Raw genomic sequence first — 72,089 nt, 5'->3', positions numbered from 1 at the left:
CTCTACTTCAGTTTTTTTCAAATGGGAAAAGTTCATCCTCCAGCTGCTGTTGAGTCACAACCACCGTTACACAAATCATCTGCAGCAGGACTCTTCTGTTCAGTTTTGATACCTGAGCTACCAGCTATTCTTTCTCTACACTCAGTAGAGAGAAGCGGGCAGTTCTGTGATATTGTTCATCTCATCTAAATGCTGACAGGTAGGAACAAATTCATTTGTCTTAACATAATTGCCTGTTGCTGTAGGGTGTCTCGAGCCATCCATGTAAGACTGGTGGATAAAGTACAGGACTTGTGGGAGGTCCGTGCTCTTCCCTAATGGAGGGCAGGAGGCCCAGCATGATGCCCTGTTCTATTTGAGCTATTGAATGGAGTCCTAAATTCTCAGGTTTTCATCACTGAACCCATTTAGGAGTGGGATTTAGTATCAGACTGTAGATGCCTAAATGGTTGCAAATGAACTGCATGTCTAAGCTCATATCATATAATCAAAGCACATATAACTACTACTGTCAGTGTTGTCTGGAGAGCTAGGATGCAATTTAACAGAACTTTTACAGAAAAAAAACAAAAAAATATTATTGTAATAGCTTTTGACCTGACTTGGGGAAGCCAATTTTTTTATTAGAAAGCATATGGAGGAGTGTTTTAGTGATTAGTCTCATTTTAAAGTGGTAGAATTATTTATTAAGAAAATTTTTCCAACCTGTGTACAGATGCCAGACCTGGGCTTTGTGTTAAAGTAATTTATCTAGCACCAGTTAGATGAACTTGAATATGTTAATTCAAAACAACAGTGACTTAGTGTTTATTTAGCTCATAAAACCTTTTTTCATGCTCACTTTGTTCTCATTTGTTTGAATTTTAAGTGGTAGGTTTTAATCAGTACATGTTTATATATTTTAGGATGTTTATATTAAGCTATGCAGTGCCTCAAGCAGCTCTGCAGGACAGGGATACTCCGTACGTTGGTTTATTTTTACTGCTAGTCAGATGGTATTCTGTGACATGACAGTACACCTTGTACTTTCCGAATTTTATAGAAAGGTAATGCCTGAAGGCGTGATAAAAATATTATTTTAAAGAATCTCTATATCATGTTTGTAAGAGACTTTTCATGAGGAAAAATATTTTTCTGTCACAGAGGGCAATTAATAACATCTGTAAGAACTATGACAAACACAGTGGAGTTGTTTTGCTTTGTTTTTTCAAAATTGACATATTTCTGTGTCCAAAAGTAAACACCACAGGATACAAACTTACAGCTGACCATTCATGTAACGTAATACTTCTAGCAGGTTTTGGTCAGGAAATGAGCTCTGCCACAGGCTAGAAGTCCTTTGGATGATCTACAGTGCCTGGAGCATTTTTTTAAATCTGCATTAAACCAAAAGAGCATGAGTATAGTACAGACTTTGAGGTGACAACTCAGGCACTTTCTTGCTTTGGCAGAAGAGCTACTCTCACAGAGAGATTATCTGGATAAATAAACCATTCATCAAAAGGTGACCTGCAAAGACAAATGAAATGGGATCATTCCAAGCCAGCTCTGGGCAGGCTGGCTGACAGTCTTGAGATGCCTAATCATAAGACCCTTCCAAAGAGCTGTCAGCACCATTCCTGCTAGCAACTAGACTCAGAAATTTTTGCATCGGTGTCAGCTTCTGCAGAACTACTTGCAGGAGACTCCCTGGGGCTTTGCTGTATGTCCTGTGAACAGTGCAGGACACTGCACACAGAGAAGTAAACTACGGTGCAAGGCTGTGATCTGACAGCCTCAGTTAAAAGCCATGTACTAGGATCTCCGTACAGGTAATAGCTTGGAATAACGAAAGCTTTCAGAGAAACAATCTAAAACAGCTAGCAGACCTACCTCGTCTATTCTGTCCCAGTTTGAGTTACTTCATCTCCTTTCTCACTCTGCACTACTGCAGCTCTTTGCAATTGTCATTGATGCCTGAAAGTGGTATGAGCTCAGAGTCAACCTTTCCATATTGCTTGGACAGATTCTGGTTTCCTTGCATCTAATACTCTCCCAACTCGGTTGCTGTGTTTGCTGTGGTTTCTGGTTAACACCTCAGGTGCAGCACTACAGTGCGCTCCCTCTGCTCTCTTTGCTTTTCTCTCCTGCAGGTCAAAATAAAACCATATGACTCAAACCCTGCCCAGTCCCCCTGGCACATGATGAGACTCACTACTAAGCTGTTCCTGAGCTTCCTTTAAAAGGGTGCAGGCACCCATATATTGTATGTTGGTGCCATCTCACTTCCACAGTAGGTGTTGAAAGTTAGAGGGTAGGGCTCAGTCATCACTGCTGAACAGAAGAGGGCTGGGAAAGGAGCTCAAGCGCTATACCCAAGACGATCTACATTGCTTAGTTCCTAACTCATTCCCTGAATTTGTTTTGGACTGCTTCAAATAACCGTCTCCCACACAAATGTCCAGGAGATTAACCCAAAACCACTTTGAGCTGAGCAAGGTGGTGCCACCCGGCCATCAGGCCATCCAAAGTGACATGCTTTGTTGAGCAGTTTAGATGTAACCTCAGGGTCTGTGGTAATAAAGATCCTTTTTTATCAGTGACACATTTCCCAGAATGAACCCCTGAAAGAGAAGATTTCATACACCACAGCTTATTTTCCCAGATAAAACTGAATAACAGTAATCTTTTTGTCAGGCATTGGCAGCCACAAAAGGCTTCTAGAAGTCTCTTTGCTAAAACAGATTTGAATATTCACCTGGAAGCATGGGAAAATAATCCTAATTTGTTTGGACAAATACTTCTGCAGCTGTATGTGATGAACCAAACAGAGGAGCAGATTAATTACACAGTGTTTTGTGGAAAGAAGGGAAGGAGGAAGGGAGGGATGGGAAGCAAAGAAACAGAAACAATGTACAGCTCTTTCCCTGAAGTACACAGCTGCTAGTTTGAGTCCTTTGCTTTCTGGCAAGAGATTTAGAACTCTGATTACTTCTTTTGGTTATATCTCACTCACTGTTGGAACACCCAGCTGTCAAGTCCTGGGCTTTATCAAATCTCCCAATTTAGGTTGAAGAATTAGGAAGCTTTTTACTAGAGTTGCAGTTACACAATATATTTGTTTGCATGATTTTTTAGATAAATATACACATGAAATAAATATAAAACATACTTAAGCATGTTCGTTCATTCATTCCTCCAGCTTCCCCTCTTTCTCCTCTATGCCAGCAAAGGAGTAGAATCTAAGAGAGTTTCCACACACACAAGGCTCTCTTAGAGAGACTGATCTTTGCTCAGCCTCCTGACCAAAGCACTTACACTATCAGTCCTTAGGCAACATATATGGCACTTACTTCCAAATATTTGTAATGAACTTACTACATAAAATTACTATCTTGTGTTGAGGTTAATAACTGGCTTTGATTAGTCTCTGAGGTGCCTGTCACTGGCAGGTCTCTCCTGAAATAACAAAACTACTCTTAATAGGAAATTGTAAGGGAGTTTTTGTTGTTGATTGTTTGTTTTTTAAATAGTATTAAAGACCTGGGATTTAGTTGTCTTCTCTGTTGTAAAAACTGCCTAATCATATCTAACTCAAAGAAAAAAAAAAATCAAGCTGAATGACTCCTACCTGGAGATATTGGAGATATTGGCATTTGTCTATTGATACCAGTCTCATAAATATGTGGGGCAGCTGTATCAGAGTCCATCTGAATTTACAGAGCTGGGTCTAGCTATAGGATAAATAGTAAAAGGTGGGGTGTTGTGGAAATTTGATCAATTCTCATATGATTGCAGTGCATGACATGAGACATTTTTAATTGGACTTTGTGCTTCCTCAATCTCCTTTGTTTTCTGATAATTTATTTCCATCATGTACATATATGGTGTTTTGAGTCAAGAGTTGAGAAGTCCATGACCATCAGATTATATCGCATATAGCTGTATTTATACTTCCACAAAACTCTGACATCAGCTTCTATCATCCATAAACGCATTATAATTATTCCTGTCTACTAATACAAATTTTACAGGTGACAACGTGTATTTAGTTATATCCTGTAATTTAACTGTAGTAAACTTTCTCCAAGTCACTGTTGGGTTACGACTAAGGACACACTAGCAATAACTTGCCTATGCCCAAAATTCACAAAATACTACTTCTTGGTAAACACAGCCCAGAAAAAAAGTACATTTATTTTCTTGGCCAATCTAAATAAAACTAAGCTCATTTTACTCTAGAGGAGCAATTTTTACTGTGCCACCAACAGGGCTCTTTTGCTTGACTTGGCTTGTTCTTCTGGCATATGCAACACATCTCAAAAGTTTCCTCAATATCTCTCCTCAACTGAGCCAATATAAAGCATTCCGGTTGTCTTCTTAGGTTTTTCAATCCTTAAATGACCTGTATAATGGTTTTGGTTTGTTTTTTTTTTTCCCCCTCCCTGTGTGGGTTTGTTTTATTTTTTTTTGTTTTTTGTTTACTTACAGTTGTTGAGTTTTTTGTTTGTTTGGGGGGTTTTGTTTGTTTGTTTTGTTTGTTTGCAGTGGTTGTTGTTGTTTTTATAAAAGCAAGAGTGTCCTTAAACCAAAAATTCCTCCTAGGCCTGATAGTCCCTCTTGCACTGTCTGATGGAGCCACCCTCTGTTATGCTTTTGTTATTTTTAAAAGTCTTATCTGTAGCTGGTACTCATCCTTTTTGTCTATACTCTGCATAGGCAACTGATGCTTAAAGATTCTTGCAAAGCTGTATAACCTTCCAAACCTAAATGTATGGACCAGGAACCACTAGGACTATGTCTAGATGACCAGGCCTAGAAGTGCACCTAGGACTGAGGTGATGAAGATATTCAGCTTTCCCAGTTTACTTAGGTTGAAATGAAAGCTAAGAACGAGGGCTGAGCAGAAGTTACTGTGGTTAAACACATTGTGATGTGGACATCTGGGAGTACATCACTGCCCATCCAGGTAAACTGAACATAGCTTAGCTGTCTTCCTTCCTTTAATATACAGGTTTTAAAATCTACAAAAGAAGCAGAAGACCTGAGGCAACCAATGAGTCAAGCTGACAGAGCCACTGCAGAAACTGTGGAAGCTGAAAGCATTAAAACAGTCATGATGGATTTTTCCATGTGCTCTCACAGATTTACTCCTATCTTTTTGTTTTTCCACCTACTTAATCCCTCTCAGAACTCCATTGTAAAGATATAAGCAACAAATAAAGCCAATAATAACAATACTAACAGAGATAATATTTGCTACGACCACACTGTTTGCTGTTCTCATCTGTTCTTCCTTTCCTCTACCCCTTGTCTGTCTTGCGTATGTATTTTCTAAGTTCTGTGGTCCTCAGATTTTCTCTGATTGCATATTTAGACAACTGAGATAAATTCCGTGTTTCTTAATGGTTTGTATGGTGCAGTGTGAACTTCCATTAGGTCTGCATAGTATATGCATACCAAATATATGTGTATCAACACAAAACTTCGAGGGAGAAAGAACAGAGTCAGAAATTGTGATGACAAAGGGAGAGCAGCACGTTCGTATGTGTTGGACACCAGAGAGATGTTTCTTTGATGCAGGCTTTTGTGTTTGGATATATAGGGTTGCACTTAAGACTGTCGTAGAATTATAGAATGTTGGAAGGGACCCACAAGGATCATTGAGTCCAACTCCTGTCCATACATAGGACAACCCCAAAATTCACACCATATGTCTGAGGGCATTGTCTAACCTCTTCTTGAACACTGTCAGGCTTGGGGCCATGACCATCTCCCTGGGGAGCCGGTTCCAGTGCTCCAACATCCTCTGGGTGAAGAACCTTTTCCTCATGTCCAACCTCAACCTCCCCTGGCACATCTTCCTGTGATTCCCTTGGGTTCTTTCGTTGGTCACCAGAGAAAAGAGATCAGCGCCTGCCCCTCCTCCTCCCCTTGTGAGGAAACTGTAGCCATGATCAGGTCTCACCCTCAGTCTCCTCTCCTCCAAGCTGAACAAACCAAATGACTTTAGCTGCTCCTCATATGGCTTCTTCTCCAAACCCTTCACCAACTTCATAGCCCTCTTCTGGAAACTCTCCAGTAGCTTTATATCTTTTTTATGCTGTGGCACCCAGAACTGCACCCAGTGCTCCAGGTGAGGCTGCACCAGTGCAGAGCAGAGCAGGACAATCACCTCCCTCGCCTGGCTGGCAATGCTGTGCTGGATGCACCCAGGGCACGAGTGGCCCTCTTGGCTGCCAGGGCACACTGTTGGCTCATGTTCAACTTGCTGTCTACCAGGACCCCCGGATCCCTCTCCATGAACCTGCTCTCCAGCATCACTAACAGATCTCCTATTTGAATACAGCTGCAAATATATACTTTGGCCTTAAACATTAAATGCTGTTCTCTAGTCTGTCTTTTAAGTCTACAGATATCTGCATCATTCTTTGAAAATTAGTCCAAGATGTAGACTGTTATTAAAAGATTGTAATCTCATGCTACATAGTTTATTTGTTCACAATATATCTTGTATAGTGAATGATTTACCAGAAGGAAGAATACATAGACAGTAGTTTGAAAGTTAGTCCATGCTATATATGTATATAGTTATATACGTTCTATTTACCACATATGTAATGAAGACAGAGAGAAAGAATGTTCAGCCTTTGAAGAACTGTGAAGGTTTACATTGTACCATCACAGACACTAGCAATTATTTCATTTGGTCTTTTAATTTAGGTGATTATTTTTCTCGTACATTGAATGTGATGATATTTTAGCATAGATATGTGTTAAAATCACTAAATCAAGGAGTAATTTAAGTTGGAAGACACCTCTTTATGTCCTTGGATACAACTCTCTGCCTGAAGCAGGGTCAGCTTAGATCAGGCTGCTCAGGATCTTGTCCTGTTGACTTTTAAATATCTCCAGTTCTCTATATGACAGAGACAGGCACTTAACCACTTATTTGGACTTTCTACTTAATTTGTCCATTGTTGTGGCTGCTGATGTTGTTAGTGGAAGTGTTATGCCTTTAACTGGGAAGAATATTTCAGGTTTGTTCACACCCCAGGTGTTGGAGTGAAGATGTATATGGGATGAGTAGACCCTAGCAAGACAGACCTCTCTCATCTCAGATGCCATCAGACAAGGCTGTTTTGACAGGGATATTAGCCTTTTTTCACTTTGTCAGGGAGGCAGCCACAGTCTTTGTTGCCAAGTAGCAGTTTTTTAGGAGGAGGGCACTCTCTGATCACATCATTATACTTCAGATTTGGGATGTTCAAAGTACCGCTAAAACTTTAGGGTAGGTGCGGGAACATACACATTTATTCGTGGGGAGTCCATGCCTGTCCTGCAGCAACAACATGCCATTACCAGTGCCTTTCTGCTATGGACAAGAAGTGGCCTTGGGGGGCTGTCCACCCCAAGCCAGTTTGGGGGGAGAAAGTTCCCTGCCAGGTAACTCAGAGGAAAGGTAAGCAAGACCCTTCTGCCAACTGTCCATCTCCATGCATTGCTGTGCTCTAGGCCTCTCTGAAGCAGTAAGTGCATCTTCCCACTGTGCGTGTAAGACACTAAAGGGACACTTCCCTCCAGATTTCCCAGTGTGAGGACCTACAACTATGTGAATTGGTACAGGCATCACTCCCTGGTCCTGCAGAGCATTGCTGATCAGTGAAGAGATTCATGAATGCCTGTCCACTTCTTCCTCATCACCATAGTTACTGCCATCTGGAGGCTACTTCTATGAGATGTTGCACAACTGTGCCCTGGGGTGTCTGGAGGTGCTGAGACACAGACCTGTCTCTTGAACTCACGGGCATGTTGGGTAGCTACTTCTCCATCCAAGTGTTGTGCATATTTTGGAAACACTGAAAATTCCCTCAAGTTCCAGTTTATTTCTTTGGCCTCAGATGCTGTTTTACTGGATTTGGATGGTGAAACCATGAGTGTTGATCTCTTGACCCCAGGTTGGCACCTCCTTAAATGCTCTTTAGCATCATTCTATTCAGCAATGGACACAAATGAGACAGCTGCTTCACAATCTAACACAGGAATGTTTGGTAGCATGTTGCCAAGGCTAAGGCATGTTGTTTTGGTCTATAGCATGAGAATCAGGAAGGGCACACAAGGCCAGGATGCCTGCAGACTGAAGAAGCCAGATCTGCCAGGATTTATTTTGATATTTTATATAGGAACGAAAACCTGGCATGCACTGTTTTGCAGTTCACGCTTGCAATTTATTTATTTTTTTTTGCAAAGGAACTATTTAGGCTCCTGCCCTTACAGCACCACTCCACAGTTGGATCTCGGGTGATGAATAACGTGTATGTAGTCAGGAAAACCAAAGGACTAAGACCTGAGTGTGAAAGAGGGGACATAGCAATACGACAGTATAGATACAACACTATTTGGAATTCTGCAATGGCCAGGACTCCTCTATATGCAGTGTTCTTCTAACAAGCACAGAAAACACAGACCCTGACCAAAATTATCTGAGCCAAGAGCTGAGAGAAGGGCATAAAAAGATGTGGAAATAGAACAGAAGTATGACATGTTATTATCCAGCATAACAAACATGCAAGGTATCTCAGCATGTGAGAGACTGAGGAAAATTTCATAGTAGTGGATTCACAGAGCAGCACACAGAGAGGATCCTGTGTGAGACAGTCATGGAAATACATTTTTGGAAGAAGTTAATATTTCAAGCTACTATCACTGCAGAAGCACTGGCCAGTAATTTTAAAATGTTAAGAAACTGTCTGCAGGGGCATGACTTGTCCTGGCAGAAAAAGAGCATTTCAAATGAAAAAGTAATAGTAACAACACATCAGTGACAAATACAAGGCAGAGGGAACAGAGAACGACTGAGCTGTGAAGGACCATTTATGCCATGAAAAAGGAACACACAAAAAAATATTCAAAGGAACTTGGAGAAGTGCGAAAAAAACTTTCCTAATTTCAAGTAGTTAACTTCAGCATTTAGTGAATATTAGTCCAGGATACCCCAGCTCCCTTTATAAGAGCCATCAGTATGGTGAATTGCTGTCAAAATCCAGCACCTAATACCCAAAGGGTTAATTTATCTGCTCAAACTATCAAATAAATAATTCTACAAGAAGCTCTTTCAACTACTGCTTTTTTGGAATGACTCCCAATTATATTAATGGCATGAGTTCTTTAAACTTGAGTTTTTTGGAAGGTCTCCCAATAAAGTTAATGACACAAAGCTCTTTCAACTACTGTCTTTTGGAATGTGTCCCTGTAATATTAATGTCATTCCCTCAACTCATTCAGCATCATAACCTCTTAGTAATTACACATTCATTTTCCTATATATTGAACTACCTTTCTTTGTAATAAAGTGACATTTTAGGTAATTAAATAGCATTTTGATCTAAACTATGTTAATATTAATAAATGTAATGTTTACAGCCAAGCACAGAGAACTGAATTAGTAAAATAAAAATTTCACTAAACTGGAAATACTGAAATTTTCAGAGGCAGTATGTGCTTTAATGAGCAACTCTATTATAGGATGAATTCAGTTATGCAGAAAGTAATGCAAAGAAGACTTGTTTCATAATTTACCCAGTAGAGTTGTCAAGCTAATTGATGTTACAAGATAGTCTGACTTCTTTGTGTAGCTACTCAGAAAAGAGTCGTAAAAAGGCAACTTATCTTTTAACCTTTTTAAAGTGCCTATCTCTGAAATGCCGACGCCATTACGAGGTCTAGTTATTCTTTGATGTACTTTTTTTATGAAGAAGTTGAGTCTTTTGCGACTCATCAAGACTGAGTTGGATCTGTGGGTTACTCTGGACAACAGTAACTTGCCTCCTTACACTCTCTGTCTAAATTACACCCACTGCGAACAGGCTGTTTGTCTATCTGGATCAAACTTAGGACTTTCAGGGTGAGTGTCACAAGGATGGAGCCAGGCCCTTCTCGGTGACGTCCAACGATAGGACAAGGGGTAATGGGTTCAGACTGGAACACAAGAGGTTCCACTTAATCTTGAGAAGAAAGGTCTTCTCAGTAAGGGTATCAGAACACTGGAACAGGCTGCCTGGGGAGGTTGTGGAGTCTCCTACTCTGGAGACATTCAAAACCCACCCGGACACATTCCTGTGTAACCTCATCTAGGTGTTCCTGCTCTGGCAGGGGGATTGGACTAGGTGATCTTTTGAGGTCCCTTCCAATCCCTAACATTCTGTGATTCTGTGATTCTGTGATCCTGATCAGAAATAAAATAACAACCCTCAGAAAGAGTGAAACTGAGTATGTTTACTATGGAAGAAGGCACTATGACATTATCCAGATGATATTAGTTCTAACTCCACCATTGGTCTACCAAAAGGCCCACATGGATATCATGGATGGGATCAGAAACAGATGCTTCTCCTTTCTAGTGCTAATGGCATAAAGGACTTGTGGAGGCGCTACCACCTCATCTGTTCCTTTCCAGGACCTCAACTGAAGACAGCTTCTTCTGTCCTGTTGTGGGCAAAACAGTCTTGCCTCTGAGACTTTAACTTGATGGAATTTTTGGCCAATCAACATAAACTCTTAATTACAGATTTGGCTATTGAGAAACATAACAAACAATTAAACAAATATTGGGAAAATACCTTCCCACCCTTCTTCCCAGGCTCAAAGTCAGTCAAGACAGCTCTCAGTTCCTTCAGTGAGGCAATAAGTGCCACAGGAGGTTGGGATCAGTGCGCGGTGTTTTCCTGCTGTTGCTCCTAGGTTTTGCTCCTATTCCTCTGCTCTGGTGTGGGTTTCGCCATGGGCTGCAGTCCCTTCAGAGGAGTACCTGCTCCAGCATAGGCTTATCCATGGGCTGCAGCCCTCTGACAAGCAGCTCTTCCTTCAAGAGTGCACCTCCATCCATGTCCCCCCTAATGTCCCCTCCTGTGTGCCTACTGTATCTTCCCGTGTCTCCTTTTGGGTGTCCTCACATGCCTCCCTTTGGACCCCCAGCAGCTACTGTCTTTTCTTATATATGTCTGAACAGAGGCACCATGTGCTCCTCTGACCAGCTGAGGTTTTGCACAAGTTGGGTTGGTTGTTGAGCTGTCTGGAACTGGCTGTGATTGCACAGGATGGTTCATGGCCTCCTTCTTCCACATGAGTCACTCATATAGCCCCTCTGCTATGCAAACCATGTCAGGTATGCCCACTGTACATTCCCAGGATGGATTTTGGGCTAGGTCTGTTCTTACACACACACACACACACACACACACACACACAGACACACTTTTTCTTGGCAAAGCAATTCCCTGCTCACACAGACCTCAGACACACCTGTAGGCACTGGGGTCACCCAAAGCGGAATGAACAAACATCCAGAGATGGGACTTACTTATGAATAGAGCTCTTATGCTGTAATCATATACATTTTATAACTGCTTTTTTTTGTCTTCTTCCTTGGAGTCCCTCACACTCTGGGATCGTGTGGTTGTGAGGAAAGGGAAGAACAGAAAATGCCCACCTGTCTATACTCTTTGCATGGGACACAAGAGAAGATGCACACACAATATTGAGACTGCTGGAGAGAAAAGTCATTTGGGCTTAGGCGTTTGATGGGTTTGTGTACTCAGAGGGAAGGGTCTTCCAACTACCACATCTTGGTGAACCCTACTTACAGGTAAGCAACTTACCCAGCTCAGAATGTAATGTTTTATATACCAGACAAACTTCAGTGGTAAACATAGGAAGGAAAAAGTACGTGCAGTAAGAGCATTAATCACAAAAATATGAGTAGCACTGTAGGAAACACACCTATGAAATAGCCTCTGTTTGTCACTGATGAAACTTGCAACAGTGAAGATGAGTTTCATTTCCACCTGCCAGGGTAAAAACTGAAAGATTAAGAAGATAAAGGACATGGTAATTTAAGAGATTCATAACTCATACAAGAATAGATACTCTGGAGCATCTCCCATGTATATACCTAATGAATGATGTGTCCTTAAAACATACAATCTATTAACCACCAAATACCAAACCCTTATCTGTTTTAAGCAGGTATCACTTCACTGCCTCAGACTTCAGAGCAGCTGAGCATCAGACTCCTTTTATTCATGCCCTCTCTTTGAGGGAATACAGACTTGACAGTCTGATTGTCAGTTGATTGTCTAATCTTAATTGTTTTTACAAGCTATATGTAATCCAGTGGTGTGGGCTTCCGAATAACATATTTTATTAGTAGGAAGGGTTGGATTGTTTAGGAACATGGAAAAGACATGTAGGGCTTTTAACCTTGAGGTCATTGATTTGAGCTTGGTCCAGCCTGATAAGAAACTAAAAACATTGTCTGTATGTTCTCATGCAACTCTTCCAAACAAGCATTTCCTAAAGTATAGGAGGGAGGTCATTGCTGTTGTTTTTCCTTCTTTTTCCTGCTTTCCCTTCTGAGTTCAGACTTGAACCCTTTGCTTGGTATGATGATCTGCTTCCAATTGTAGAAGAAATACAACAGGGTTTTTAATGAGATTTTTCTTCAAGAGAGAATGCTTATGGTTCCCATATACGTACTGTATATGAATAGTACTTTATGATTACCCAGTTGACTTCACAAAGATATTTAAATGGGGTCTCAGCTAGATACTGTTCACTGTGAGCAGACTTTTGTCCAGGCCATATGTTCTGGATTTATTTCACTAATCAAATCACACTATTTAAGAGAGGGTTTCTCTAAACTCTGTCATCCTGAATGAGAGAAAAGCACCAGCAGAGCATGTGTGATGTTCTTACATGTACCACTTTCTCTGCAATAACAATGCATTTGTGCAATTTTGCTCAATGCATTTTGAGAATAGGTATAGTTTGGAATTATGTTCAGGTGCAGAAAGGCACTCCTGGTGTCAAATTAGAATGTTCACATTGGGATTTGAGATGTATTCAGCTGGATTTAGGTCGAGTTTTGATGGCAAGTTTCAAAAGAGTAATTAAAGATGCCTACAATACATAGCTGGCAGCCCTTGAAAACATCTGAATTTAATAGACATGCAGTGCAGAGTTCCCTGAGCAGTAAAAATGCAGAATCCCATGTATCCTCAGAAGTTTCCCACTCTAGACCTGTGGGAACCTGAAATACAGAAATTGCCTCTGATCAAGGCTGACAGTGATCCAATTGGTTCAAACACATGGAGAGCACTAATTTCACTTGAAGGCACATGAAGGAGAATGTGGTGGCACTTCCTAAAGACTCTGTGAGGGCCCCAGGGCTTGAGTCCTCTATTCCTGACATTATTTCTTATGCTTCAGGAAGCTTCCTCTCCCTTTGCTGTGCAATCCTGGGTTAGACACCAGCACAGGAATGAAAAAATGCTGCAGCTTTTTTATTAGCTACCTGCTCATTCACTGCTCAGGGTTTCAGTTTGTCTAAGATCTCTGTATAGTGCATGATGTTACAGAGGTAACAGTTCTTTTCTACTGTTATTCTGGACAAGGTGGTTTATTTTTGACATATTTTTCACTAGGAATGTTGCTTTTTGTTAAGATTAGGCTATTTTTTTTTTAATATATACCTAAGGCTGTTTCATGGTTACTGCCATAGTGACTATACTGTGTACACTCCATGTTTCTGAAATAAATACTTTTCACAGATCCCATTTTACAAAAACTGTTCTCCCTGCTGCTGAACATCAGTTAGACCTTCCACCAGGAGTCATGGCTGCATTGATCAGGGTCTTGCTTGACTTTGAACTTTTTTTTCCCAGCTGACGCTCAAAATATCAGTACTCAGTTGATATGAGTTGATGCTGATTTCTCCTAGTCCAACCTGTAGCTCCATATTGCTCAGATGCTCTGAAGCAGCTGAGTGTGTCTTCACTACTGTTTTCCTAAGACCATGTGAAGGCATCAGCTTCATACTCCATAAAAATGCCGGTAGTGTTCAGCTGGCCTCCTTTTGTCATTTTAGCAGCTGAGTGGAGGGGAAGCAGAATGAGGAAGAGAATACGTCCCTTAGTGTTCGAGCAGTCAAGTGAATGGGGTGTGTGTTACTTGCAACTGTTACCAACAATAGGGCACTGTTGGTGTTACCGGAGTCTGTGATATTTTCAGAGATCTGAAAATGACATTTTATTTTCAACAGCAGAAATACATCTTTTGAATTGCTTGTACTTTCCCATGTAGTAAATATTGCTGATACAAAGAGGAAATAATAAGATTCTCATGGGATTTGCGACCATTCGTAGTTGAGCATTCAAATAAATTTGCTTGTGAGATTTCCAGAACGGGTGCTGCACTGCTGGCATTGTACAGAGCTGTGGGAAAGCTGGGGTGGGCTTGAACTGGCCATGGGAGAATGTCTGTGTAGCAGCCTCAAGCTATTTTATAACCCAGTTAAAGCGCTGCTTTACACAATTGTAATCCACTTCGGTACCTGTCATGGTTTGGTCACAGACACTGAAGATGTATCTGAACCATATTTTAACCCTGATCACAGTACTGAGCAGTTATTTTATTATATAGCATTACTTCCATATGCATAAACATTCAATTTTATATCTGTACAGGTGGAATAGCAAGTTGTTCAGGCTGATTGATGTTTATATTTAAGGTGATCGCATATGTAGAGTGTTTCAAATGCTCTTTTTGTGTGATCAGGTCTTCATCCCCTCTGTCCTCACATAGAAGTACAGTGTCAAGTATACAACAGGTAGACCTTTGCCAAATTACATTTTTCAGCTGGAAGTGGCTGCCAATGCTCACTTCTCAGAACTGTTAGCTGTAGCTCTCAGTCATAACATAATCTCCATACACATGTAAGGGCACAGGAATGGTTCAAAGAGTCTCTCTAGCACGGAACCCTGCCCTAGCTGTGTCTGCATGTGGCCATGGAGGGAAGGGAAAAAACAAGGCAAGTCGTTGCCAGTTCCTACTATCCTTTCTGTGGTACAGGCATCAAAGCTGTGCACAGTATTTATTCAAGGCGTGGGTGAACGATGGATTTAAACAATGACATAAAGACATTTTCTGTTCTGTTTGGTATTCCCTTCCTAACATTTCCTAATATTCTACCTCTTTTTTGAGCACCGAGTTGGTGCTTTACAGACTATCTAGGTCTAATCCCAAGATCTTTCCCCAGAATATATCAGCTCATTTTATATGTAATCACCTTTTTACATGTGATACTACGTCTGTTTTTTGAAACAGTTTCCCCCATGACTTCACTTTTATCTGCATTGAATTCCACCTGCCATTTTACTGCTCAGTTGCTTATAGTGCTTCTGTGGTTCTCTACACTTTGCCTTTGCTTGCACTAGCTTAAATGGCTTCGTATCATCCACAGACTTCACTGCCTTGCTGTTGCCTCTCTTTGCCAGGCTGTTTATGAATGTCTTGAACTGCACACGCACAAGCCAACTTGTGCCAGCTCTGAAACTGTTACACTCCTTGAATCAAGGAGGTTGCTCAAAACTGATTGCATATTTGGAAGACCTTTACCTGTATGGAGAGAATGTCCCCTAACTACTCATTCCTTGTGAAGCAGACCACTAGACCTGCACTGCACTATTCTTGATATAGAAGTTTTACATGCTTCCCATATACCTATATGTTGTTTGTTTTTTTTTTAAATTATTTTTTAATTGTAGTTGTGCATTACAGATTTCTTTTTTCAGTGCTGAAATTCTCTTGAAAGATTCCTGTCCACTCATGACTGCTTGTTCCCTCACTTCAACTTTTTCCAAAGCTGCAAAAGTTATGTTTTGCAGGGGGTAGGTATTTGTAGTGTGTGTTTTTTGTTTGTTTGTTTTGTTTGTTTGTGGTTGTTGTGCTTTGTTGTTGTTGTTGTGTAAACCTAGGACATTGTAGAGATCTGGCACATCCCTGTGGTGTTTCCTGAGCACAGTGTAAGGTGGAGAATCACAACAGGCTGTGGGAACAGGTGATAGGAGGGGACGAGACTTTTCAGGAATTAATTTTATTACCAAATTAAATGAAAAATGTAAACAGCTCTTTAAGAAAAGTGTAGGTTAGATACTATTTCCTGGGTAAACTGAGCTTAAGCAATGTTAGCTCTTAAGACACATTCAGACACTCAGTATTTCTTAGGCTGAGAACTCTTGACTTTCAAGAGGTCACAGAAGTTTTTAGTACATCAACATGATGTGCGTCACTGGCTCGCATGTTGCAAACTCTCTTTTTATGTACATGTCTCTTTGGTTTTCATCACCCTTTTATGAAATTCTGAACCAACAGAAATTTTCACAGAAAGCTAAGTGACTCATTAGGCCCTGATGGAAAGATCTGCAACTTCGTGCCCTGAGCAGTGGTGCTGAAGAGTTGCCTATGATTCATACTGGACGTGGGTCCCAAATTCATCAAAAGCATTGCTAGAATTCTAAAAAGTGGCAAGTCATTGTGGATGCGTGGACTCTGCCAAAGGCAGAACTGAGGAAGCTGAGGCTCAGTTAGTGTTGAGTCAGCCTGACTTTGCCGTCCTCAGTAGAGCAATCCTATTTTATGCCAGCTAATAGCCTCACCACAGATATCAGACCCAAATTCAATAGGAGTAGAAGCAGTCACTGTAAGTTACTGCTTTGTGCAGTTCAATTGGTGGGCATAGGGGGCATGGAAAGAATTAGGTAGCAGAGACAAAGAGTAAAAACATCCACTGGGCAAAACGATGATCATATCAAATTGTCAAGATAATATATCTGCATATTACTGAAGTTTACTTCCATTTGTTGAACAGCAGTTTGTTTTATAAAAAATGTTGCTTGGCATTCAGGAATATTCACTGTCTCATTAGGTGATTTGGTTCTTTATAGGGAGAGATTACATTGTCTGCCTTTTTCAATTCATTTTCTGTTTAGTACGGAAACAGTCACCGTGGATCTGGGTTAATCCATCTTCTGGGTGGACATGGTGAAGATCTGAATGAACTGAAAAAAGACAAATTGCAACGGGCATGTAACAAGCCCCTCTTCTATCTGTTAAACCTCTGTTAATAACGTGTGAAGGAGTGACAACAAAGAGCTTCTGTCTTCTTTATAAAAGACCCTTAAGGGCAGAGGCAGGCTGTAAGAAGCCATTCTTTTGCTAATGATAGCTGAATTACTGAGAAAGCTCAGTGTTAAAAAATCCACGACAAGGATCTTGTACATGGAAAGGAAGTATTTCCTTGGATGACTTTCTAATGGCTGTCAAACATTTGCAGCCATCAGACAAAAGGAAGCATTGTAATGGCAGAGCACAAGCAACCTAGTGCTAGGGCTGTGGTTACATCTGCCAGTTGGGTAGCTGAGCTGTAAGCACTCGAGTTCATCCCACAAACAATCTAAAAATGGACTCCTGATTCTGTATTTTTCTTACTTCACTCTTCCTACTTTTCCTACTTTTTGATTTTTAAAATATTTTTCCCCCCGAAGGTGGCTTGATTGATCATGATTTTTCTATAAAGGTCTTAGAGCCTTTCAAACACTTTTTTGTTTTTTTCTGATTTATGTAAAAGTCTTTTTCATACCAGTAAAGCTGACCACTTTTTCAATATCCTTAGGTTTCTATATCACCATAACTCTTTCCTTAGCTAAAATCATACTCATTAATATATGTACTGTACATAAATCTTAGTGGCTTAAAAAATACTCTTGCTCAAACACAGCTATACATTTTCTATGTGATCCAAAGGTCTATGTCATTGCATGTATTCAAGTGTATAGTTTACAAGTGGGAATTTAGTCCTAGGCATGTGGTTTTTATACTTCCAGAAGACACTACAAAAATCTGACTTCTATGCAATTGCAACTTATCTTGTAATTGCATCCTATATAACAAAGCAACCTCATCACATAGCCCACAACTGAACTCTCATAATAGTAAATTTTTGTAGGAGTCATATTTTGCCAATAACATGGAGAATTAACAACTAAATAGTGAGGAGGAAAGATCATTCATGCAGCTCATATTGCAACTAGACTCAAACAGGTGGTATACAGATTTTTTTCAGCACTATGATAGCAACAAGAGACTTATTTTTGGGGATGGCACTTCTGTAACAACAAAAGGCTTAGAAATGTGGCAGTGTAGAATTGTGTAAATGTGTAACAGGGGAATAAGAGTGTGTTTGCTAGTGGAGCTTGCCAGGCTGTATTCCCAAACATACTTTTCGCTGAAAGTGATGCGTATATTATATATGTGTGTGTATATATATATATATATATATATATATATGTATATATATTCCCCCTCCCCGCCACAGACCTCTATCAGTAAGGCTCTGTGGGCAACATTTTATGAATCTTGCCTATTATAGAAAATTTTTCCATCAGTGTGCTGTCTCAGCTGAGCTGGGGAAAAATCACACACCCCAAACTCATATATCTGTCCACACAAAATGCAGCTCTAATCTTGGCTTAGCTGGAGTCATTACAGTAGGTGTGGTAGATCCACTGGTCAAAAAACTCCTTTAGTATCTTGTTTTGCTAAAATAGCTCTGCCAGCAGAACAAATTCACAGAGTCTCTTTAGTGGAGAGAAACAAGTTCATAATACAGCTAATTATGAAGAATTCACTGGGGGAAAACTGAATATATACTATATTATTTGTCAAGGATATGTGCCTTGAAAAGCAACATGCCTAGAAGCACTAAGGAGTTTCAGTGAACAACGAATTATCTATTAGCTCATCACATACTACTGTGATTAAAAAGACTAATGCAATCCTTGAACTTACAGACTGTGAACTACAAAATTAGAGAGTATTTGCATCAGACACTAAAGAAATGATGAAGTTCTACCAGAGCTGGGATAATATGTTTAATAGTAAGGATGATTAATCATAGCAATAACCTAACAAGGGATATGGTGATATCTCCGTAATTCAAAATATGTACACAATGGCAGTTGTTTTTACTTAAAATAGATATTTTAGTTCAACAAAAGAAATTATGACCTCATGCAAGTCAAACCATTGTGTTATTCTCATAGCATCTAGCCTTAGAAATGGAACTGAACACCAGCACTAACCTACCTATTTTCCAGGCTTAAAGGGTATTTCTTACAGTTTTCAAAAAATCCAGTAAGGACTGAGATATATCTTACTTAATCATAGATAGCTAAAAATTAGACATGTGAAAGTCTGAGTTACCCATCCAAGTTTCCCAATATGATCAATAGCAAGAAACAAGCATCAGAAGAAGGCTGTTCATCTCAGCTGAAAATATGCGTCCTAGACAGATCAAATGAATTGCCCTCTGGACGTGACTCTTCTCCTTTTACTGTGAAGGGAACCTGAAGGATAAGCTTCCAATTTTTAGGTAAGTTCATTAAGGCAGATGAATGAATCCCTTCAGAGGTGTAGATATGGCAGAGTGAAGGGCTTAAAGATTTTACATCTTAAATATTTACTTTGCTTTAGCTTTTCTCATAGGGTCCAAGTTCTTATGCTCTCATCAATAAGGAAGATACACAAAGATATATTTTTTCACAGTAACTTGCACCAATTGCTACCATTCACCTCTCATTGCAGCAATATCTACATCACAAACTCACATTCGTAATTTTCTTTCTCAGTGGCACAGACACTGAGGATTAAAGGCTTGATTTAAATCCCATTAAAATGGGAGAGACTTGCATTGACTTTAATGGGATTTAGATTGAGTGCAGAGGAGGCTGAATGCTGAACTGCTGTCAGGTTTGAAGTACAGGGGGTATTAAAGGGCAAACTAATAATGCTTTTGTTAAATGTTAAGTACCCATTCTTCAGAGAGACTTGCCAAACTGGTCATTCAGTCTCATTCAGGATGACTAAAGTAACTCAGTGCAATAAACAAAATTATTAATGTAATTGCTAGTTGTCTTCATGTCTTCTGACCTTTGTAACCTTTCAGTAAAGTAAGATAACATTTAAGACATTATATGTTTACTAGATGCTTTTAAATATTTATTTTATAAGGTACTTCTAACCATCTGATACTGTCAAGGAATGTCTGTCTTCTATTGAAGCATTCTTTGATCAATTTACAGGTCAATGAAAACATGTAGGGCTATATTAAGCCTACCAGTTGTGGTACCTAAGTGACACCTGTGGGCTGTAAGCACCTACATCTGGAAAGTCCTTAGATACCTGCTCAAAATGAAGAGAAAACCAGCTGGAGTTGATATGTGCTTATGGTCCACTGAGCATATGGACAACATAGAGTTCAGTTTGTTATGTGGCTGGAGAGATGACATGACTCTCATGAAATAGTTAGGAAGCAGGAGCTTTGATTTTCAAGTCCTTCTTTTTATAAAGAGCTTTGAATCCATATTTGCTATTTGATATAATCACCGCTAAAGTAGAGATGAAGGGACAGTCTCCATTTGCTCTTAGAGCTGAATCACTGTGCAGGGTTGCAGGTAAAAGACAATGGAACTGAAACATCAGGAAACACTTTTTTACTGTGAGGATGACTGAGCACTGGAATAAGTTGCCCACAGTGGTTGTGGAGTCTCGCCCACTGGACATATTTAAAAGCTATCTCGACATCGTCTTGGACAACCAGCTGTGGGCAGCCTTGCTTGAGCAGGGGCGGTGGACCAGGTGACCTCCAGAGGCCATTCCATCCTCAACCATTCTGTGATTCTGTGATGAATGAAAAAAGGCTGTGAGGTAACAGGTTGTCAAACAGGTCCCTGATTCTGAATCCCTGTGAGAAATTTGTGGAAGAAGGGCATCCTGGCTTCAGATCTGTTCTACTGGGACTGCTCAACCACTTTTTATTGATAAGCTATGGGATTACACCAGTACCCAGAACACAGCCAGCCCTGGGGAGTCCTGGTATCCCTGATCTACTGAACGAAGTGTTTGCTTTCTATATTGTCTCTGGCTGCATGAATCTTGTGGTCCTTTCGGCACAATGGTCCAGCTTCAACACAGAGAACAGAAGGCATGATCGCTGGCTGTGTTATGGTCTGTTGTGGACAATCACTTGTTTTGTTTCGGTTCTCTCAGGCTAAGATAACTCACATCATCTTCCTGTGTTATGCTGCATGCGAAGAGTATCTCACTGACTTTTCTGGGATTGAGTTGTAGTGTGCTATCAGGTATTATCAATACTTCCATCATACGTATAGGATGCTGGTGTCCCTGATCAATTAAGGTTATACCTTAGTTAAATTGGAAATCCAAACTGCTTAGGGTTAGCTCATCTCTAGAGATTTGTCTTGAAGAGAGCTAGCATGAGCAACCCCAACCATGTCCAGGAAAAGTAATAAAAAGGAAGAAATAAAAGGCTATCATGAAGTGGTCTAGTGTTTGAGCCCACTCTCTGTTTCTCTTTACTTCATAGTATAGATGTACCCATACGCTGCATTTAGGCACGTAAACTAAATGTGCCTATAAGCATCCACTAACATGGATTGGCCTCCATCCATAGAGCTGAATTCCCTTAGCCTTCAACTAGTGTGGCTGCACTATGTCTGCATGGAGTGGTCCCTGACACATGCTAGCATCTTGTGTTTGGAAGAATCCTGATTTGCACGGGCCAAAATTGTAATTAGGACCTACTAATAATCTACAAACCTATGCCTACTAAGTATTGTATGGGTTTTAGTCTTTGCTTAGAGGAGACAATGAACACCTCTTCTTTTTTGCGATATTCTGTTAATGTGAAAGTAAACACAAAATGTGCTGCATACAGGATATGTTCTCAGTGAACCGTCTGTGCGGTCATGCTGCAATCAAATCCAGGTTATGCAGACAGGAGATCAGGACATCATTCAGGATTTCCACATTGAATCTTGGATGAATATTCAAAATTCTCCTTAACATCCCATGGTTAAGTTTCCAGACAAAAAATGAAGTTGTGTGGAAGCAACACAACCAGCGACAAGTATGTGTATTTTCAGTGATGCTGAGGAACAGTATAACCCGTCATACTTCTTTATTGGTTGCCTGGACCAGAAGAAAGTGGTGTGTAATATAAAGCCTGGGAAGTAATTGTCCTCTGCCTTGGAGGAGGAATGCCAGCTGTTCACCTGCGGACTGCTCTGTGACCTTATTGAGAGACTAGATGCCAGTATGGATGGGGTATTGCTGGCTTTACCAACAGGGTGATAAGAGTGTAGTTTCTCTTGGTTGCAGGGGCTAGGTTTTCCCAGAGGTTCTGCACGGTGTTTGGAGAGATGTGCAAATAATATATGTATTGACTACATTAGGGATTCAAGACTGAAAATACCCTTTATGACATGCTGTCAAATTAAGTTAATTATTCTATTTAAAAGAGCCCAAAGAACCTGTATATCAAGAAGGCAAAATGCTCTCCACTGTTCTTTTTAAAAGTTAAAACTTTAAATGAGTTTACTTAGAAAAAAAGAACCCACATGTGCAACACCTAGGTTTGAAATTTAAGACATGCTTTATTGTTTAGTTTGGGTTTGAGTTGAAAAAAGAGAATTTATCGTACTGGAAATTAAATTGAATTTAAATATTTTTGTAGAGGCTCAAGATATTAAAACCCCCAGACAAATTTTAGAAAATCTTCTAAGTGCAGTAGAACAAGCGGGCATGAGTACAGTCACCGAAATCCCAGAGCTGCAAAGCAAATTTTCACATGACATTCAGGCAGCCTCAGTCTTATTTACACTTTGTTTGAAGAAAAGTAAAAGACTTTGTCCATCAGCAATCTTAGATTTGTGGGTATCTGTGCCAGTCTTAACACTGAAGTGTCTTTGCTATCTGTACCACAGTAAAAATCTGAATTTAGAACTAATTCCTAACTTGCCTCACAACTTGCAGCTTAGTGGATTTCTGCTATTTTTCATATATAACAAGAAATAAAAAATCGCAATCCAAAATAATTTGATTTCTGAGTTAAACACTTGTGACGAGTGACTTGCAGAGACCTTACCCTTCTTGTTCTACATGAAGACTTGAATAGATACTATTTAGTCATAGAAAGAAAACCCAGCTTTTTCGTGATGACTTTTATAATGTGTTGATGAGGCATTCTCTTTCTGTTGAAAAAAGATAGATTTCATCAGGGTTTTTTTCTTTACATTCAGAGCTTTGCATAATTTAGCAAGAAAAGGAAATAATGAATACACTCAGTGCTCATGCTAGCTAGTGGCTGCTTCATGTCAAACGCAGACTTTGGAGTAGGAATGAGAACTGCACATTTGTGAGTGAGTGCCCTAATTGCTGCAGAAGAGTAATTAGTTTTCTGCTCATTCTCCAGACTAATCAATCTCAGTTGTGTTTTTAATTTTTGTATAGTGGCACAGATGAACAGCAGGACTGGATAATCTCTGCTTCTTGACACCAGCAGCCTGAAGCCTGATGTCTGGTACACTTTTTAGAGGTGAGAAAAGTCAAACTGACATTTGAAAAGTGTCCCCGCCCTAGCTTTTTGAAAGGTACTGTATCTGTTGAATTTCTGTGTGAAGGTCTGGAAGGGAATAAGACAGTGAATAACCTGTTTTGAATAGTAAATACCCTTTTTTGCATAACAAATACCTAGGTTTTGAATTTTAGAAGGAAGGTGGTCAAGATTGCTGTAATTTTCATGGAGTTTATGACTTAGAAGTGTGTTATGTGTGCACAGAGTCTACCTGCCAGACTGTGTTTCTTGGAAAATAGGCATAATTTAAAATCCCACTTATGTATAAACATGAGACGTGCTGAGATGCTCAGCTCTGTCAAAATGGTAGTGATCCTGCATGTGCTTAGAAGCAGACTGTCGCAGGAGATCACTGGTACAGATATGGGGTTGTATCCAAAATGTCATTATGAGTGTAGACTTCTTAGGTTGGCCAATAAGCAGCAGGGGGAGATCTGTAGGGGATGACCCAGAGACCTCAGGGAGGTTTCTCACCACGTATCACACTGAGCACATCAACTATGCCACATCAAAAGAGGTACTGGGGAGAGAAGACAGACTGTAGGACATCTCATATTATTCTGGTCACTTGTGTTTAGGCAACTGAAAACCACCATTTGGGCTTTAGCATGGCTGATTACCTGATTAGACCATCCATTAATGTATATATTTTGTTTCTGATTTCTAGCATAGCTTGAAGTACCATGTTATGCTATGTGTACAAAAACATGGATCTAGATTTGTCTGTCTTTAGTCTTGTAAGGTATTTTCACAGATTCTTAAAATGGATGGTTTAAAAACCCCTGATTTTAATCCAATTATTCCCATGTCTAAAATGATTCATATTCTCAAGGCTTCCTACAATAAAACATAGACCTAGTCTGACTTGTTCTTCCTCTTGCAATTTCTCTTTTAAGTATCCTAGATGATGGTTGACACTAGAATCAGGAATCCAGACACATTGACATCAAAAGCAATTGTAATATGTATGTGGCAACAAGGGTGGGGGGCAGAGTGGAAGGAAGAGAAGCACTTTGAAGATGTCATGATAACTCAGGCATGTTTAGATTCAGTAAGTAGGTGTGCCTTTTTCTGTATCCTGCTCATCTGCAGACTAGGATGTTTGAAGAGAGGGAAAAATGAAATGTTATTTCCAGTAAAGGGGAGGAGACTTAACAATGGCAAAATCATTATGAAAAAGCAAACAGTTGAGAGCATGTTAAAATTTTTAGCTAAGGAATAACTAAAAAAAAAAGTGTAGCTATTTGAAATACAGAGGAAAATTGCTGCTTTTAACTGTTGTTTAAGAGGCCAATGGTTATTATTTATTTGTGGATGAATTTTATAAAAGATGTTACAATAAATATAAGGCTGCAACTGATTATTATTTTTCCTTATCAATTTGGTTATTTGCCAGAAATGTGATTTAAATTAACTGGAAATTTAACTTTTATTTGAGAATACAAAATTTGGTTGGTTGTTGTTCTTTAGTTGGTAACACATAGTTCAGGACCCTCACAATCTCATGTGAGATTTTGGCAGAGGTACATCACAGGGCCTGAGGTGGCCTCTGCTGTATCACAGAACCAAACCCAGGGCGACCAGTGAATAAGTCTCCCTTAACCTTTGCCTCCCATGACAGCCCTCATAGTCCTAATAAACTGAGACTTGGACCACTCATGGAGAAGACATGTCAACAAGGGGTTGATAAAGACTCTATGTCATGTCTAGTAAGAGTATAGGAGAAGTTTTTTCCCAAGAGGATCACAACCACAAAATTGGCAGTGATGGTCAATAACACACCACTTAGTGACACATTTTTAGTGATAGGGCAATGGCACGTTAAAGACCACTGATGTGTTTTTAGCAACAGGCACATTAAAAGCCAGGAACTGTGATTCTGCATGATGACAAGGCCCACCTACAACTGCAGAATGTTTCTTCCAGCTCTACTATTCTTCAAACCTTCCAAGCCCACTAGCAGGGTGAGGACAACCAGAAGTCACCACAGTACCTGCTGGAGTGGTTGTGTCCTTAGCTCCAGCAGTACAGATATCCATTAGGACCATGAGGAGGGGACACAACTAATTCAAGATCAGTTAGTAACTATAAGAGTAATTTTTAGTTTGCAGATGTTTTCAGGGCTTTATACACACACATACACACACACACACATGCACAACTTCTTGAAAGTTGAGGGCTAATCCCATAAGCTGTGACTTCAATATATTACCCTTGTCTGAGATGATCTCAATTTCTGCCACTCATCTGGCCTAAAATCTGTTTGGAACTATTGTCATAACCTTTGTTCTCCCAGGTGAATTAATATTCAAGCATTTCATGAAAAAGTGTCAAGAAGAGACATTGAGAGAAAGTATCAGAATACTCCAGGTATCTAGAGGTACTTAAGAGATTTATAATATCAAAATAGATTTAAAATTATTTATTCAACATTGCACACACATATATATGTATACGAATTTGTGCATTGAGGGTGGTGGTTCTGGGACATAACTTGAAAAATGTGCACTTTGTTTGGTGCCAGATCAACCTTTCCTAATTTTGTTCTAAGTATTGCCAATTTGAGCTTGGACTGAAGACACACAACTGAGTTTCAGTGGTCTGTTTCCCTTCAGCTGTTTATTACTGTTTATGCCATTTATTGCCCTATATCCAGCCAGTAAAGTGATTTGTGAGTACTCCCTAACTCATTTCAGGAAAAATTACTTGGACTGATTTATTTAGTTTAAGCAGTTTACCTGATTTGCTTCGTCTGAAGTGGATTAGGAAGCACTTATGCAAACTGTTCTGCTAGAAGAATTGTAGAAATACTAAAATCTTTGGCAGTGCCTTCCATAGCAAGGTCTCACTCAAAGGCACAGGGCAGGGCAGCAATCTCCAGAGACAACTCCCCAAAGCACAAGAGGAACATCTGGATGTACAGGAAACAGCAGATGTGGCAGGCGGCCAGCTTGGCTGAACCGGGAACTCCTGACTGAGCTCAAATACAAAATGGAAATACACAGAGAGTGGAAGCCGGGATGGACTAAGGAGAAGCACGGAAAACACTTCTTGAGCTTGAAGGGGTGAAGTTAAGAAAGCCTGGCTGGAGTTTAAACTGATGAGTGATAGGAAAGCAACAAGAACTTCTATAAGTACATTGGGCTGCCCAGGGAGGTTGTGGAGTCTCCTGCTCTGGAGGCATTCAAGACCTGCCTGGACACATTCCTGTGTAACCTCATCTAGGTGTTCCTGCTCCGGCAGGGGGATTGGACTAGATGATCTTTCAAGGTCCCTTCCAATCCCTAACATTCTGCGATTCTGTGGGAGCAAAATGGAGACCAATGAAAATACAGATCTGCTGCTGAATGGGACAGCTGATTGATGATGAAGGTTGTAGAAAAGACAGATGGACTCAGTGTCTGTTTTGACTTAGTTCTTCCTGGCAAGGTCTGCTTTCAGGCTTCCCAGATCTCTGTGGCAGAGTCGTGGGGAGAGAAATGTTACCCATGGTAGAGTTGCTGGAATTAGAGACTTAAGCAAATTGAACATATACGTGACCATGGGACTGGACAGAATGCATTGTGATATTCCTTACCATCATCTTTGAAAGCTGGTAGAGAATGCAGGAGGTACCTGAAGATGTGATAAAGACAAATGCCATCTACATCTTCAGAAAGTGCAAGAAAGAGGATTTAGGAGACTACAGGCCAGTCAGTCTCACCTCAGTCTGTGGGAAAGTTATGGAGCAAACTCTCCTGGAGACAATTTCCAGGGACTTGGAAGACAAGAATGTGGTTTACTGAGGGTAAATCATGCCTGACCAAGTATGATTGTCTTCTATGATAAAACGACTGGCTGTGTGGACAAAGGGAGAGCTGTGGGTGCCCATGAGTTCTGAAAAAAGACGAAGGGATCTCTGGAGGTACTGGCAAGCAGATAAGAGGCATATAAAAGAGAAAAAAAAAATATATATCATATAATTTTTTGAAAACCTATTAACATGCTTTTTTAATGACAAGAAATTATTTTATTGACAGATTTCATGTATCAGAAAAGATGAGGGGTTTTAGTTTGTTAAATTTATTACTTGGAGATAAGTGCTTATGTTTCAGTTTATTCTCCATTTATCTTATCAGCTAATAGACAAATCATCCTAGTAGTTATTACCGGTTGTCACTATAGGTATTCTCTTCTAAGGATCTCAGAGTTTCTCTATATGCACATCCTTTTTTAAAAAATAAAACATTCCAGGTTTGACAAAAGCTGTGGTTTTAGGACTTCAGCTGCTGAAGCTGCAAATTTGAGGCATATTTCACTATAGCTGGAGGTGTGAGAAGGAAAACAGAGATATGTTTCAGAAAATACTGCAATTTAAAATCACAGCACAGAGTCTGGTTTTAGTTTTGTAATTTTTGTGTGATTTTAAACTTGCAGGTATGTCAAAACCCCTACATATTTTGCTCCTATAAATAAGGCTACTGCATTTTCTGTTCTTCAAAGTAAAATTCACAAGTGTCACATATCAAAAGGACAACTGGGATTTGTAACCCTCGAAATAATATTTGCAAAGGTGCTACAGGAAATGTACCTGCTGGCAGCCTAGATATGTGTAGCCAAGAAAAAGGATGGAATGATGCTGAACCCTTTCATGGGATCAGACAGCAAGGTAAGTTACAACCTTCAGATATATGTCCAAACATGCACACTAAAAGCATCTTCTTAGCATAACTTGAATAAAAATAAAACCAATACTGTATGAGAGATTTTATTTGTTGTTGCTTCCTCTCATTGCCTCAAAGCAGGCAATAAATTTAAATAACAAAGTTCCAATGTTTTTCTTACAGAAGCAATAACATGTTTTAAGCATGCACAAATAGTACACTTTATTAAACAGCCTACCAAGGACCGCAACTACTTTTTAATAGAAGTAGAAATTGTTTTAATGTCTGACACTGGTCTTGTATATGTTGTTGTAAAGACGCAGGTGTTGAATTTTTGAGTTTAATTTTTCAGCCTTAGCACAACATTCCTATATGCCTTTGCTTACATGATGGTGGTACTACTGTGTGGTGATGGAGATGCTTTCACTGCGTTCTGTACAAAGCAATGGTAAGTAAATCCTTCTGAGTACCTTTCTTGCCATTAAACCTGTGCTGGTCCATTGCCAGATGGCTGAAGTGGCAGAATGTCCATTTCATCTGAGAGTGACAGCCTTTGCCATTCGGTCTGTATCTCTTACAGTACTCCATCTTATGACTTGATACAGTATACATATACAGTTAGAAGAAGTAATATGAAAAGAAATATGAATGATAACTAGGACCTGCCTAGAAATATTTTACTAGATGTTCAATAAATTACAGTTCTCCAAAGAAGACAGAGTTTTGTATCTTAGAAAAGAAGTAGTCTGAATGCAACAGAAATCAGGGCTTAACAAACAACAAGAAAGAAGACATATTTATGAGTGATATCACTGAACAGCATAGAAGCCAGCACATAAACAAAATTAATGAAAGAATATTAAGGAAGAGGAAGACTGTAATCATCTGGGTTAAAGATAAAGTATGTTCTGTGTAGATTCAAACAAAACCAATACTGAGAATAATAAAGACTAGATGACCCTAAAAGAATCACAATGGTTAACACTGAAAAAGCAGAAGCATTCCATAAGTGTTTCAGGTCTCTATTATGGACTGGGGACAAAAATGAATGATGTCTTCCTGTTGGGAAATGTTGATTTAATATCCCCCAGTGGTACTAAAGATAGCTAGCAGGTGCAAGATGTTGCATGATTTTAAGTTAGCAGTTCCAATAATCTTGCAACCAAACTCTTGTCAAGGTTAGTGTTGAGATTAGTATAAAGAGCTTCTGGTGTTGATTTTCAAGAAGCCTGGGAATTTCCAGAGCACTAGAGAGAAGCTAAACCATGCTATTATTTTAAACCAGAAAATAGATAAAATCCCAGAACTGAATAATGAATGCCTGGAAGTCAGACCACAACATTAGACCAAGAAATGGATGAATTTGCATACACTGATTAGTAAATATTAGGAAAGGTTAATAGAATTAATTTCAATCAATGGAATAAAGAAAAATAGATATTTGCAAAGTTACTGAATATTTTGAATGAAGATCCAAATGTGACTGAATAACTGAGTTAGTTCTGGTAGAGATTTGACTTGGCATTGCATGACATCATTAGCATGCTACAGAAAAACAGGTCAATATAGCACACATTATATTGATGAAAAATCTTTATCTCTATACATAATTGTAAATGAGAGTGTATCTATGTCTTGTTTGATTATGTTTTCCGTGAGATTCCAGAAGGACTGTTTTTCACTCTATGACGTTGAGCATTTTTACCAATGACTGGGGAAAGGGACGTAACATTTTGTTTGACAAATTTTGGTGATGACACACAGATCACAGCAGTGAAAAATTAAGGAGAGATGAATCAGTGAAAAAGAGTGTCCAGGGACACTGGGTAAGCAAGGATAGACAACCAAATGACATTTCTGTACAGCCAAATAGAGGCTCTAACATATAGGAACAAGGATGCAAGCCATAAAAACAGGAGAGAGGAGGCTCTCCTGTGAAGTAATGATTCTGAGGAGGGCATGAGATCACATGCACATAAAAAGGCAAATGTTACCCTTAGGTCTACCCACTGGACAGGAGTGGAAGGTTAAGTCACCACTGCATCTGGCAGAGAAGCAATTACTACTGGAATAGAGCATCCAGTTCTAGTGCTCAGAATTCATGACGGATGTGAATCATTTGGAGAAGGGTCAAAGAAAAGCCATGGGAATATTAAAGACCTGGAAAGTCTCCAGGAGTTCAATCTACTTAGCTTATCAACTTGATGACTCAAGGATAACTGGTCATGGTACACGAAATCAGGACAAGTAGCAAAGAGCTGTTCAGTTCAGCAGTCAGAGATCTGACAAGCTCCTCTGTCAAAAAGGTGAAGCTAAAGATTCAAGTTAAAAATAAAGCACTTTTTCCTTTTTTTTTTTTTTTTTTCTGAACAGTGCATGAAATTAGTGGCTAAATTCACTCACCAAACAAGCGTGGCATCACTAGCAGTTTTTAAATGCAGATTGGACATTTCTGTAAAGATAAGTTTTAATTTTCAAGGGGACTACTTAGACTGAAGTAGAAATAACCCTGTGGAACTCTTTGGACTCTGTCATTGATCAGAGATGAGATCAGACTGGATGATAATATTTGAGTCCTTCTGCCCTTTATCTGTGACTGTATGTATATGTCCATTCTTCACTGTGCTCTGAGAGCTGGTATCTGTATCTATATGGCATGACATAGGAATTATGCTACCTTAGATCTAGATAAGCGACACAGCCGTGCTGTTCTGGTGATGAGCTCTGGCTAATTAACCATGTCATGCACAAGGGCCAGTCAATCATCTGTGGTAACGTGACTATGCTGCTTCCCTTTGTGGAGCTGGCTCTACACAAACCAGGGTTGTGCAGCTGTTTGATGTATATACAGTTCAACATAGACCCTAAACAATCACGTTTTCATAAACTAAAAAAAAAATGGTTGCAATGAAGTGCCTCTCTTTTTAATGAAGGTAAAGTCATTACTGTAAGTTGCACTATGGTATTTTAAACTGTTTCACGTATCCAGATACCAGTGATAGCTAAGATATTACAGGGTGTCTGGTTCCTTTAACATATTAGCCAGACTATGACACACTGTTCTTGGTTTTCTTAGTTGGTTTTTGGCTCTGATGTGTGTGATGTTCCTACTTGTATCATTTAATGAGAAACACTGAACAGAGGGTTTATTGTGACGTTATTTATACTGGGAAGAGGAAACAGATGACAAGAAAATGAATAACGCTTCTGCGAAAAACTATGAAATAACAAAAATCTAATGGAGACCTTTTCACAGTTGTTTGTAACTGTTTATCATCTCAGCCAGTAGGCGAGTCATTGCACCAGAACCTCTCTCAATCTTTATTTATGCCAAATAAATATTTGTAACATGCAAGTAATTATTTGCACTATTGAACCTCATCCCTGGAATTTTCCAGATGCATTATCTGATTCTGTGATACCTGTGTGGGCTGGGGGGGGTTGATTATATATCCTGCCTTAAAAAAGGGTTTCTTAGGTATTATAGTCACTTGGAACTTTACAACAGCTTTCTAAAAAGCTTTCCCGAAATAAACAAACTCAATACATAAATATGCAATGAGAACTCAGAATTAAAATTACAGCTCTCTCACTAATTAAAGTGTAGAAACACTTTAATAATCTGAAAAAAATAAAAAGGTGTACACAAAAAGTAGAGAGGAGTTAAGGTCGAGGAGGAATAAAAAACAGTGAAAGTATACGTGGGCTAAATCAAGGTAGGCTAAGGGAGCAATCTGTATCTAAATTTTAGGTGGCTCATGAATCAGTCTTTCTAAAGTAAGTGCTTCTGTCACTGCAGCAGTTTTGTTCAGAGCAATAGGGTCAATTTTGAAGTAAAACCCTCAATTTTCTTCACTTGCTGAGATTTGGTTTGGTTCTTAGAGCAATTTCAGTGGTTTCAGAGTAGATTAACTTTGGAAGAAACTGAATTCATCTCCATTTGAAGTGTCCTCCAATGTTTGATGGGGATATTAGTATGTGAACCTACAGAATCCATACCATTGCACAGTGTCCAATGCATATCTAACAGATATGTGGCAGTAGAATGCTACTGAGAAATCCTGTGGCACCCCAAAGCGGTTTCTGTGCTATAGTGAGGGACATGTGCTGTGGCTGTGAGGTCTGCTGTCCCTTTCTGATGACCATGAGCTACAGGATATAATTTATAACTAAGTGCATCAGAAACTGTTCCCTCTCTCTTTTTTTTGTTCATGAAAGTCTTTCTGTTGTAGTTTCAACAACGAACTGCCCATGTGGAGATTTCTATTGTCCTTTCCATTCCCTGAACACAGCTCCTTTGAATGCTGCTCAGTTAAGTGCTGTTGATCCCGTCCCCCATACACAAACCAGAAGCTATTTCTTCAGGCCCAGAACCTCCAGTTGACTGTGCTCAAAGCAATAGCCATGACAAGGACACCAGTTCTGCTTGTCTTCTTCTTCAGAAAAAAGGGAGATCCCAGAGGACAGCTCTCTGAAAGAGGTGTCTTGCTGGGACAGCCACTGTAGCCATAGGATTAAGTTTCCATTCCTCCCCTATTGTGTCTCACAATATGTGTTGTCCAAACTTGAGTGGGAAGGTAGTTTCAGTAGAAGGCACCACAGAATCACTTGGAAACAGCATGAGCAGGAACAGTCCTTATCTATGCAATGGTGGTTGAGGCAATTTTATATTTGATTTACATGAGACAGAAATAAGGACTGACTATCTTGGAGGTTAGACTTCAACTTATTCAAGACTATTGACTTTGTCTCACATGATGTCCTTGTGAACGCCATGAAGAAGATTTATCTAAAAAGTAATCACTATAAAGTAATTCTAAACTCGCATGATTTTAAAACCATCCTTCAATAGGAGCTATCTGTGTCAAGTTGGTGGATCGTTTCAAGTAAGACCTCACAAGGATCATTTGCAAACATGGTTCTGTTCAGTACTTATTGACTTGGACTTAATGAATTGCATATGAAACAGCATATGGAAGCACAAGGGAAGATGCTATTAGAATTCAAAACTGTCTTGATGAGTCAGAGACCAGTGAGGTGGTTTGCAGTCAGCAGCGTGAAACTGTAAAGGTTAGTGTACACTGCTCCAAGCAGGAGAGATCAGAGGTTGGTAATGGATCAATGTGTAAAGATTATTTAACATTTTTATCACTGTGAAAAGAGAAAAATCTCATTCTGGGACATATTGAAAGTCATATATATGATATTGTGAAATAGTTTGTCAGTATCTATTACGTGCCTGTTACAGCGAAATAAGTCACAATCTTAAGTACTTACATTGTAGTTGCAGCTGCAAATCTATAATCCTGTATTACATAGAAGTCTGGTGTTGTTTTTAATGTGGTGTATATTTTAAGGAATAATTTTAAAAGCATATTGGTATAAATGAGGTGAAGGAACTGGCATGCCTTGCCAGGTAGGTAGCCTTGAAGAGAAAAATTCTTAATTGAACTGGACCGTGTGTTCCCTCTTCTTATTTAATTACTATTGAGTGCATCTGCTTGTCTTCATTAACTGTACTTGACATCTGTATATATATGATGTGTGTTTCACAACTTCCTTCCTGCTTTTCAAGAAGCACAGAAAAATCAAAGGTTTCTGAACAACAGAATTACTACTTCAGCATCACTCTAAATGCATATAATTTTAATGGGACAAAATGAAGGAAAGTGTATACATTATCATTACTGTCACCTTACAAATAAGATCTTCTTTTGATTCTTACCCCACAAACGATGCATTAGGTTCCTCTTATTTAATGAGGTTATAAAAAAATTTATTCAGAAAAAAAGATCTTGAGAGATCATGACTTCATGTTTACTATTCAATGAGTTAATGCGATGAGAGTCATAATAATAACTTAATCCCTGTTGAAGGATATGAAAGGGTAGACAAATCACAGATATGCTGGAGTCCACAGAAAGAAGACATGTAGACTTTAAATATTTATTTTAAACTAAAAAGTAAACCTACCTACCTAGTATTATTAGCTGTATACCTGATATGCATTTGCTCTAAATTAAAAAAAAAAAAAATCACTCAGTGGAATTCAACTTGTTTATCTTGAGAGATAAACAAAAGAGATAAACAAAATCAACATGCCAACTATGGCATAGCTCTCCCATGGTACCCTTAAAAAATTACAGCCCTGAAGGGTCTTTTCTAAGTCCTGTCAGTTCTCTTACACATCAACACATCTTTTCCTGGCAAACATCCATTAGCTTCAGCTGTCCAACTGGAGGAAGTCAGCTTTGGTGCACTGTAAGACAAGCTTTCCAAAATGTCTACTGACCCTTGCTGACATAAGTAAATCTATTCTTACTCAATGCTACATATCAAAACATCAGCTCTTAATCTATAATCTCCCAAGTATCTTTTTAGTAAAAGGAAAGGGATTAATGACAAGACTTGACCAGCACTGAAATAGGAACAGGTAAGGGCAAAAATGGGATCACCACTTTTTTTTTTTCTAATACAGTAAACTGTCTGTCTGATCATATTTCCATTGTTCAACAGTGGCACCTTTTCTAGGTTCAGATAGGAATTACATACTTGGTGGAATACATTTAAATTGCAGAATTGTTGAAGTTTATAGAGACCTTTGGAGATCACCTACTCCAATGCCTTATTCCAAGCAGGGTCACCTACAGAGGAGGATGCTCAGGATTGCTCCCCATTAGGTTTTAGGCATGTCCAAGGATGGAGGCTGTGCATCCTTTCAGCAACCTGTTCCAGTTTTCCACTAAACAATGTTTTTCTTATAAATGAAATTTCCCATGTTTCAGTTTGTGTCCACTGCCTCTTCTTTGTTCACTGGACACCACTGAGAGGCATCTGATCTTGTTATGTTCATATAGTTTAATGGTTCAAACACTTAGTCTTGCCTTAATAAGTAGTTACACATCATTTAGAATCCACTTGCATGGATGGAAGCAGACTGACTGGCTCACTCTACCCAAGATTTGAGTTGACTAGACGTTAGCCTGGTCTACTTTGGGAACAATGCAACTACCTTAGCCTGAGCTTGGTTCACGCTGAGATCTGCAGCTCCTGACTTTCTACACTCAACCCTGTAGACCTGCCTAATGCCTATTCAAAGTACTTGAATACTATTTAATGGATTCCAGATCATAATAAATCTTTCTAACTATACAAATAAAAGATACGCAAAAATTTAAAAGCCTTTTAAAACATATGTTTATAAAACTCCTTACTAGGGTCAATAAAAAAGGGAGTGATTTAGGTCCACTAAACATTGAGTTGACATATACTAACAGAATGCTAAGATACTGATTTTACATTTAAATTCTGCTTTTCATTCTGAAACACCCTGAAATACTCTACACACTGAAAAAGGATTTGGAAGGCTCCTATTTTCTGGCATTGTAATGCAGTCACCTCCAGTGTGAGACATAGCAGATGTCTCCATGAAAAATGCGAAACCACAAAACAGGGCAGTATGATCTTCTAAGCCACGCTGCAGCTGATGGGAAGACAGAAGAACAGAGGAGGCAGATTGTAATTACTTAAATTGGAATTTGGCCCAGAGCCCATGACTGGCAATCCTGCTCTTTTCTAAGAGTGCCATGAAATGTGATTGTACTCCAGGTTCTACAAATCATGGGAAAGACTAGAGTAATCATGATTGAAAAACTTGGTTGTTCCTGTGAAAATTCCAAGCTCTTGAGTAGGAAAAAGCATGGAAGTCCAGCAAATCATATATACTATAAATTTATGCAGTTTTAACACCCAACTATACCTTTCTTATTTTTTTTCCTTCTTTTACTGCCACCAATATTTTTGCTTATGTAATATATGTACATTTGTGTATATTTGTACACACAGATAAAAATACATATATGCATAGATGTGTTTATAGATAGAGTTTTTAAAATGTATTTTACTTGTATATTGACTATTGCAATAGAAAAGTATACTTTTTAATTAACTATATAAATTGGTAAATTCTCTTGCATAAATTGCATAAATATGTAAACAAATATAAAATGACCTCAGCTATTTGTGACACATTATTTTTCCTATAAAAACATTTGTAAGTGAAATACCTCAACTTAAGTATGAACACTTGTGTAATAAGATCAAATGCTTCTAAGATACTAAATACTAAGTGAGTTGAAAATATTAAGGACTTTGCCATATTCTTTGTCTGCTTATTCTTTAACATGAAGTTTTGGTAAACAAATTTAACAAGAGAATTTTAGTATTTAGTCCCACAGGAAGTATCTTCATAACCTATCGAGGTAGCTGAAACAGAGTAACTCTTTCATGATTCATTTGACATTTTAGTCGTTTCCAACTCCTATCAAAATATGAAATTCTAAATTTTTTTGGGAAAAAAAGCTTTTCTGTTATTATAAAGTGGTCATAAAAATTACAAAATTAAAAGTTATGAAATATTTAAACCACCTATTTTTAAAGCAACAAAATTTTAACATTATTTCATAACAATTTCTCTTTAGAACTTCAGGGTTCGATTATGCATACAACTTCAATACATCTTTATACATGTTTTCATTACATTTCATAATGTTGTCATAGTAAATAGTGAATGATTTGTCGTTATTTAAATTTTTTATTACAAACAGATATCCAAGTAAGAAACCAGCAGAAATATTTCTGTCAGTGCTCAGTGGCTTTTACTGTTAATACTTTCAAACATAAAATTTTGAAATTCAATAGACTAGTCCAATAGTTAGGCAGGCGTTCATAGTTTACATGTGTGACATATATGTAGTTTACATTCCTCACATTATGACATGAATTAATGTAAATTAAAAAAAAAATTAAAAAACTATTAAAAAATAAAAATATGAGATCAAAGTGATAGAACACATTACTTGTTGGCTTTCTTCCTAAAATCACAAAGACAGTAGTCTAGGTTTTGTTCAAATCAATATTGTTTTGTAAAAATGCTTGATTTTATTGAAACAACTCTTCAGACAAAACTAATGGAAAACATCCTTGTATATAATATAATTTATATTACATATTATGTAATAAAATTTATTTGTATATGTAAAGGTATAAATATATATATGCATTCACATAAACATATATCAAAGGTGTAAGTGTATGATTACTGCAGCTGTCAGGTTTTGAAATAGAGCAGAAGTGAACGTCTCTCACTTCATGTCTGCTAGCAAGTTAAGAAGAAAAATGGGGCCAAATTTATGGGACATGCAACCTGCTGTAGGTGCATTTCAGGGAAAAGCTTCCTATACCTTTGGCAAGCTCCAGTCTACTCCTGTGAACATCCATTAGCAATTATGATGCTATTTCCAGTTTAGTTTCATAAAAAAAATTCAGTTTGCATGAATTCTGCCATCTCGGTTGCAGCTCCAACTAAAACTTATTAGCTTGGCATGTTTATCTCCTACTTTTCCAAAGGCTGGGCATGTGTTGAACCTGCCCTTGTGAAAATGTAATCATCCCATGTATCTGTCACTCCTCTTTTTCCTGGTACCTTCAAATGACTTCAAATTGTCTGTCTCCCTTGTTTTCACCACTGATTTGTTTCTTCAGAGTAACCAGACCTTGTGAACCAGTAATATAGATTTCAGGAAATGAAGGTAGAATTATAAAACCATAGAATAGTTTGTGTTGGAAGGGGCCTTCAAAGGTCATCTAGTCCAGCCCCCCTGCAATGAGCAGGGACATCTTCAACTAGATGAGGTTGCTCAGAGCCCCATCCAGCCTGGCCTGGAATGTTTCCAGGAATGAAACATCTACCACCTTTATGGGCAATCTGGGCCAGTGTTTCACCACCCTCATTGTAAAAAAATTCTTCCTCATGTCTAGTCTGAATCTCCCCTCCTTTAGTTTAAAGCCATTACCCCTTGTCCTATTGCAACAGGCCCTGTTAAAAAGTCTGTCCCCATCTTTCTCATAGGCCCCTTTTAAGCACTGAAAGGCCACAATAAGGTCTCCCTGGAGCCTACTCCAGGCTGAACAACCCCGACTCTTTCGGCCTGTCTTCATGTGAGTGGTGCTTCAACCCTCTGGTTGTTTTTATGGTCTCCTCTGGACCCACTCTGACAAGACCAAGTCTTTCACATACTGAGGGCTCCAGAGTTGGATGCAGGACTCCAGATGGGGCCCCACCAGAACGGAGGGGCAGAAACACCTCCCTCAACCTGTTGCCCATGCTCCTTTTGATGCAGCCCAAGATATGACTGGATTTCTGGGCTGCAAGAGCACATTGCCGGCTCATGTCCAATCTTTCATCCACCAGTACCCCCAAGTCCTTCTCCACAGGGCTGCTCTCAATCTCTTCAATGCCTCAGCCTGTAGTGATACCAGGGGTTGCCACAACCCATGAGTAGCATCTCACACTTGGCTTTGTTGAACCTCATGAGATAAAACAAACGTTTCCCTTCCATCCCTCTCCCCTAAGAGCAAAACAAACAGAAGCAGGTTTTGGAGAATGTGGTATGTGAAGAAGCTGTGCTTACCCTAATTCCTTACCACTGTTTCCTTTCAGGTTTTACTGGGTTTTGAGTTTTGACACCCACTTTTTTTTTTTTTTTTTCCAGGTAGCCCTTCTATGGTGGTTACAGAGGATGGGAAGTTCCATGGCAACACCGCAGTTAGAATTGTAGACATCCACTGTAAGACATCATCTAGGCATCAATGTGGTATTTTCCCCATTACTGTTCTGAAAATTTTGATATCACATAACATATATAGCTCCCTGATGAGGTGTATGATGTAGTTACCACATCACTACAGTAGAATTATTTCCAGATACTGCATCCCACAATCAGGATGTCTTTCACTTGTCACAGAGATCTCATGGAGGTTTAATATATTGATTACTAAGGTAAAATATCAATTTCTGGAGGTTCTACTGGTATTTGCAGTAGAATTTTTTTTCTAAGTTATAGTTTTCTTGTTCAAGAGAAGGAAAAACTACTGAGGGGGATTTGCCTTTTCAGTGGCAAGGATGAGCTTCAGGACCTCCTTCACAGCTAAATGAGAGTACGTAGAGAGACTGACAAGACTAAATGAATGCCAGGGTTTTAATGTTAATACTTTCAAATTAGCAATTGCAAGCCAATGAACCATCTGACTGCTGGTGCTATTACTTACAGTAATCTTACCACTGCTGACTGACAAGTGACGAACAGAACACAGAAGACTCATTTTGAGTTCTTTAGTCTCTCTTGATCTCTTGCTGTGGACACAGATTCAGAAACTTGGATTAGAAATTTGAACAGAAATGCACAGCATGTACATGGAGAAATCTTGGACCTTCATGAGTAGACTACAAGAACATGATGGTCTGAACAGCAGGCTGTAGGAAGGTACACAGTAAAAAGTGAACCACTTCATGGACCAGACACAGCCACAGGTTGCCAGTCGGACCATCCTGCTCCACCAACACCAGAGGGCCAAATTTACTTTAAGAGTGGTTAGAATGAGTCAGTGTTTGGAGAACATAAGCTGCATGTGTATTCATGTTGCTATGTAAATTCTAGTGTGCTTAGAAAACTGACAACAAGCTGCAGTTAATCCCCTAAACGAAAGAGCCAAGACGTAGTACAAGACACAGTAGATAAAACTGTGATTGAGACCAACAGTTAGAATAGTGAATTGTGGCAAAGGAGTAAATTAGCTGGGCTGTGAAGACTATGGCCTACCTGTAGAAAGCTGTAGGATCTCAAAAGAAATATGCAAAATTGCTTCCTTGTAACACGTGTTTGATGATGACTTTGGACCAAATCCAGGGGCACCAGTGAATAAGTCTCTCCCAACCTTTGCCTCCCATTACAGCCCTCATAGTCCTAATAAACTGAGACCTGGACCACTCATGGAGAAGACCTGTCAACAAGGGGTTGATAAAGACTCTATGTCATGTCTAGTAAGAATATAGGAGAAGTTTTTTCCCAAGAGAATCTCAGCCACAAGATTGACAGTGCTGGTCAATAGGACACCACTTAGTGACACATTTTTATTGATATGCAAAATATTTAGAAATATGCAAAATTGCTTCCTTGTAATACGTGATTGATGAAGACTTTGGACTATAGCATGAGATGGTGGAAAGGAAGAGAAAAGGCCATGAGAGATTTCAGGTAGAACATTTATTTACAAGGGATCTCACCTCTACTGGTGCTTCTGTTACAGGTACAAGAAATTTGAAACTATACATTTAAGGTCCTGGTGCCATGAAAAAAGACAAATCTACAGGGATGCAGCAGGCCATCAGTTTAACAGAAAGAAACATAATTATTTGGAATAAAATACCAGAATCAGCAAACACATTTTGGGATGTACAGATACTGCAAGCATATAATGTTATATATGCGAACAGTTACAGCAAATTTATACTGTTTTCCACTGCTGTGACATAGGTAAAGTGAAATATGCACAGAATGACACCAGCAGCATACAAAGGGATGACAGTTTTCATGAGGGATATTGCAGCATTGAGTGCATGCACTTCTTAATTAATGAACCAAAAGTTTTATGCCTTTTATTTGTGATATCCCTAACATAGGAGGATTTTTGACTATATATGGATGTGTAGAGAAGAGATTGCAACTGACATTTTGAGCAAAAACAAACAGAGCAAAGACAGGCATGACTGATTGTTCCAACAAACAGACAGTTTTGCAATGCGTATGCAAGTCTGAACTCTCTCCAGTTTTCAGCTATATAAAACTATCCCACTCAAAAGCTTCATTTTTTAGTTCTGAATTGCTTACTTCTCTTTTACATCACTGTCAATGTTTAGCAATTAAATGTGACCCCATGAAAGAAAAAAGGTCAGACATCTTTTTGTAATGAATCAAAATTACAAATATTTTATTGGCAATTTAGTATGTTTACACTGTCTGAACCACATAAGTTGCTATTTTAAGTGACCACAGAAACCGATATATAGAATTATTTTACACAGCTATACAGAACAATAAAAAAATCCTTTTAACATTTTCTCAATACATACAACATTCTCTTGCTAAGCCAGGTGTGTGTTGACTAAGAGCTGTTCGGGGCACTGATGCCACAGCTCACAGCAGATGCTCTATAAACATCAAATTTCGCATTTGATTCTGATGTGTAGTACCAGTGTATTAGTTCAGTCCACCCAGTCTGAAACGTCCTCTCTTAACTCTGAGAGAGCTGTGGGCTGGTGGAGTTCAGAGTAGATGAGGAAGTAAAATCTAACAACTACCTGAAGGCTGAAACACAGAGATGTGACGTAGTTCCTTACAAGTTTATTTTTGCTCAGTTCAAGCCATTCTGTATCAGCTCTTCAGGCCATCGGGACAGATGACTCTTACTCTGTCACATCACTCTGGACAAGCACGTTGTTGTTCTCCTGCCTGTGACCCCCTCTTTGAGGCTTAGAGAGCCTTAGACTGGCTGTTTTAGTCCATGAGCTGATTTTACCCTTTTTTTTCCTTTTTTTTTTTTTAACTTTTCAAAAACATTCCTTTGTAAAAAAAGCCCAAACAACCCAAAAAAAAAAAACAAAACACTTTTAACATTTTTGTTTAAGGTAGCAAATGTCAGCTAGGTTTTTAAAGAGCTATTGCTGTGCCCTAATTCTGCTCCGACTAAACTGAATAGTTAAACATTCATGGATTTCAGTGGATGGAGGAATAGACCTGTACTGACAACTTCAGAAAATGCCTGTCTTCAGTATTAAGAAATTTAATCTTAGACAAAGCACAGATGCATTAGAGCTCTCCTGTGTATTCTTTTAACTGTATGACAACAGAAGTTTAGAAAATTTTTCTTAAGGCAATGAGAGCTTCAGTAAAAATACTGCTTTGAAAAATATTGAAAAAAAAAAAGATAAAAAGTTTACTAACACGTATATATTAACTCCAAAAAGTGGGAAGTACATATGGTTTTTATTTGCAAAACGTAAATGTCCGACTTAGCAGGACTTGTCAACAAAGAATTAGTCAAGGAAAAAATGAAAAATATGTTACATATTTGCCAATACAACAGCTACATTTTAAATAAAAATAACAATAATATACATGTACAATATTGTAATGATATAATTTGATGAAAATAACACTGATCAGTATCAAACTTAAGTTTTAACTGATTATCCATCCTTAACAGATGAAACGCATTTCACAGAAATAGATGTAGGCAGGGTGAAGTGATATTCACGGCTTATTGTAAGAAAGTTAAAATGAAAATTAAGGTAAAAATGATAAAGAACAAGGCTTTAAATAGACTTATATTTATAAAAGTTCAGCATTATAGCAGCTGGGTACACGTGCTGCAGAAAGATGGTGACAGCAACCTAATAATGGTAGACAAAATACACACTTGCACACATATTTGCACACACATCCATATGCCCATGCTCAAATGCATGTGCGCAGGTCCTCAGCTTGATTATACAAGCATACACTTACTAGATTTTGATAGGGCGACACTAGGAACGGGATTCACCTCTCCTGCTTTTAGCTGTCTGCAAGGTAGCTGTAGCTACCTGAAGTCAGATGAGATGAAACCCATCTAAGGTAACATCAGCTGAACATTTTTATGAAAACTGTTTTCATCCTGAGCATTATTGAAGGCACTTTATTAAAAAATCTGAAATTAATCAAGACTGGAAAGAAAAGGTAAAAATCCTTATATGTGAAATTTGGAAATTAAAAAACATTCCTGAGTTTTGATAAATATTTTTATTATACTAAAATACCATGCCTATGGAAAAACGTCTTTTATAAAATCATGTTATATGACATTTTTTCTCGAAAAACTCATGCCTTGGTGCATGAGGTATTTTAATAGATATTTGGAGACATCTGTAACAAATTAATAGGAAATGAAAAGCCAAAGAATGACCTGTCATGCATGTACAAAATACGCGTTGCTCCCGGCAACACGCATCGTGTTTACTACAGGCATCTTTATCTTTCTGTTTTCTTATAGGGTCCTGCCCATATTTTAATACTTTATAATTAATTATGCTTCACTAAACTATTTACAGAAGCAGAAACTAATCACACATCTTCTTCAGCCCATAAATATGGAACTACAGAAGTAGAACTTATTTTAAAACATCACGAAGATGAGTGTGCTACATAGTACTATTCTCTAGAAGTACAGTTCATGAGTTATATTCTTCATGAGGATTTAAATCTAAATGAAAATAGAAGTTCAGATTCTCCCTCTGTTACATTTTTTCCACCTGATATTTCTAAAGGGTTTTGCCCTGAGGCAGTATTTGGATTGCAGAAGCAGTTTTGAATTGTTGCAAAAGTATCTCAAGTAAAGAACCATCAGGCTCTTGAATGCCCACTGTTTACAAGGGTACAATCAACTTGTTTTCAGTAAAGAATAGCTGATTTCCAATACTAGCCATCATTTGTATGGTTCTAGTTGGATTAATTTTTGTTTTTGGTGTTTTTCTCTCTCCTCCGCTGTCATTAAACACAGATAACATGGAAAAGGGGAAAGGGACCATACCCAAAGTGCTGCCAAATGTACTGAACACGCAAAGTGGTTACAGAATGGTATTTATAGATGCCTTGGCAAGTTCTTTCTAACAGGTAAAAACAATCATCAGAGTGAAATGCAATTTTGACTTGACTCCATCCTTTAATATTTTCATTAGCTACCTCTATAGTACCCCTGATAGAAATTCTACTTTTTTACATTTAAACTTCTATTACAAAGTATTTCATGTTTTATTTAAAGAAACCCCCACAATAGTGATGGTGGTTAATCTGCTTTATAAAAGATAATACATTGAGTTATATATAATAATGGCTTTGATCCAATTAACATTATATTATACGGCTTAGTAATTACTGTGACTTCAGTTCCTACAACTGTTATAGTGAATACAAATGATTGGTTAATGTACAAGAAGTGGGGATGATTTGGAAGTGCTGATTCAGAAGTATTCAAGTGCTAACAATGACTTGTTCTTTCTACGCTTTTCTTCATGTTCCATAAATGATGATTTTATAAATGTCCATGATTTTGAACATGACCCAGTTTTGGGACAATTATTTTTTATAAACTTTTTTGTGCAAACACAAAACTAGCTTTTTCTAAACGTTACCATCTCATTAAAAGTAATTGCCACTTTTACTTAAAAAGACACCAGCATTAATATAAGAGAATATGCCTTTGACACTTGTTTTACGAAGAGCTGTACTTGTTACTGGAGCGGAAATTATCATATCCGTGATCGTTAGCTTTGAACTTTAAACAGGACTGCCTTTCCTCCATGGACAAGAGATCTTTGGATTGGCACCAGCAACACAAGCATGACTGTCAAAATAAAAGGAATAAACATTTTACATCATTTTGAGTTGCACATGTAGCAAAATGCACCGAAGCGCTGCCCTTCTACAGTGGTACAATAAGAAATGGCAAATGTGCAAGCTGCCATTTTGGTATTACAGCATAAGCAAAGAAACAAGGTTAAGTTCTGCACTGCTCAAATGGCCACTAACTTACGAATATCTCATCAGCAACCTGAGTGCTGGAGTGCAGGAAGAGTTACTTTGAGTTATATATAATAATTGCCAAACACATACCACCTTGAGTCTGGTCTGCAATTCTAAATGCAACTGAAAGTAAAATTAGACTCCTTGTTTTCCTTTCTCTGGTAATCTTTCTTCGAAAAATGTATGCACAGTAATCTATACTTTCTGAGCAAAATGCTGCTATTTAGTTGAATTTTGCAGGAGGAAAAAGTGTAGAACTAAGGAGGAGAATGATGAAAACCCACAGGTAGTTCAAACACTTGCCAGATGTTCTGCAGGCTTTTTGCTGATGTTACTGACTGGCCTTTGGGTGCTGGAAGTCAATCTGGAATCCTGCACACCCACTTGTTTCCACAGTCAGCATGCTACAGGTCTCTTAGGTGCTCTCAACTCCAGGGACTCTTTCAGGTGGCTGGCAATGTAGACAGGGACCAGACTGACACTAAAGTCTCTGTCACCTGTGCTGCTGCAGTTATGAGGAAAATACTCAACAATACTAAATGTAGAGCTGACCGTCTTCTGATGGAAAAATATAGCCAGTAAGGAATTCACACAGCCAGGCAATAAGCCTAGCAGTGGCCAACATTTAAATGCTTGGCAACAAAAGAAAAATAGAAGAATTTGTGGTAGGCAATGTAAGAACCCTAATACAGTGTTTGAAGACAGTAAGAGGCCACAAAAAAGGCCCAAATCTGGACATATTCCAAACAGAGATGAAGGCTGAAGGACTAATGGGCTGCAATACAAATGTAACCCAGAGCCTCAAATCCTACATGGAGAATTAGTATCCAGGACTATTCACTCAAACCAAGGCAAAACTATGAGCAGGTTCTTCTCGTAAAATGTTGGCGTTGTAAAGGGATGAGTGGATACTTACACCCTCTGCCTTACAAAACGGCCTACTGATTTAAGTCCTCGGTCAGGCTGGGGGGAATCCAGGGTCAGTGCCCTCCCCATTGGGTTGCAGAGGATATGGCTACGTGAATCTCTGCAGTGCGGTCAGAGTCTGCTTTGTCAGGGCTCTGGAAGTGGCTGGGTGCCAACTCCAGTCAGGAAGTGATGCAGCACTGATTAGCACGGTGCCGAGATGGTTTATTGTGTGCTCCTCTCTTTTGCTTTCTCTTACTGTCCCTAGGAATCCTTAATTCCTTTCTTTGTAACTTTTCCACAGGAAAGCGAGAGAACACCTACCATAACCCAGTTAAAATTGAAAATAAAATGTAATGACCATTTAAAACACTTTGTACGTGTTATGGAATGAATTTTCCTGCTGACATCATATTTGAACCAGAGGAGCAGCTTCCAGCAGTCTCTTACCTTAAAGCAGTTTTGGAATCTTTTGCTCACCAAATACAGAGCTATAGGATTGATGCAGGAATTCAGTGAAGCCATGTTAATACCAATGTAGTCCATCACAAGAAAAAAGCTGTGTGGAAAATCAAGTCAGACACTTCTTATTTTCTCTGAAAAGGTTTAGTAGAGGTTTACAACTATATAAATTGGATTCAGCTTCACTCAACCAAGACTAACTATTAAATGTAATAGTAAAAGGGCTTATAACAACAGGATTAACTTATGGAGGTAACAATGTTGCTCAATAATAAAAGTTAGAATCAGTACACTGCTCTCGTAAGAGTAATTTTAGAAGATTCAGCCACTTTATCTTGTAGGAAGGAATATTCATGAGGTTGTCCTCACAGATTTAATCCTAGCTGTTCTGCTGAAAGGGAAAATTGGAACAGAAATCCCTCCTCCACCCGCATAAAGCCACACGACAGCAGCACAGTCCCAGAAAGGACTGGGAGAAGACAGGCAAGCAGGACAGAAGTCCTATGTTCATGGGATTCCTTCTAATTTCCTAACTCTGCTACTGGAGTGAAACCCGAGTGTCCTAGATGAAGAAGCAGGGAGAACTTCAGACTCCAGGACCAAGCTAGTTCATTAGGAAATCCAAAGCTGATCAAGGGGAATGTCAGCGTTTTATTTTTACAGTCTCACCTTAAAAGTTCACATCTGTTGGGGTCCTTCTGATCATAAATAGTGAGCTTCAATATTCTGCTTAAGTGAAGTGGGAGCCAACACAAGGCGAAAACAAGTACCAGACAGAACACAGTTTTGGCCACCTCACGTCTCTGAAAAAGACAATTGGACAGAACAGTGTTATAGTTCCTGTCTCTCTCTTGATTGTTGTTGTCTTCTAATATCCAAATGTTTAATAAACAAAACAAAAACCCTACCAAAACAGGAGTTAGGAGAACATCCAATACCTTATTTTATTGGAATATATACTTAATATTGTCTTTTGTTTTACATGACTTGCACTGATTCTCTGTATCTCTAATTTTTTAAAGTATGAATAATAATATGAAAAATCAAAGACATGAAAGCAGTAATTTAAGTTAAAATGAAGAACACACTCATCTTCCCAATCACATTCAAATACCAGCTTGTTTTCAATTGCATTTTCTTGTGTTTTGATCTCAGGTCTTATTTTAAATGCCTCCAGAGATTTCAATTACAGCCTTAATGAGGTAAGAGGAAAGGAGAACAAATATACATTATAGTACAAATGTAGTTTAATTCTAGTGACGTATGATGTTTGTGTCTGGTGCTCTACTAACTTGGAATGTATTTTGGAATGTGTTTTGTTTGGCTAACATATGCTGCTAACCTCACTATAGTTCAGCACAAAACTGCTTCAAAATAATTAACAAATTTATAGCACCAACTTCTAGATTACAGCATGACCTCTGTTTTCATTACAAAATATCCAGTTCTCATTATTGTAAAGAAAACGTAAACACTATAAAATTTGAAGGACTAACTCCAAACAAGAAAAAAGAAAAAGCAGTTTTGTGATTGCCAGTGAAAATCTTAGGTTTCTGAGGGCTCTGAGGTTATCTATCTATCTATCTATCTATCTATCTATCTATCTATCCACATATATGAAATCAGCAGCACCACAGTTAGAAAACTTCTGCTTAGTAGTTATCTTGAAGTCATTATATAAGAACAGAAGAATGCCGTGGCAGTAAAATCAGTAACTGCATTATTGTCATCCTCTCTACAGTCATCAGAGTCACCAGGATAAATTTTTACCTGTTTTAAATGGTCATTTAAAGCGATCTGCATCCCACTTTTCTTTCGTAACATCTCGCAGGTCATGAGAGTATAGAAAAATGCCGTGATAGCCAGTGGCAAACAGAAGTAAAAGCTAAACAGCCACCAGTCTTTAGCTTGCTTGTAAAACTAGAAGGAAAACAAAAGTAAACACACTGTTAGGAGTTGAATGCTGAGCATTTTGGAAACCATGCTATAACTAATTGGTCAGTCTGTCCTGAAAAACATCTCTACAAGGCTTACATGAGAAAATGTGACAAGATAGTAATATGCTCAAAGCCCACAAAAAGACAGGAGTTTCTGAATGCTATTCTTCTAACTGATATACTTCAGAATTTGTCAGCATTTCATTTGAACATCATATTCACCTAAATTTCACAAAGATTTGTGCACATTACAATCCATGCGACACTGAGAAGATCCAAGGAACTGTTACGGAAATTTTATAAACATGGGTGTCTTACCATCATAAAGGAGCTTTTCTGCGTGGGGTGAAGTAAGCAGATTCTAAGATCCTTTCCTTTGTACTCCATTGTGATCATGTCAAATGCGATAGCTTCTGGAACAGCCAATATCACCGATATAACCCAGATGAGTACAATTTCAACAGCCGTCCACTTCGGCACTCCAATTCCTTTAATGCGACTCCAAGAAGCAACTGCTCGGTACCTGAAGCAACAGCACACATTTGCAAATTAAAATATAAGAAAACTCACCTGGTTTAACTGGCTTAAACTCAGCTTATTTGTATTACATCATCTGAGTGGAAAGATAAACTTGAGAAAATGCCCGCATTTAAAACAAATTGTAAAGTTTGATGAAAAAATAGGTCTCACCTATCTATACTGAGGGCACACAAACTCAATACTGTGATGCCCACTGATGCCTTTTGAATGAAGGGTACTAATTTGCACATTTCAACACCGAAGGGCCAGTCCTCTGCAAGCAGCTGTGAAAAGAAAACAACAATTAGAAATTGATAATTTTAAAAAATTAATTCCCAAAGCTTCAACATGTACTTTTCTCTTGGATTTTTCTCTTCATTGTTTTTTTCTTCCACCATGTAAAAGTTAGGCAAGAAGAACGTTTCCACAAGGGAGTCTCCAAGGTCTGTATCCTAAAAACTATGCAGTAACACCCCAGCTGCTCTCTGGTTGGGCAAGGATATGAATAAAGGCTTAGTCCCAACTTCTTAAGATCTGTGCAGTTCACTCGTTTTCGCTTCTAACTTTACCAACCCACCACCAGTGTTTATGGTAAAAAAAATTATTGAGAAGGTGAGGATTTCCATAACATTTGTATTGGCTTTATCTGTCTTGAGTTCATTGCTTTTTTTACATGTTCCAAGTAACTCTCCATTTACTAGAAATAGAGAAAATTACTTGATGCTGATCAGAACAGGGACAAAGCCAACAATTACATGTGTGTGGTGGGGTTTATTTGAAGCTTGGTGTGTAGGCAGGCAACACTGAAGAGCAATGTGTCCCGTAGTTTTTAGCTGACCATCTTGTAACGAAAGAAGGGTCCCACTGAACAACGAGGGAGCCTAAAGAGCTAGTTTGAACTAAATGTTTTGCAGCAGGTCAAGACAGATCAGATGAATCCCGCACTGAAGACATTTATTGAACAGTTTTCCAATGATTCTGTATTCCAATACCAAAATGACCATCTGCACTCTCAAACATACCTGTAAGTGCTATGGAATAAAGAAAACATCACAATGAATTTTACGTTGGTTCAATTGCACTTTGGGTTGTGCACTTTAATGGAAATCTTCTGCCACATCTCCAGTGGTATCTTTTAGCTGATTTAGAGAATAAGACGTACTGGACACAGAAAGCACCTTCCTCACAGCCAATGCAATTAACTGTTCACCCGTAGCTTTAGTTTAGAAACATTTAATCTTTGTACTATGTTGAGAGCTGCTCTAATGGCTCAAATACACCACAGCAGCAGCCAAATCTCCCAGTTCCTCATGAAAACAAGACTCTCCAAAACAGAGGTCATGCCAAGAAATAGTCACAATGATTATACAGAAATAAACTTTCTGAGTTTCTGTAATTAGTTATATTATCTAAGCCCATCTGTTTTTCCTAACTTTCTTCAAATGAGGCCTTTTGGATCTGTTGCAGATAGAGAGCAACAAAATGTACAAGGAGAAGAAAGAGCAAGAACTACCCAAAAGACACTTGTAAAACCTTTCCCTTGGTTCAGGTTGCTTCAGACATCTCTTTTAACAGGGATGCAAGAAAAAAAGAAATAGACAATCATACTGTATAGATTCTGCTGGGGACCAAAATGATTGAAAATAGCCACAGAGTTGCCTGCTCATGTTAGTTAGGTTCAGCAAGGTCTGTAAGCACACATACATGTCCATCTAATGATACAGTTCTGAGGTCTAAGATGGTTTTTTGAAAAGCCCTGATATAATTTCAGTAAGTATCATTTTATTCTAACACAAAGGAAATAAAGTACATTTCATAACTATGCGCTTTTGGAAATCCCTATGAAATGCCCACCAGTATTTTCAGGTACCAGAATACCTTCAGAAACCAGTTTTAGTTCTGTGCTGAAATGGGATCTTTGAAATAAGAGCCATAGGCAAACTGTAACATAGTCCAGCTTTGATCAATGTCTTAAATGATCTACTTAGGTAAGACAAAGAGTATAATGCTTCTGCAGAAATTAAGCAGAAAAATGAATTCTAAGGATCTAACTTTCTTGAGAATTGTTTGGAAAATAATAAAGCAGAGGAAGTAGGGATGAGGCTGTAAGAACCATACAGTATCTTTTACTTATGTGATGTGGGAAAATAGCTCAATCTGTAATTAAGGTATTATCAGTAAAGCCTCTCCCTGAGAGTTCTTTTGAATTACTGTAAGAGGTTGGTAGTAACAAACTGCTATTAAAATTGCAATGTGAATAATTACAGGTGGTCTAAATGCACACTCCACAGAATCCAGTAACACCTGGACTAATATAACTTCTGTCAATCAGGCGCTGAACCTCCAGCCCACTACACTTACTTGCTATAGGAATTAAGGACTGGGTAGCAAGCATATTGTACACATTATAGTATATACTCTATATTATACATGTGTATATATTAAACCAGAGATGACTTCAAAATTTAAAACTTTCATTGTTCATTGAACTAAAATTCAGAATTTTGATCAAATTTCTGCTGGCAGATTCTGTTGAATTTCAGCTACAAGTAGCTGCTGTATGTGCCAGACACTCCCTCTCTCTCTTCCCTGAAATTCCAATAGTTTAGTCACACATCGGAGATTTCCCTGAACTAATAATGCTTATCTCTCAGGTGCAGAGAGTCACACCTGTGCTCCAAGCTGACTGGATTTGTGCCAGCTCTAGTTTGGGAGCCATATGGCTGGATTATAACAGGGTTGCACACGAGTGAATGCGTTCTACTGAAAGGGTGCATTAGCTTGAGTTTAGCATAACATCAACATTTTACTTACATTCAGCCAACTTAAATCAGGGGCAGAATGGACACACAGCTGTCTGCACTGGATTGGAAAAACATGTCCTTTATCTCTTGCAGCTGATGTATTTGAAACTTGAGTATTTTAGGGCATGAGTCACAAGTTTCTCTATCACAGTATTTCAAGTGGTTAATTATATGCTTTGTAGCAAAAACTTGAAAACATAAAGAAAGTAAAAAGTACAATGTTTTAATTGCTGAACTATGCTTCCTTATTGTTTCTGTTTCATTTCCTCAAAACATTGTCTTAAAGTACAGTGAAAACCACTGTTAAATATTCATTAATATCATTTTTGTGGACAAGAGCAATAATTATTCTTAGAAAAATACAGATGTAGTCTAATGCAATTTCATATGGGTAAAACTATTTTCTTATTATTCATAATAAGGTATCTGTACAAAGAGTGACACTACAAATTACAAATGACTTAAGAGTTATGGGATACTGCCAAGGGGCAGCAAAGAGAAAAATAATGTGTTTTTCAGCAGTAAAATGCCAAGAGAAGTCTAGCACTGGCTGTATTCCGAGTGACATTTTCCAATGGTTTATAGTCACTTACTTTACATGGGCAAAGTTTTAACTGCTAAGTCACAGAAAGGTGTTGAAGATGAAGTGAAATAAAACAAAAGGAAAGGGAACATATTGCAGAATGAAGCAAAATCATACTTAAAAAGAACTAATACATCTGATGCACTCCTAACCAACACTGTCTCAGACCAGGCACAGGTTTGAGCCTAAACTGATGTGAAAGATAGCTACAGAAGTAGCCCCAAGAGATGTTGTGACTCAAAGACACACCTGTGAGTTGCAACTCCTGCCCTGTTTCCTCTTGGTTTTGTAGGAACAGACAGATGCTTGTAATTTGCTGCTAGAATATGCCAGCATATGAGCACCATCCACTGCTCTCAATGGCTCAGCTGCTGTGGCCACCAGCCAGAAGTCTGATGCCACGGCTCCAACCCACTTCTTGTTGGCTTTCTGCAGTTGGGCATGAAAAAGTAGCAAAGTGTGCACTTATTGACATCAGCAACCTCGTCCCAAGCAATAAATGCACAGGGAAACACAGAGCAGGGATTTGGACTTCCTCCTCTCTGTGTGTTCGCAGCAAGTCTAGTTCACAGGACGACAGAACTCGATTTTCATAATTAGGAATTGCAGAGTGACATGGGAAATCAAATATGCAACTGTACACCTAATTCACAAGCCACATTTTCTCAATATATTTGTGAAATGACTGGCAGAGTTTCACCCAACACTTTTGAGACAAAGAGGTCATGCAGATGAAGTATTTTTCAGTATTTCATAGGAGCATTTTTCAAAACATGAAGTTTGCCCAGGAAATTAAGCTTATGATCAGGGATAAGTCAGACAACATTTCAAAACTTATTAATATTTAACAATAATTGTCAAAGTCAAAAGCTTTTGCAGTCTCACAATTTGAGAGAAATGATTGCGTCAAAATTAACTGTTTAAGAAAGTCATGCTGCTGTCAGAGTGGGAAGTGTAAATACAGGGCAGAAGCAAAAAACAAATAAGAGGCTGAAAACTTGTTTTGAAATTTGTCACATGCATTTTCTGAGTGAATGTATACAGAATAAATGCATACATAATGAAAAAAACCTGCTCTAAATTTACAAGCCTATACTGGCATCATTTAACCTATTTCAGTCTGGAGATCCATCATGAAAACTATGTAAGTGTACTTCCAACTGCACAAAGACATTTAGTTTCACTACCCTGCATATTGAACTTCAGAGAAGATTGTTCCCATCCAACAAAGTTACTCACCATTGCCTGTAAAATCTGACAGGTTCCTCCACTGGACAATTCAGATCTTTCTTAAGTGCCTATAATCTGCACTTGTTGAACGTAAAGGGTTCCTAAGCAAACTAGACTTCTAGCTTAATATGGTCAGAGATCAACAAACTTTGTGTAAGAAATTCTGAGATCAGCTTTCCAAGACCTCAAGTAAGTGATTCAGATGTTGAAAAAAAAGGAAGCAATGCACTTCTCCCAATAAAACTGATGTTATCTTCAACATCAGAAGGACCAGTGGCCAAGAGTTGAATTATGGAATAGTAACAATGTTTTCTAAAGACAAGGACCTTGGCTTTTTTGGAAAGTTAGGAAAAGATTGGTTTTGTCATGATGCACGCCCAACAGGTACTTGCATTACAAGAGATAGGAAGTTCATCACAAAGACATCTCCATGGAAACCCTGCCTTATTCAGAGCACAGCTGGATTAACAAAGGAGCCAGTTTGCGTCTACATGGGATATGCAGTCCCTACTTTGGTTTTTCTTATCTTTCAAGTGCTTGACAACGCTATATAATGTTAACTATATTTTTTATGTAGTCCCTAAAATACATTGCCTACAAAGCTGACTTTGGCCTTTGATCATTGGCTTGGATAAAGACCATTTTTTGTTCATTTCCTGGAAATTTTTTTTCTCCAGTTTTCCATTGTGCTCTGAGATAAACGAATCTGTCACAGTATTTCCAGGTAGATATTCATCCTCAGTTATTTGTATAGCAAATAGATAGCCAGAGTTCAGAAAGTCACACAAGAGTGTGCAGAGGATAGCTTGTTCTCCCTGTTAAAAATCCATTGGAACATGACAAGAAATTGGATTTAATATAAGAGAACAAACACTACAAAATGAGAGATGTTGTATATATATCAGAAGATAAATCATGTTATTATATTATTTTATTACAGCTTTTTAAAGTGTGTGTTATCTCATTATGCATATATGCATAAGAGGTAGAACTAATGTAAGGTTGGAAGTTTTAATCCTGATGTTGTTTTGGTGACTTATATATGGGAATTACCAATTTTATTGACTTGGAAAACTGAGTGCAATCTTCCAGAACCACAGACCTGTATTGTGAGGTGCACAAGCTGCCACTGTCTTGTCTTCCAAAGATTAAGTTCAGAGCGGGACATAAAAAGCTCACTGACCACTGAAGCACAGTATTGCCTACTCTATTCTTCTGTTCCTTATGTTCACACCTTTATTTGCTATTTGCAGCCTCAAATTAACAAACGCATGCTTACTTAGTCTGTTCAGTGAAGCCGTTGACCAGGCATAGGACCACCTTCACGTCCAATTAGTAGCAGTTTTGCAAGGTATCTGCACTGCCACAATATTACATCCTGCAGAATGACTGTCTCAGACTTTCCTCTCCTTCCTATTCTGCAGTTTTGGGGGTTCAGCCAAAATCAGATTGTTTACCAGGACCCTGAACACTGAAAAAGTCTTCGAGGTTCTGCATACCGGAACTGAATGCCTTTCATGCCCTCATTTCATACCCAGTTTCCTGATTCTATGACAAATTCCAATACTTTCCATTTTCTGCTGAATGTATTAATTGACACTCAAATTTATCAAGTGCAATGGACTAATTAGCATCTTATACGTTGAGTTACATTTGTCTCAAAATCTAGGTACCACCTGCTTTTCTTCAGATATCCTCAATGTAAATTTTCATTTGTGTATTTTCTCAGCTACTTACATATTCACTTAAATAGTCACAAAGGACATCTTTTGCAGTTATCACTTTTAATAGCTAGTAAAATGCTGCTCCTAGTGCAAATTCTGAGTTCTCTCCTATGGATCTGGAAAGAATTCACAGATACTTTCATACTTTCTACTATAAGTGTTGTTGAGTAAATCGTTGGCATTGTATTAACTAGAGAAATTCTCTCACACTCTTTTTCCAAGCAGATGTCTGAGGATCTGGTAGCAATTCTGAAGATCTGTTTCATCCAGGTTTAAATGGCTTCAAATTGCAAGTTACAACTGCTAAGTATACTTGATTTACAAACTAAGCCTTTGCTAGCCTTTGTTCTTCCCATACTGCTGGGTGATTATAGCAAGCTTTTGATTGCACTACTGTACTCTTCCGCATAAGGTTGCTCTGCCGGTGTAATTAAATGGGATGTGGAGTTAATAAAAAGTTATAATCAACTCAAACTGCACTCAGACTCTTAATTTTGATTAAATAAACACAATATCTAATGTTTGGAGATTTTTTCAACTTACATATATTCAGAAATCCTGTTTTAAACCAGCAAATATTACAGTCACTATTGTAAGGGATAATATACATTTATTATGAGCTATTCATCAACATGATTAGCAGTATGGGAGATTTAGCACCTTAGAGCTATTTCTTAGCTCCTGGCATTATCATCAGCACAATAAAAATCCTGGATGTGTAGCTGGTATAGCATTTATTGGTTTGCAAACTGACCTTTTACCCCTCCCACTCCAACCTCCTCATAATGATATACTTGGTGATATTCAATCAAGATATGGACTGTGGTATTATATTGCATGTTATCATTGATTTAATTTTGAAATAGTGTCACTGAGATTACAAAGACTTGGACTGAGCAGCTGTTATTAATTTTATCTTTTTGATTTTTCTGAGACAAAAAGTTATTTTTGTTACATATATTTTTTTTTTACAAAAATACTTTTTTTTTTTTTCGAAAAGAGTTTACTTTTAAGTATTTTGTTTCATAAATCCCAGTCTCAGAAGAGTACATGACTCACAAGAACTATGCTGAGTGTATAGTATGGAAAATACCGAAACCTCAAATCAAAAGAACTCCCATGGAATCCAAATTACTTGGCTTATGAATTTACACAGTTATGACGAGTTCTAAGTTCTCCGCTTTATAATGGTTCAATACTTTAAAAGGATAAAGACACCACATTCTCCCATTTCAATAGCTTCTGGGAATAAACACTACAGATACCTAAGGCAAAATTCAAACCCCCTTCCCTCAATGTGATTTTCCAAAGTCAAAAGTAAGTTTAACATCTTGCTTAAAGTGAGGAGAAGGAATAGATGAAGATTCTCATATTCACCTTGTGCAGTAACGGAGGTGTATTCAGGGACCCGGAATGTAAACTTTCAAGGCAGAAGGTGCCTTGTTACTTCCAGCATCCCTCCGAAGAGTGTTGATGGTAACTAGAGGCTGGATTCAACTGCCCAACGAATTCCTAAGGACAAGTGGACTGCACAAGCTGAGTAGATGACACAGTTACTCCTTCTGTGGCAAGTCTTATCATGTCAAAGAGCAGGGTAAAGGAGCAAGAGCAGCAGATGTGCCTTGCTACCTCTCGGCTGCCCATGCTGCAACAGGGGTGAATAGGGGAAAGGGTTCACAGCTCAGGAGAGCATCAGGGGTCACAGCTCATCATGCCTCACAATCTCTGCATAGAATTAAATCCCTCAGCTGAATGATGCTGAAAAAAAACCCCATGCCAACAGCAACCGCACAGACCTATATACAGCATCTACAGCATTAAGCCTGCCCAGAAGAGCAGGAGGGACAAAGCAGCACCTACAGGAAAGGGTCTTCTGTGCCTCCCTTCCATTCCTCGGGGGAAAGGAGGGAAGCAACAAATCCTCTGTGAGTTTAATTTATTGCATTTATTTCCTTTATCCCTGGGACAGCATTTGTTTCCAGGTGACTTTCAGAGCCTGGCCATCTCCACCTCTGCCCCATTCCCAGCCCAGACCACTGAGAGGGCTGGGACTGGGGCACAAAGAGGGTGACATCTAGGACAACAGCGACAACATCTGACCAGAATACCAGCCTCCGGTTGTTTTTTTAGCATGAAATGAAGTCCTCGGATGTCTCCCAGCCACGAAGAGGGTGCGTTTGCCCCCAACACCCGTGGCGGTGCCAAGTGTCTGCCGGTAGCCGGCGAGAAGCCCCGAGGCGATCCAGCCTGACCCCCGTGTCCACTCCCGGACCTATCCCAGGCTCCCCCCTCACCTTGTAGACGTTGATGGGGATGTCGATGATGATGTGGAGCAGGTCGCCCAGGGCCAGGCTGGCAATGAGGATGTTTGGACCATTCCTCATGCACTTGTTCTTGTAGATGATTCGCAGCAGCGTCGAGTTGCCGATGATGCCCAGAACGAAGACGAGGCAGGACACCACCGTGTTGATATATTTGAAAGTTTCCTTGATCTCCGTTTGTCCCGTACACATGGGGGGCGAGGCCGAGCGCGGCCGCCCTCCGGCGGCCCCCCCGCCCTTGGGCAGCGCGGCCGGGCGGGAGGCGTTGGGCTCGGCGCCCCGCAGCGCGGGGATCCCGGCCGTCGGGGGGACGGCTGCCGGCGGGCTCTGCCTGCCCGGGCCCGGCGGCCGCGGGGACCCGTGGCCCTCGGCGGCGGCGCGACAGCTGAAGAGCAGCAGGAGGGCGAGCAGCCGCCACCGTCGGGCGGCGGGCATGGCTCTGCGGCACGGCCGTTCCCCCGCCGCCGTCAGCGCCGACCTGTGCGGAGAGAGGGGATAAGGCGTCAGCTGCGGGGATACCGCACCCCGCCGGTCGCCGCCATCGCTCCGTACGCCCGCCGAACGAGCTGGGGCACTGCCCGCCGCCGGGCGGGGACGGGCGGCGATGTCGGCGGTACAGCCGGCAGAGCAGCGCCCAGGCGAAAACCTGCGCGGCGGCTGGGGCGAGAAGTTCCCGCCGGCCGGACCTGCTCGGCTTCGCCCCATTCTCTCGCCCGCTCCTCTCTCTCCTCACCTCGCCAAGCGGAGCCGAGCTGATCCTTCGCCGCCTGCCGCCTGCAGGGCTCTGCCTGCCGAGCGAGGGAAACGCGCTCCGCCGGTCGCCGAGCTCCACACCCGGGCTGGCTGCCCTCTCCCGGGGCTGGCTGCCGCCTCTCGCTAGCGATGGGAGCCGCGGGCCGCGGAGGAGAGACGGGCGCTTGCGGCAGGACCCGGCGGCCGTGAGTCTTGCTCCAAACCCCGCGGCTAAAGCTGAGCCAGCTGGGCAGGCCCCCCCCTCTTTTCTAAAACATTCATCCGCATCTGGCCCATCAGTCACGGCCAGACCCCACCCGCACCCTCCTCCCCACCCGCCCCCCCGCCGGCCGCGGGGCCGCCGCGGAGCCCTGCCCAGCCCAGCCCCTCCGCCCGCCGGCCCCGCGGTGCCTCACCCCGGCCGCTCTCAGGGGTGCCCCCCGGCCCAAGCGCTCCGCACTTTGGTACCTACCAGACGATCGGCTCTGCCCCTTTTGCCATCCGCCCGCCTCATCTTGTACCAGGTTGATTGTAACAGCCTAAAGAAGTAATTCTGAGAGTTCTGAAACAACTTTTTTTTCAGGTCGGAAGGGTTGTTACAAGAGGTTTTGGCATCGTTAGAGGATGCCTGCGGGGAGGAAGAGGACTTTACCCTGCTGTCTTCTCCGAGACCCGTTCTCAGTAGCTGGGTACGGAATTCTCCCTCCGCATTTTATTCCCGCATGCGGACAGACCCCTCACACTTCCAGAGTGGCAAAAATGTGGGATGAAGAAGCTGCTTGTGCCGCGCCTGCGAGATTAGTACGACGTTTTAAAGCGCTTCTCAAACCAGATTACTTCGTATACTCTTCTTAGGTGAGAAATAGTGTTTTGACTGTTCTGAGATTGCAGTGATCGTGCTTGGTTATCTAGTTGCCGCTTTGGGCAGCCCTTGGCAACGCATCTGATCTCAGCGAGCTCGTTCCAGTCGTTGCACCCGTCAGTGAAGCGTAAGAAAAGGAGCAAAGAGATTTGCACAGGATTTTGTAGAGACTAAGAACAGCCTGTGAAGCTTGGAAACAATCATATGTCTAACTAAAAAGAGTCAAATTTAACACTGTATTCTAGCATCTCTAGGTACACCTCCCTGAACTTTATTTTTTTGTGCTAGAAGCTAAATCATATGCAGAACTTTAATGTATAGACACTTCATTCATTACAGAAGTGACCCGCTCGCCTACATTATTGACATACTGTTAGGGCAAAACACTGAAAACCACGTTTCTTTCAAACCTCTCCCTAAAATTCTGGTCTGAGATATCTGATCTTTCCAGCATCTCCTGCTAACATCTTGGGCCACTGTAGCAGACAGCCTTTTCCTGTCCTCATTTAGCTTCCTTTCCACATCTGCCACATGCAGCACCTTTCCCATTTAATCATTCCCGATCCATTTCCTAATTTAGCTGGCACACTCATTTTTCTTCTCTGTTTTATATAGCACTATTTGTGAAATAAAGGCACCACAGTCACTTCCAAACTGTGTGAGGGTAGCTGGAGGTTGACTGCACACCAGCTGGAAGACTGATCTTTTCAGGTTCAGGCTTTTTCAGATAGTGTTTTGCAGCAGGATTTGTTTTGCAGTAGCTGGGCCGATTCCTCTCCCAATGACAAAACTGTGAATTAACCCTGTAGCATTCTGAGCCTCGGGGACTTAAAGTTCTCACTTCTGCATTTTGTCAATTTCCAGTTCAGCGATCTGTAAGTGAACAATGTTTTGCTAAATGCCTTGTTGATTTTTATTGGAAACTCTTGCCAATTAACATGGCATTAACTTTTACCTTGAAATGCTTTTTACTTGCAACATTCTTGCTAAGTCTCAAAGGCTTCTATGCTGATCCTGACCATCAAGAAGTAGATTAGATTGAGATATATTTGGTAACGTTATAGTGCAGCTCCACAAACTATGTTTGCTACTGTTTAGTAACAACACCATTGCTGCCACTTACTTCAACTTCAGAAGTTTTAGTAATAGTAATTTGGTTTCAGAAATTTTTAGTAATAGCATCAGTATGTACAGAACTCTGGGAAGCTGCTGATGCCTGAAATACCTTACTCTGTAGTATTGCACAAAATTAGTCTATATGACAGAGCACCTAAGCAATTTCTGGCTCCCAACAGTTTGTCTGGGTCAACTCTTTCTATAGATGCTGTTGTTTATGATGAATAATGAAAAAATTGTCAATCAGAAAAGATGGGATAGTCAAGGAAATAACAACTAGCTAAGTTTACCAGTCTCTTTGTTTCTATATTTTCTTTTCAGAGATTACAATATTTGAGAAATCAAAAAAAATATCATAGACTGTAGTAGAAGTCTGCTTTAATTAATGAAAAAGTAAAGAAAAACACAGTTTCACATACATTTATGTGAGGATTAAGATAATACTGTATTAAACATTGAGAGCATAGTGTAGCAAATTAACTCTAGTTTAAAGAAGCAACTAACCAGATTAATCTAGATTGCAACAAGAGAAAACCATATGTAAATATAATAGGCTGGTGCCCCTTAAGTGGCCTTTGCTAATTAAGCTATGAAATAAATTCCTTACTGAACTGTATGGAATTCATTATATAAGATTATGCAAACTTCTACTGGTGTATCCACCTTTCCATCTTTTTTTTTTTCTTTTCTTTTTCTTTTTTTTTTTTTTTTTTTTCTAGAAAGCATAAGTACTCCTTTTCCTACAGAATGTTCACTTTTGTATGAAACAGAGAAAACTGGGTCATCATCTAAAAGATCCTCCAGACTGTCTGACATTCATTTTATTATATTCTGTACTTCCACTGCATTCCATCCCACCAGCTATTAGCAATTGTATGAATTATAGGCAGTCACTATTCAATTATAAGTAAGACGCAATGTTTCAGTCAATGGCTGATAAAGCTCTGAGTTTAGTGTGGGTTGTTTTTTTTTAATTGGAGTGTCATTCAGAAAGTAAATAGAAAGCATAACAAAGTTTATTCTGTTATAAGTAATATAAATAATGAGAAATGATCATAGCTATGGCATCAGAAAACCCTTTAATTGACAAGGTCATGAGACACACCACAGGATTGTATATTTAATTCATATTATACTCATTGAATCAATGGGAATTTTGTAATGAGTTTTCAGGTACTTTTGCAAATCTCATTAATTTTCTGTTGACATTGTTCAGTAACTAAGTAGCCTCAGAATTTTTTTTTCTCATCAGACCTGCTTTTCTTCTCATTGATTTTGGTGGAAATTTGTCTACTAACTGGGTCAAGTCTGGAATGATTAGAAAGAATAGCTGTCTCAGTGTGAGCCACACATTAGGTGCAGGAGATGATTTAAAGTCAGAAAACAGTTTTAGAAGTTAGGACAGAAACATTACCAATAGCATTTTTAAAGGAATAAATGTACTTTTAGAAACTAGAGAAATTAGGATAGTGCAGTTTTGTAACTGTACATTTTTATATACTAGACAGATGATACAGAAGAATGACGTTACCTATCTCATTTTTTTCCTTTATTCTAAATCTATGCAAATATACAAAATACTTTTTAGTGTGATGTGAGGCTATGCTGTGTCTCTTCTTCTACAAAACTAAGCAACTTCTATAAATTATAGTGTTGGCTGTCAATTGCAGCATACTGACATTACATCTGATTCTTGAAGCAGTGGAACAATATTTATTTTATCTCAAAAGGTTACAATGAGACAGCAACAGTATATATCGCAAATGAAGGATGAAGTTTGCATGCAGAAACCTGTAAAGCACATTGGAAGTTATTCCTTATTTTATCTTAAAACAGAAAGATGCAAAACAATGAATGACAATTAAATTTGAACTAAGAAAAAACCAAATATGTCTGTCTCTTACAGTCCATATTTATATTTATATTTATATTTATATTTATATTTATATTTATATTTATATTTATATTTATATTTATATTTATAGCTGTAGCTGTAGCTGTAGCTGTAGTTATAGTTACATGATTTATAAATGTAATAAAGTTCAAGCTTGTAAGTCAGACTGGTTGCTAACTGAAATTTCGTTTTCTGATCTAAGATTAAAAATCATACGCCACTTAATAAAACTTATCCCTGTCATCCTTCCTATTCAGCATCAGCAAAGTCGGCAAAGGAAGTCACAAAGTAAATGAAAGCTCTGAAATTAACAATGCAGCATGTAATTAACTTGAGGTATAAAATACACTGAATCACTGTCTTTTTAAGGGAAAAGCTACTGAAGTGGGTTTTGGAATGTAGCTGCAGCTTTGAATGAGCAGCATTTCTCATTTTTTTCCATACTACTTCAATAGAATAGAGGTGACCAAGTTTACTTGTAAATTCCAGTTGTAGTAGGAGTTTGGATGAGAATCTTCCAGGAATCCTAGATAAGATCAGTTGTTAAAAAAACAACAACAACAACAACAACAAAAAACTGCTGGGAAATGTATATGTTTGTACAAAGGAGGTGATAACTGAACATACATTATGTTGTTGCACAGAAATCAATCACTCCAGGCGAGCCTTTCAAGTCTGGATTAAATCCATTTCCAGACAAAATGTCTAACCTCAACAAGAGGTGCAGTGGTTCACTCATCCACGCTTTCCTGCAAGTGTGCCCATGTAACAGAAACAGAGTGTTCATCTGGATCGAATGAACCCAACACCACCTACTGACTTCAAGTTGCACTGATAAGTTGTACATCCATAAAACCACTCAGTTAAAAGTCACTAGAATAAGAAAATATATGCTGTGAAATAAAAGAGGGCTGGGGAGACATCTCAGGTTCTAGACAGCTGGTTGTCCACAGGCTCCTTCTTCACTTCGTGCTTGGCTCTGTTGAGAATAATTTTATCTCGTTCCAAATCAAACTTGTTACTGTGAGGTCAGCCCTAAGTAGTGGTGGTGAGAGCTGATTCTTGCTACAAGGCACTGGGACTCCTTCTGGGGAATAATGTGGCTGCACTTCCTGACAACTGAAATAATCCCTGGGATCCTCTGCTCGGGCTGGAGAAGGAAACACTTCCATTTCTAAGACAAGAGGTGTTCCCTTGAGTGGTCTAATGATCTTTAGGGTCTTTTCCAACCTAAATGATTCTATGATTTTGACTTCCACCAAACTGCACTAATGGAATATAGTAGTTATTTACCCGGGGAAATAAGCAGGACATATTGTTTAGATGCCATATACCGCAAGAGGTGAGAGTACTGTTTATGTGAGTCATTAGAAGCTATTCAAATGTTCATAGAGACCTAGAAAAGGCTTTCTACGGATCTACATCACATCTCTGGGCTCTGCGTTTTTCTCTTATAAGACACAAAAAGATCTTATGTGTGCAAATAAATCCTCGTTTATTAGAACTTTGAATAAGCCCCTCACTTTTATTTCAAAAAAACATTGGATGGTGGATGAAAAATAGCACTTGGCCATTTTCCTCAGTTTTGGATGTTGGCCATGGAAACAGCTGGGTATCTTGTCAAGTTTCAGTGCAGAGAAGGTCAGAGCACTCTCTTCTACAGATTGGCAAAGACTGAACCTGGTTGACACCTCCTAGGAAACTTCTAACATTACTAGTCCTACTGGACACCACAATTTTGGTGGGAGGCATTTGGAAGGTCCACACACAATGAACCAAAACCACACTTTTTCAAATCAGTGCAGCTGCTTGCCGAGGTGGCTACTTTAACTACATTTTTCAAGGTACTGCTGAAAGATTTGTATTCTACATAGATGTTCTGTAGTTACTGTAGATACATTCTCATAAAATGTAGTCCTTAATATTCGAAAACAGGCATGTATTATTGTTACGTTGTACATTTTGCAGCAAAATCTAGTCTTCACCAATTAAAATGTGTAGGCATGGAGTAACACTACTTCTCCCTTTATATGGTAAAGTCTGAAACTGTGAATGTCAGTTTTACATACATCTAAATTTAGTGCTAGAGGATCATTTGTTTGTAGCCAAGGGAAAACAGTAATTCTGCCTTCAGATGCTGTTTTGTTTATAGAAGGTGGCCTCTGGAAGAAGCCTCAAAATCTGGCTTTATTATTGCCATTACCAAGATGATTCTGGCTTCAGAATCTTTCCTTTCATTCCAAACATGTTTTAGATTACTTTGAGACACTGAGGAATCTGAGTTTAAAGGCTAAAGTGAGTTCTTTTGCTCAGGTACATGGCCACTATTAAAACAATCCTTTAACATAAACCATACAGGTATTGACTTGCAACCTTCAAGTTCTCCATAAAAGAAAAACCACTCTATTGATACATAATGGACTCTTTTTGTAGTTTGCTGTCCTTTCTTCTCCTGAGTGCATTGAAGTTATTTTGTTTTATTTAGTTCTTTTGGAGTCCATTTTGGTTTCTAAATGCTCTGATTTTGTGTGATATTTTCTGCTGTCTCTGGTCCTTCAGCTGAGCAGGTTTGGTAGCCTCAGGTACTGTCATCACTACTCTTTACAGAATCACATTATGGTTGAGGCTGGAAGGGACCTCTGGAGGTCATCTGCTCCACCCCTCTGCTCAAGCAGGGCCACCAACAGTCCGTTGCCCAGAACTGTGTACAGACAGCTTTTGAATGTCTACAGGACTGGAGACTCCTCAACCTCTCTGGGAAACCTGTGCCAAGGCTCAGTCATCCTTACTGTACAAAAATATTTCATAGAATTACAGCATCATTTTGGCTGGAAATGAACCTTTAAGATAATCAAGTCCAAGTGTTAACCTGTCACTATCAAGTCCACTTCTAAACTATGTCCCTAAAAACATCATCTACGTGTCTTTTAAACTCCTCCACAGGTGGTGACTCAACCTCTTCCCTGGGTAGCTGGCCTCAATGCCTGACAACCCTTTTCTGATGTTCAGACAGCACTTCCCGTGTTTCAGTTTGTGCCTCTTGTCCTGTCACTCAACAGCACTGAAAAGAGCTTGCATCTTCTTCGCACCCTCCCTTCTGGTATTTATATACATTAATAAGATTCCCCAAACCTTCTTTTTGCTATCATAAAGAGTCCCAGCTCTCTCAACCTCATAGGAGAGGTGTTCCAATCCCTTAATCATCTTTGTGGTCTTTTACTGGAATTTCTACGGTAAGTCTCTCTCTCTCTTGCACTGAGGACCCTAGAATTCTTGTACCCATCTTGTAGAGATCTGTTCTCTGCACTAACTCCACTTGCAGCTGTTAACAGAACCGCCTTGCTTGTTTCTGTGTCTACTAAGCCTCTGTAGATGCTCTAGTAGCCTGGTGACATATTTCTTCTCAGATCAAGACACCATTCTCTGAAGTGGACCTCTTTGCTCCTAACAGCAATCTATTTTTTATCTCCAGGAAACTGAGTATTCTTGTTTCAAGAGGAACTCTCCAAAGGTACTTCCTGCTCAAAAATACATTTTGATTTCTCCAGGGAAAAGTTCTCCCTAAATCGTTTTTAGCTCTCTCCCCATCCTTGACCTTTAGGTATCATTTTTCTGTGATTTCACTTTCATGACCCTTCCTTCTTTCTCTGCTTTCCTGCAAAAGAGTACTTATATGTCTTTCCATAGGCTTTCAGGTAGCAAAATAATGTTCCCCCCAATATCAGTAAGAAACGAGCTTCCTACCACTCCTCTCACCACTTTTTTAAGCTGGAGACTTTCTGCTACTGGCATTCATTTCTTCCCAGTAAGCTTCCCTATTATGGGACTATCTCAGTGCAAACTTCATTTTTCCCTAGCTTGCATGTGGTACAAATGTAATCTTCTATCTGTTCTGACAAAACTGGTATTTAAACAAGGCTGCTATCCTCTCAACTACCCTTCATAGATTAAACTTGCTGACCTTTCTTCTACTCTTTCATTTTTTACCTCTGGAAACTTGATCTTGCTCCTTTTCTTTTTGTGGAGACTTCTACCTCCTCTAAGTCCTTCATAAAGCCAATATCTTCTTATGGACATATTTATAGTCTTTTCACTGTAACTGTAAGTGCTTTGATTCTGTAGTAAGTGCAGAGTATCGTGTCTTTAATTCTGTGCTGCAAACTTCAGCTTTAGGTTCCAGAAAGACTATAAAAACCGACAAGAAAGTCTTAGTTATCTTGTTCTAAACTTAACTGCGGTCCATGAGTCTATCTTGCTAAAGACCTTGTATACAGGGAATAAATTTGCTAAGGTTTTTCACCTGCAGATACTGAGCGTGCCTTTAAAATTCATAAATACTCAGCATTTTGAAAAATGACAAGAAGATGTTGTGGTTTTCAAGATTCTTCTACCTTGCATCATTCTTATCATTCCCAGTTTGCATTGCTCATTTCTCATTCTCCACCGTGCCAGTCTCCTGGTATCCTACAAACCCACCTCTAGCACATCTTTGTTGTCCTGTATTCATTAATCTGCACAGCAGGTGTGTTTGACATTCATATGCAACTGTCTTTTAGAGTCAGATCATGCATAATATGCAAAGTGACTGAACGTATTTGCAGCATTGTGTTCCCTCATGTTATCTGGATTGTGTATGTAGTTTGGGGTAGCAAATGCAGTTCTGTATACTCTTTGGAAGCATTTTAACCCACTAAAAAGTCAATCTATGGCCATTTCTACTTTTTTGTTTGTTTGTTTCTTTCTTTCTTTCTTTCTTTCTTTTGTTTTGTTTCTACTAAGGACTGAAATTGTGTAATAACTATCTTTCACTTGGTTCCTCATTACTTTTGGTTCTGGATAGCGTTAGAGGAAGCAAAATAAATGACAATGAAGAAAAGCAAGTGCAAATATTGCAGCTTCCAAGAGGATCATTCTAATTTGGGTAAAATATCAAAGAGAATTTCATTATATCTGAGCCATTTCCCCTGTTTCTGTTCATTGTCAGCAGAATGAACTTGCTCCTATTATGTTAAAAATAAAGTACCAAAGTTGTATTTTTAGATTAAATATAAGAGAGTGATAATCCCTTAGCCCATGTCCTCACTACAGATGCCTTGTCTGCCTACTCTGTTGACGTGAATGAGGATCACTCCTTCCTCTATTTTATACACAGAATGCCTTTGCAAACAAGACACTTCATTTTAGTGGGAATTTCCTGGTTAAACAGAAGTTTCATCCCTCAGACATGATTCCTGTGCATTTAGACTGATGCAACCCTTCCTTTGAATCACTTGACTAAAATGCACATTTCTTTCATAGTTGTGCTATGCCAGAAGTCCAGATGCAAAGAGCAAAGAGCCATGAGAATTAGGGCAAAGAAGATAAGATGCCATAACACTGAAGAATGCAACTGTAATTTTCTCTGCTGTATGATAGTTTTTGTGGTAACTTCAAATTTGCCAAAAGTATCTTGTCAGTACAAATATAACAATGTTAAAATTAATTACTACTAAATTTATATCCCATTTATGGACCGATAAGTACAGAGGGGCAGATTTACTGCTGCTCATTGATGATATAAGGTAGTTTGGGTTAGTTAACACTTTTAAACTTCAGAGCAGCAATGAGCCTGCTAATGTATCTCTGTGTTTGCCCTCACTGTTTAAAAAAAGATAGAGTCCGCTCTTCCTCATAATTGCTTTTGCAGTTGCTATTTTAAGCAACCTCTTTGCCCCTTTTAATATTAAAACTCCAACAGGCTCAATAAGTGAAACATGAAACTGTTATATACATTTCTTTCATCTGAAATAAAAAGGAAGGGAACAGCTGAAGAAACTGATTCCTTCCCTAACTTTTTCATGTTACTTACAAATGTGTTATCAGCGGCTTCTACCACAATATCAGCTGCTGAGTGATGAATGTGTTCTTAAGAATGTAAGTAAGCCATCACTTCTGAGGGCTTCATGTCCCACTTCTTGCCTCCCCCTTGGCAGATGATTTACTTCAAGAGCGTACCAGTCTATCACCATGAACAGTTATGGATCTAAACATGGTTGTGTGAGAGTAAGACTTGCCAAACAGGAAAGAATAATTCTGTGTATTTCTTATGAACCGATGAATGAGTTAAATTCACCACTCTTCAGAGAACCCACAAGCAGCAGTGCGGTTATGCCTGTGCCAGCTGGTGCTGGCCTAGGTAATGCTGGGGTGTGTTATGGGGATAATGCCTGATAAAGACTATTACAGTAAGAAATTTGGACACAGCCACCTTGATTTGGTGTGTATGGGGAGAGAGAAGGGTTTAAATGTGTGCCGGTAAGTTGTGCCATGCCACTGATCCTCAGGTCCCTGGCTAATCCTATTTACTGGTACAGATACATCCTGCAGGTTCCAGGAAAGCCTTGAAGACAAGGTTACGGTGGATCTTGAAGCTGCCTTCTGCATAGGGACAGATGGCATGTGGCTAGTGAGACACTCACCTCAAATGTAAGCATACTGAGCTCTGAGTCAGACCTGGATTCACTTGTAAGGCAGATGGTGGAGAGGATGAGCAGCTGATGGAAAACGGTCATTTGGGAAAACAATGGAGTGCTTCAGCCTGAACTGTAAGGGAATTTGCAGCTGTGGAACAGTGAAGAAAAAAACCCAAACCATCCTTTTTTAAAGCTAGGTGGAGAATTATCTAAATAGTTTAATGAATCTCTGCAGGTTGGCCATGTCTGTTGGATGTCTGTGGAGCCTCGAAGAGTGTGATGCAAATGAGACCTTCAGCAATGATGGTGAATAGATTCTGGCTAAATGGAGCTCTGTTTTTGCTCCTCAGCTCCCCCCCCCGCCCCCATCTACTTGTTTACCCGCAAAAGGTGTACTGGAGGCTGTACTCTGCATAAGAGTAATTTCTGAACAAGGCACCTGAATGATATATGCTAAAGCTGAAATAGCTATTATAAGATTTCTTTGCATGAATGATATCAGTTGTCTCTGAAGATGACAAGTTGCATCTGGACATCAGGGCATAAGATTGCTCAGAGGATTTGTCTTCTGAGTAATCTACTATTCTCCTTTGAATCTGGTGAGAGTATAATGACTCTCTCAGATTTAATTTTCAAGCTCCTAGATATTTAAAACTAGATGAGACGAAACTCAATGTCTGAATTTTAGTTGGAAGAAGGTTTAGGATAGGATAAAAGAGCTAAAAAGAGAAACTTTTTCCTACATCTTTTTGTTGTGTTTCTTGAGATACTTCATCTTTGTCTTGTCACATAATTTTTTTGTCCACTCAAGGGCAGATGAAGTCATATTGCCTCTTTTATCATTTATTTCTCTTCTTAACATCTGTTTCCTAACCAACAAATTCTCCATGTGTAACTTTAGTCACCATTTAAGCTGTCAGTAAATTCAGATCACTTTTTCTACACAATGGCTTGTTGCATGTTCCATACTGTTTCCGTTTCTACAATCACAGTCTGAGTGTAACACATACTTTGATTCACATGGGTTAATATCCATGATGAAGAGGAAACATTTCCTTTATCTCTATTTTTGGTGTAAGGAACTACCCAAAAGCTCAGACCAAAACAAACTTTTTCTTGGCATTGATTCAGATAATTTGGACCCAATCCTACTCTTCTGGAAATCAATAATAGCACTCCTATTGGGCTTCTGGAGAGCCAGGACATGGTCCTTCATAACAAATATCTTTGGTGAATTCAATCATCTTTAGGTTAAAAACAGTGATACCAATTAAATGAATTAACATCACTGGCACTTTTTTTCTGGACAAAATCCAGGTTTAATAAATATGTCATGAGTAAAGGACACAGGATATTCTACATCACTGAAAATACTTTGATGGTCTAACATTTTTTGTACTTAAAAATGAAAGGGAATGTTTCCTGATTTAAATTTTCTATATGGAGCATCAAAATGATTAAAACTATTCGGAATATCTAAAAATCTAAAAATCATTACTTTACAAAAAGTAAGTGGAATGGATTTGATGGTCAAGACTGTCTTTGTGGGGTGTGCACAATTGACACTAAAGACAGTTTTTGAACTAAGAACTTTAAATTATCATACAAGTAGTTTGATACATATAAGTGGCAAAATTTAGACTGGTTTAGTTCTTGCTAATGTACAAACTTAGCTAAGTAATTTGTATTTAGAGTTTAGTTTTCCCAGAACCCATAGATTCAATGGGAAAAGATCAGCATATGCAGAGTAAGATTAAGCCTTATGAAATCAGAGGGACTCATCTCTCCTATTGGCAAGAAAGGAAAAATAATGCTCTTAATTTAGATGTCTCTTTCATGATATATTACTAGAAAACTAAGCAATATGGAAACATGAGATCATGCTTTATTCTGCAGTTGTAAGTATTTTAAGTTGCTAGAGTAGTCCCTGACATGGTTTGTCTAGCAATAGCTACCTACACAATGTCAGAGCATTTGAGAGTACACTTGAGGGTCTCGTCCCAAGAGGTACTATGGATGATGCCATGCTTCTTTAGAAGGTGAAGACATTTGTGTGTAGAAACTCTAACTAGGCCTCAGAGATGAAGAGCAGGCCCAGGCTTTTCTATTAGGACATGTAGGCCCCATGAGTGAAGTTAAACATGTAGAATTTGTCTGAGGCAAATGATTTATCTCCTCCTTTTCCCCTTCTCCTTTCCCTTCACCTTCCCTTTTCCCTTTCCTTTCCCAGATACACATGAAAGCATTTCAGATAGGATTACTAAGAAGTGAGTTCTCTAAACTCTGTAGGGGGATTATATGCTAGGAGTTTGCAATGTTTATTGTTTCAGCCCTTTTTTGTCCTTTGTGCCTGGCATTGACTTAGGTGCCCAGTTTGAAAAACAGAGACAATTGACGACAACAGAGTCCATTAAAATGAGTTCAGCCTCTAGAAAACTGGCCTGAAACCTGAACTTGGTTCCAAGTGAAATATGTTGTTGGCGCAGAGCTAGTGTCCACTGGAGCTTTGTCAATATAATAAATTCACATTGCTATTTGTCTGCATTTGACGCAATGGGCAATGAGTTTGGAAGTACAACATAAAACAACAGGGCATCAAAGGCACACATTGAAAAAGTTGTTCTTATAATGACGGACAAACAGCAAATTCCATAAGTTTGATTTGGGTAATTGCTTAGCCTCTCTTGAGTTCACAATGGATGCTGCAAGTTTCAGGAGATGAAATTATGTTTCAGTGTTTCCAAAATGTGTTCATGTTTGGTAGACTGGATATTACAGGGCCATGATGGGGCTTCACAATGCTTAGTATAAGATGGCACATTTGGGCCTAGGTTTGGCTTGTTATACAAACCAGGTCTTTTCTGTTGTGTTCATAAAGCTTACTTCTCATTCTAAAAAGTTCCACCCAATATTTTTCTTTTCTGTTTGAAACAGTATAATCTCATTCACTCTTACTCATCTGAAACCATAGATGTACACTAGTTATAGTCACTGACTCTTATATCTTTTTCCAGAATGAATCCATATTTCTAGACTTATCAACATACTCTGACCACTGTCATAGTCATCTGCACAGGCATGTATATGTAATCCTTGTTTTGCATCTGAGTCTGAAATGTCTAGGAAAGATGTCTGGCCAGAGTTGAGAAAAAATGGCCCCAAGTAATAACAAGAGCCTGTTTTCTGGGCCATGCATAAATAAGACACAAGAAGTCTGTTCTCCAGTTGGGCAAAGGAAAATATTGAAACCCCAAATAGATACTCCTTACAGTGATGAAAAAGTGACACCTGGAGAAACTACAAAGTGAGATCTGTTCACATATGTACCCCACAAGTGCAGCTCCTTGTGTCTTCTAGGCTACTCAACACCTTCCTGAAGCACCTCCTGAGACAAAGGCAAACTGAGAAAACAGAAATCTTACACATCCTTCTCAGTCCTAGACTGAGGAAGACAAGAGGAAACATGCCCAACTCTTCTGAGTTTAACTGTATAGATGTTGGCTGTCCCATGCCACTCAGCCTCTATGCTAGGCAATAGCTCAAGCCTACTTATTTTGCTGTTATATATGTACCATCAGTGCAGGAACTAGAATTGAAAAGACCTTTCCTTGACTTGTCTTAACTATACAGATTAAGTAATATTGCAACAAGAAACTGCTCTTGCCATGCCACCATCTAACTGACACTGACATTCGACCAAATGCAAATAATCAAGAACTGGATGTCAACATATGTAACATCTAAAATCAAAATAAATGCTGATACTATGCTGCCTTATTTCTCTGAAGGACTTCAGAGTTTCTTGAAGTAGAACACAGGGAACTAGTTGAGTCACTATCCCTGGAAGTATTCAAGAAATGTGTAGATGTGGCACTTAGGGACATAGTCTAGTGGCGGACTTGGCAGTGTTAGGTTTACAGTTAGACTTGATGATCTTAAATGTCTTTTCCAACCGACATGATTCTATGATTCTATTTAATGTCTGTGAGCACAGATACACTATGGTGAAGCATCACAGAGCAGCCTAGAACAATTGTCCTTATGTCCTTCTGTCTCTGTGTGACTGCTGCTACTTTTATGCTTCCAAGAATTTCTTTTAAATAATGGTCTTGAGAAGATGTTTGAGATGGCATTGGGGT

General features: G+C 39.1%; 1 protein-coding gene across 1 annotated transcript; it reads right to left on the bottom strand.

Moving 5' to 3' along the window:
• Window positions 1–44,097: 44,097 nt before the first annotated feature.
• On the bottom strand, window positions 44,098–57,329 carry EDNRB (endothelin receptor type B; the record flags this gene model as incomplete). The annotated part of the gene is made up of 7 exons (XM_080363600.1): window positions 44,098–44,229; window positions 45,765–45,873; window positions 46,446–46,579; window positions 47,547–47,696; window positions 48,032–48,236; window positions 48,404–48,516; window positions 56,868–57,329. The coding sequence occupies 7 exons, from the start codon at window positions 57,327–57,329 to the stop codon at window positions 44,098–44,100; spliced, it is 1,305 nt and encodes a 434-aa protein (XP_080219726.1).
• Window positions 57,330–72,089: the final 14,760 nt, after the last annotated feature.

Source organism: Nesoenas mayeri (assembly GCF_963082525.1).
Source record: "Nesoenas mayeri genome assembly, chromosome: 1".
Classification (NCBI taxonomy): domain Eukaryota; kingdom Metazoa; phylum Chordata; class Aves; order Columbiformes; family Columbidae; genus Nesoenas; species Nesoenas mayeri.
This window is presented reverse-complemented; position numbering and strand designations above follow the sequence as displayed.